We start from the raw sequence: 72089 nt of genomic DNA, 5'->3' as shown, positions 1-72089 counted from the left end.
TCCGGTTTTAAGTTTATTTTTATCTTATTTTATAACCATCTACAAATTCAGATCTAGCACAAAAAGGAAATGGATATAGTTGAATCAGAGGAGCCTGCAAGTGGGGCTCAGGGAAGAAGAAATCTAATGTGCCTGTCTGGGCCAACGCAAGTAAGAACCTTCACAGTCCACTCTGATGAACCCAGGAATCTCTCCCTAACAACCTATACAAGAATCTTTTGTTATTTTACCTCTCTATTGGCTCTTTTATTTAAGCATCTACATAAAGACAAGTCTCTTTAAACTCCATTTTCCAACTTTTCTTATTTTAACTCTCCCCTTCCCATCACAGCCAAGGTATGTGGGGGGTATTCTACATTATTTTGTACTTCAACATCTTCAAAATATAATATTAAATGTATATGTATATATAAATGTATGAAACATATATAAGATATAAACATAATGTAAAATGGACAAGTGTAAATCCGTATCTTAACACATAAACTAGGACATGACCAACATTTTCTACCTACCCTGTGATCCGTTCATGTTCTATACCCTTGCCTCCCCTGCAAGTACAGTATCTCTCTAGAATTAGTGTTTATCAGTCCATTACAGTTTTGAAAATTAGTTATATTGTAGTTTTGTATATGCCTAAATATTGTTTAGTTGTTATTGTTTGGGGGGTTGTTAAAGTTTTATTATATTTTGGGTAATCTTCTGGCACTTGATTTTTGTTACCCAACATTTGATTTCTAAAATTATTCCACTTGGTTGCGGGTGATTGTAGTTCATTTGTTGTTCACTGATGTATAACATTCTATTATGTTAATATGCCACAATTTATTTACTTATTGACTTGAGGAATAGTTGGCATATCTTCCGTCTTCCTTGATCTTCTTTCTTAAACAAATAATGCAGATCTGAGCATTCTTGTACATGTCTTTTTGCACATGTGCAAGAATTTCTCTGAGATGTGTACCTAGGAACAGAACTGATGCATCATATTTGAACCTTTGACTTTATTGTATGATTTCACTTTGTAATCTAAAGTGTTTATCAAATTTACCCTCTTCCTCCTTCATATATATGAAATGACACAAACATTGTCCTTAAGATTATGAGCATTGGAGCCAGACTGCCTGAGATGTTTTCCTTTGAATTAAATTGCATCACTGAAGTACTCTCAGAAAAGGGCACAAATTATAAGTGTATAGCTTGATGAATTCTCATAAATTGAACTAACCTTTGTAACCAGTACCTAGATCAAGAACCTGAAAATTACTAACATCTCCAGAGGTTTCCCGGTGCTCTTTTCTAGTGTTTCTTGCCCATGCCTCCAGAGTAACCATTATCTTTACTTTTAATCTCATAAATTAGTCTTGCCTATTTATAAATTTTATAATATAGGAATCATAAAACATATACTTGATTGTGCTTGGATTTACTGCTCAACCCATAATGTTCAGTGTAATGGTAGCCCATTCTTTCTCATAGACAAATAGTATATCATGGTGTAAATACACCATGAATTATCCATCCATTCTACCATTTATTAGCAGTGGGATATGTTTCAGTTTGGGTCCATTTTTAAGAATGCTGCTTGTAGGGCGCCTGGGTGGCTCAGTTGGTTAAGCGACTGCCTTCGGCTCAGGTCATGATCCTGGAGTCCCTGGATCGAGTCCCACATCGGGCTCCCTGCTCGGCAGGGAGTCTGCTTCGCCCTCTGGCCCTATCCCCTCTCATGTGTCCTCTCTCTCTCAAATAAATAAATAAAATTAAAAAAAAAAAGAATGCTGCTTGTAAGCATTCTTGTACATTTTTATTGGTGAATGTATATGCATTTCTGTTGGGCTGTATAGAAGTGAAACTGCTGATTTTTCTATGTCAATCTTCAGTAGACACTGCTGAACAATTTCCCCAAGCAGCTGTACTAATTTCCACTTTTTCCCAGCCATGTATGAAACTTGAAGTTACTCCACATCCTTACCACAATTTATTTGTTTTATTTCTGCTTTGTTTTGTTTCAGTTGTTTGTTTCCATTTTAACCATTGGAAGGGGGGCAGATTATAGCACTTCAGAGTGGTTTTATTTTGCATTTTACTGATGACTAGGAAGGTGGAGACCTTTTCAGATTTTATAGACTGTTTGGATTTTCTTTTTGTGAAGTTCCTGTTCAAATCTTTTGACAGTTTTTCAAAATTTGATTTTTCAGTATTTTTCTTAGCAGTTTTTATATATTCTGGAGGCAAGGACTTTGTTAAACTATTTATTTTAAATATTATGTCCCACTCTGTGGCTTGTCTTTTCAATCTCTTTATGTTTCTTTCGATGATGTCTTACATAATATAGTCCAAATTGTCAAGTATTTCCTTTGGATTATGGCTTTGACATCCTCTTTTTAAAAAATATTCAAATACAGAAAGTGCATTAAGTTGTTTCCCTATATTTTATTTTAAAATATTGTTTTACATTTTGTATTTATACCTCTCATCCATTGTGATTGATTTGGTTTATGTTGTGACATAGAGGACCAAACTCCCTGGTTTGAATCCCAGATCTAATAATTTTGCTGTATAAACAGGGTGAGTTACTCAACATATTTGTCCCTCACAGAAAAAGTTTCTTTTTCTGTGCAGTTGGGATAATAATTCTATCTAACACTTATTCTACCAGCTGCTGAGACTGTTGTCAGTAGATTGCCTCATCCATCAGTCTCCTTCAGGGAGGGGTTCAGCTGAAGAGAGCTGCCTCACTGAATCCCCCTTCCCCAAGGAGTCAGGCATCCCATGGCTGATCAGCACAGGGGAATTAAGTCCCTGGTCTCTGTCACCTCCACTCAGACAGTTCTCACAGTCATGCTAGTTTCAGAACTCCCCATATGGAAGGCCAAGGGGCCTCTTGGGATTACATCACAGCTTGATCCCTCCCTCTGTCCAATCTAACTTCCTTCTTTTCCTTCTACGGATGAGTTCACAGGAGCACTCATTAATAAAACTTCTCTATGCTAAACTGCCTCTCAAAGTCAGCTTTCATGTAGATGAAACCAACCTGCCATACCTCCTCATGGAAATTTCATTTATGAGGATCAAGTAAGTTAATATTTGTAAAGTGCTGGAACACTGCTAATTACCATCCAGTATAATCAAAGAATGACCAAAGTTCTGGGGGAAAATAACCTTCACATTAAGACATGAATGGTGAGCAGCTCTTTGAAAGATTAAGCTGCAATGAGTAGAAGGAAGAATGTTCCAGACACTGGAAATAACACATGCAAAAACTCTGAAAGAAGATCTAGAAACTGAAATGCATTCAGTATGGTCTGAGTATATTATGGGAGGATGTAGAGTGTTCAGAAATAAAGCTGGACAGGTAAGCGGGAGTCAGCTTTTGCAGTGGCTCATCACCTGTGCCAAGAGATTTATATGTTCTTATTAAGAAGAGGGAAATGGCACCTGGGTGGTTCAGTTGGTTAAGCGTCCAACTCTTGATTTTGGCTCAGGTCATGATCTCACAGTTGTGAGATCCAGCCTTGTGTCAGATTCCACCCTGGGCATGGAGCCTGCTTAAGATTCTCTCTCCCCCTCTCCCTCTGCTCCTCCCACCCTCACTCATGCTCTCTTTCTCTCTCTCTAAAAAAAAAAAAAAAAAAAATGGAAATGGCCAAAAAGAAGCCATTCCTGGAATTCATAAAGATCAGTGTTTTGTATTTCCTAGATTGTGGTAGCTTCAGGGAAGTGAATAAATTAGATAAGAGGTATTAACTGGAAACTACAGTATTAGTCTAGTTTAGTAATGATAGTGACAGAAAGTAAGTGCCAGTGGATCCAGAACCAAGTAGTTAGGATTGTCACATGTTGGTAAATTATTTATAATGGGGAGGGTGGGAGACAGAGATCATGGTGGAAGCTCTTACCTGTGACTTCAATAACTGCATATATGGTGTACTTTTTGCTGAGCTAGGAAAATGAGAGGAAGAGAGCTGACACAGAGTGGAAAACTTTTAACTGATTTTTAGATATGTATTAGACTACTATTTGAAAATCCACTTGGATTTTTTTTTTTAATTTAAGATTAAAAAAAGAGTTTTAGGTGGTAGGTGTATGTTTCGGTGTTATATACGTATTAGTGTTATGAGCATATCTTTATTAAATTTTAATTAGGGAGTCAATGAACAAAAAGTAGATAGCAAAGGTACTGTCACTTGGATAAAAAGGTGTTTTATGACTATGGTACATCAGACAATGGAATAGTATTTAGTGCTAAAAAAAAGTGAGCTGTCATGCCATGAAAAAACACGAAGGGAATTTAAATGCATATAACTAAGTGGAAGAAGCCAATTTGGAAAGGTTACACACTGTATGTTTCTAACTGTATGACATTCTGGAAAAGGCAAAACTAGTGGTAGTAAAAAGATTAGTGATTACCAGGCTTTAAAGGGGAGAGTGGGATGAAGAGGCAGAGCACAGGAGATTTTTAAGGCAGTAAGACTACTCTGTATAACACCATAAGGCTGAATACATTAAATGTGTCATTATACATTTGTCCAAACCCATAGAATGTACAACACCAAGAGTGAGCCCTAAGGTAAACTATGGATTTTAGGTAATAATGATGTGTCAGTGTAGGTTCATCAATTGTAATGAAGGTACCGCTGTGGTGAGGGATGTGGATCATGAGGGAGGCTGTGCATGTATGGAGGCAGGAGGCACATGGGAAATTGCTCTACCTTCTGCTCCATATTGCTGTGAACCTAAAACTGCTCTAAAAAAAAACTATTAAAAATTTATTTTATATACTCTAAGTTTCAGGAAAGATTACTGCCTATATGGTATATATCAAGGGGATAAAAACATAAGTTGTTTACCAGGTATTTTTCTATCTAAAATTCGCTCAAAAACAAACAAACAAACAAACAAATATTGTCTATTAAATGGCAATTACAGCTTTAACCAAAATGGAAACATCCGTGAGCAGAGAATTTCTGCCATAAGACTCTTAAATTTTGGTGGCAAGAATCGTACCCTAAGTCATTAACATAAGAGTCAATAAACTGTGCACTTTGTTACAGGGGGTAAGTTTTAAAGACAATAAATTGAACAGATCATGGTGAAGGGAATTGGGAGTGGAGGAGATGAGGTGTGGTTAGAATTTCAAAGAGGGTGCTGCTAAGCCTCATTGGAAAAACATTTGAACCAAAGCCAGGAAAAAGTTCAGTTTTAGTTGTTCCCACCAAAAAACAATTACACATGCATGGCTGGTATATCTGAGAATCAGCAAGGAAGCCAATGGACTGAGTGAAGTAAGATGAAGGGAGAGACGCATGACATGCTTGGTCCTCCAAAAATGATCTTTTGTTTGTTTGTTTGTTTGTTTGTTTTTGTTTTAAATACTTATTGTTTTGTTATCATCATTAAGTCAGTATTCCTTATTTTTGTTTTCTACTCTCAGATTTTCTTATCTTCTTTGCTCAAGTGAATTGGAATCCCTTCATTCAATTTAAAAATTCTAGGATTATCAAGATTCCATCTTAAAGGGGGGGTATTTTGCATTTTATCTAGTGGTATATACACTCAATTTTGAAAGTCAGTATTTATTGAAACAAATTAGATGCAAAATTATAAAGTGATATGCTAGATTGTGATTTTATTTTTTTATTAGTTTTTTCGATTTTTTTTTTTTTTTTTTTTTTTGTCAGAGAGAGAGAGAGCACAAGCAGGGGGAGCGGCAGGCAGAGGGAGAAGCAGGCTCCCTGCTGAGCAAGGAGCCCGATGTGGGACTCGATCCCAGGACCTGAGATCATGACCTGAGCTGAAGACAGATGCTTAAGCCATCCAGGCGTCCCTAGATTGTGATTTTAAAAGTAGTGTTGCACCTATATACATGACTCTCTAACCCTCATCCTATCACACTGGGAGTCTATCAGGGTTGAGATTTGGGGATTTGCAAGTATCTTTGGGGCTTGTGGAGCTATGCGGTGAGTCCTTTGGAGGCGTGGGGAGCAGTGATTGTGGTGGTATATTCTAACTCTAAACAAATGAAAAAGGCTCTAAAGAGAACACATGGAGTTCTTAATTTGTGATTCTATGCACTTTAGAAGAAACCTTAAGCTGTTGTTTCATTTACAACTAAGAAAGAGTAAGAGACTGACAAAGTGGTTTATGAAGATGACCCTGGTGTTTGGCATTTCCACAGTTTGTAGGGCAAAGAAATTGAGAGTATTTCTTTTGGGTCACAAGAGTCAACTTAAGAAAGATAGCCAGAAAGGCATTACTTTCCATTTTTCCCAAAGGTGGGGAAACAGATCTCAACAGATGTTTTGAATCTCAAAAGATTCATGGGTGCTGAGAATGGAATGAATACCCAGTGGGATTGGCTCTCTACAGGAAACTGAAGGTATGAGATCCCTCCCCCCAATACTGGAAAATTTTTCTCAAAACAACACACGTGATTTAGTTACTTGCTAAATCCAAGATAGTTTGTATGCACCATGGTGAGAATTTGTATGTAAGATCTTTCCCTAATGTCCTTTCTTTGGACCTTTGCACCCTAAATCTTGTCAGCAACTTGTCTCAAACTTGTCAGGAACCATAATTATTTTTCTGAGAGAGGAGAAGTTTCATGTAGGGGAAAGAGAGAAACCTGGTGATACTTCCACTTTCTTGAGAGTGGTTTATGTGAATAAGGGAAAGAAGTTTCAATTTTAGATCATACTGGATTGTTTGATTTTTACCTGGTACTACATATTTAGATTCTTGAATTAGGAATATATTTTGAGGAATATATTTTGAATTAGTAATATATATTACAATCTAAAATGATTGTAATATTTTTATTTACCTGAAAGTAATCATAAAGTTTAAGGATGCTGCAGGGGAAAAACAAAGTAACCTTACAACACAAATCCAAAGAAACCACAGGAGAAAATAATTTACTATCACAATCAATGAGTTGTGCCTTTTGAATGAACCAGAAACACACACACACACACCCCAAAACTATTTTTTTTGTTGTTGTTATTGACGATGTGAAGGATAAAAGAGTAATCCGTTTATTCTATCTATAAAAGATAAATACTTAAATGCCACAGATTTTCCCCCTATACACCACTGGAATTTTATAATTAAATATAACATTTAAGTACAGGGAAACATTAATATTTTATATTATCTATCTCCTCTATCAAAATTATTTTTAATTGCTTACTTTCTCTTTTTAGAGTATATTTTATAGCCTTACTATAATATGTATGTAGACTTGACTCTATATTTAGAGTTTGTTTTATTTCCAACACTAAACTTTTTGTACTGTCTTCCTCTTTCTTCAGTTTGTGTTTTGTTTCATTTTTTATTCAAAGACAATACTTAACGTAATTTATTCAGGAACGTACATAAGTGATATAATTACTGAAGCCTTGCTTTAATGACTTTAATTGAAGAATAATTTATAAGCACCTACTATGGGTCAGAGAAGTTTATTTATTTGCTTAGTGCATGAAAGGCATTTTGGCAGAGTAGAAAACTCTTGGATTTTTAGCCTTCTTTGAATGACTCCCTACCTACCATGCCCCCAAAAGTTATTTGGTTATAACTTTATTAGCAAAGTCTTTTAATGTTTCCAGTCTGTTTTGTTTTTTCTCTGTTTTTCCCTCATCTCCATTCTGTATAACTTGAACTTGTATGCTTATAAAATTTTTGAATACTTGAAATTAAAGTATTTCAATGAAATAACAGTATTAGAAAACTGATTTTGCTCAGAGATTTGTGCTAGTCTTCTATTAATTTGAGTAATAATTTTAATTCCCTGTTCTATCTTGCTCATAGATTGGATTTTCTTCATCTGTCAAATGTCTCCCATTTTCCTATAATTATCATCTTTTTTCATTATTTGTCAATTGTCATGAATTTATTTTTCCATAATTTCCAATAGGTTGTTTGATACTTATATGATAAGATCATGTTTATCAAACCTTAAAAAAAGAAAATTTCCATGATTTTACATTATTTTCTCTTTATGACCATTTGGTCTAGCTTTTTAAGCCAGAATATATTCTCTTGAATCTGGAGGACAAATTAAAAATGTTCTAAAGTTTTCCTCTGCTTATGGCAGTGAAAGAGTTTTCATGGCAGCATCTTTGATTAAAGATAGAAAAATCTGGCTTTTCACCTATTATATATTTAGATAACTTTGATAGTTTTCATTTTTGTATTCATTTAGGTAAAACCCCTGTAAAAAATTCTTTGCTTGTAATAACTGCTTACTCTGGAAAAAGACCTCCACTGATGTTCTCCAGGTTTGCAACAGCCAAAGATCAAGGGGCTTTCCGTTTGTTATGGCTACCCAGTCTAAGAGGAATTCCTACTGCCCAAATATTCTGCTTTTTAGGGCCGCTTTTTTCATTCATTGAACAATTAGTGATATGCTATATCATGTGAGGAACATAGCCATAAGCTAGCAAATAGTGTTTGGAAGGAGATGTTCTCTGCCCTCCTGGAGCTAAGAACACGCCCAAACACAGCCCTCATCCTTTGGGTTTATCAGGACTCCTTCATGTGCACAGCCTTCTTTTTCAAATAGAACATCCTACTTTTAAAGCAAAAGAAGTCAGGTGTCTTCCTTCTCTGTCAGGTGTCTGTTTTTCTGTTAAGTGCGCTTAGCAGAAATCCCTGGTGACAAGTCTGTTAAGACACCCTTCCAAGTTTGAAGCCGTAATGTGGGTTTCACCCAATTTTTATTATATTGGTCATAAATCTGGTGTCCAGTGAGGTAAGAAAGAAGGTGAATACCCATCTTTATGTTGTTGTGAGTCAGATGTCACTGTTGTCTGATAATTTCTAAAACAATTTAGACAGTTCTTTGGCAGACCTCTCTGCCACGGAATCTCTCTATCTCTTAGAAATTAATATACCTGAATTTTATTCAAATTCTTATTTTATTAATTGAGAAGGAACTCTAGATAAGTGGGTACCAACAAATGTAGTTGCATGATTTCCTTCAATTTCTTTTTTTTCTTTTACATTTTTTCCTATTACATTATGTTAATCGCCACACATTACATCATTAGTTTTTGATGTAGTGTTCCATGATTCACTGTTTACGTGTAACACCCAGTGCTCCATTCAGTACATGCCCTCTTTAATACCCATCACCAGGCTAACCCATTCCCCCACCCCCCTCCCCTCCAGAACCCTCAGTTTGTTTCTCTGAGTCCATAGTCTCTCATGGTTCATCTCCCCCTCTGATTTCCACCCCCCTTCATTCTTCCCTTCCTGCTATCTTCTTTTTTTATTATTATGTTATGTTAATCACCATACATCATTAGCTTTTGATGTAGAGTTCCATGACTCATTGTTTGCGTATAACACCCAGTGCTCCCTTCAGTACATGCCCTCTTTAGTACCCATCACCAGGCTAACCCATCCCCCCCACTCCCCTCCCCTCTAGAACCCTGTTTGTTTCTCAGAGTGCATAGTCTCTCATGGTTTGTCTACGGCTATACCACCCTGAACGTGCCCGATCTCGTCTGATTTCCTTCAATTTCAAGTGCAAATAGTGCTCACATGTATTACCAAGCATTAAGAATTTGATCAACCTATCTAGCAGATGGCAGTGCTAGCGCAATTTGGTAGATGTTTAATAGATTATTTTGGTCATGGCAGTTGGAGGAGGTACCATTTCATTTAAATGGAATCATTATCTGGGTATAAAGAAATATGATACTATCTATGTAGAGATTCAATTATGTGTGTACACTATATCAAGAAGTTGTTATGTGTAGAAAAGGTAATATAGCATAATATATATAAAAATAAAATTATATTGGTATAAATATTTTTATAAACATGTAACTAAAATTTAAATAAAAATTTGAAAAAATATACCAAAATTAATTAATTTTTAAAAATAAAATGATAGAGGGGCGCCTGGGTGGCTCAGTCGGTTAAGCGGCTGCCTTTGGCTCAGGTCATGATCCCAGGCTCCTGGGATCGAGCCCCACATCGGGCTCCCTGCTCAGTGGAGAGCCTGCTTCTCCCTCTCCCTCTGCCTGCCCTCTGCCTACTTGTGCTATCTCTCTGTCAAATAAATAAATTAAAAAAAAAAAAGAAAATGTATAAAAATAAAATGATAGAAACCATTGGGAAAAAGAAAATAAAATAAGTATGTAATTTATAATGATATCACTATAAATAAAAATATATAAAATATTTTTCAAAAGACCCAGGTTTTTAATAAATCATTTTAATAAATTTTTATCTATAACTAATAATTATATGTAATTTATTAAAAAAACCTGGACTTTTTGAAAAAATACACTAATTATTTTCTTATATTTATTATGCTAATTTATACACTGATTTTTACATATTTTATCTTAAAATGTTACAGGCTTTTTGAATAGATCTAATTTATAGATTTATATTTATGCTTTCTCTAAAATATTTTATGTCAATTTTATAGTGTAAAAGAAATCATATTCTTTTAATTTTTGAATTCATGGACTAGATTTTATTGAAGTGGTTACTATCAGGAACATAAATAAGTTAACAGTTCCTCATACCTATTCAAAATTAGGAAACTTTACAAAAAATCTTGAAGAATGCCATGAAGTATGGCAGGACATTGAGAAACAGAGATAACGTCAGCATGACAGAATAAGAGAATTAGCTAAGGGAAGTATACATGTCATCAAGATTTAGAAGGCCTATGAGTACTTCAAATATAAAAATATTTCTTTTGTTTTTCATGATTTTCTTCGTTGTGGGCATTATTTAAATTAGTTATAGAAATGAATAAGACCAAAGAAATTACATTTGAAATTTATTTTTTCCAGAACAACATTCAAGAGGCTTTTTATAATTATTTAGTAGAGTTAAATAATACAATCAATTTTTTTTTCTAATCAAAATGTGGTCTATATGCTTTTCATCTAAGGGGGAGAACAAAGGATATTTGTGTGCAGTTTTACTGGAAAGCACATATTTTGAATTTGAATATTTATGACAATAACTCAAGAATTTATTTTTGATTGGGAAAGAGTGGTTGTAGGTACATTGATAACAGTTTTCAGTGGTAACATGTGAATTTGATTCTATGCACATATATTTCACCTTTCAAAATTCATCTGTACTCATTTTTAAACATAAAGTTTACAAAATAAAAAAGTACTCCTCCCAAAACTTTTGTTAATTTCAACAGAGATAATCACTGTAATCAATATTGTATATAATTCTCTATATTTTTAAAATAATAAATTCAGATTTTTAAATATATATTATACTATTATATAATATTTTCCAGTGTATTGATACTTATTCTTATTAATTTTAACATTATAAAAGCAGTACATACTCCTGGTTCAGAATTAAACAATACATAAGCAAAATAAAAGCAGTTTTCCTTTAAAAGCACATCTTCTATTGTCCATAACCATTTCTTTCTTATTAATGATTATGTATAAACTTATTAAGTATTTCTTGTCTATTAGGATTTCTCTACCTCTGAATATTTTTTACCTAGTTTTTTTTGGGGGGGGGTTGTCTTTTATTTCTTATTGATCTTTAGGAATTCTTTCTATATTAAGAAAATAAGTTATTGGTAAACTATTCATGATATTTTTCCATTTTTTATTTTATCTTTAGACTTGATTTATTTTTTCTTAGGTTTTAGCAGTAGAAATTGGAAAAATGCTATGTAGTCAAATATATCAATCTTTACCTTTCTGGCTTTTTAATATTATTTCAAATTGCAGCATATATTTTCTGTGATTAGAATTTAAAAATATTCTTACATATATTTTGTTGTCGCTTTTATATTTATATATTAATTTTTTACACATGAACATTTTTTCATCTAAGTATTTTGGTATAAGAAAGAGATGAAACTTTTGCTTTATTTTTTCCAAATAGATGGATAATAGTTATGACATGAAAGGCATGCATGGGTCTCTGGAGGTCTTTTCTAAAGAGCACCTCTCAGATGAAAACATTTTAACAACTCTGATTTCATATAAACAGGACAGATCTTCCTCAACTTAGAATGGGATTACATCCCAATAAACCTATTGTAAGTTGGAAATATCGTGTTAAAAATGCATTTAATACATCTAACCCACCAGACGTCATAGCTTAGCCTAGCTTACCTTAAATGAACTCAGGACACTTATATTAGCCTAACTTGGGCAAAATTGCCTAGCAGCCTATTTTATGACAAACTGTTAAATATCTAAGGTGATTTATTGAGTACTGCACAGAAAGTAAAAAAAAAAAAAAAAAAAAAAATGGTTGTAGGGGTACAAGATGGTTGCAAGGGTATCAGTTTTTTACCCTTGTGATTGCGGGGCTGACTGGAGGCTGCGTGTTGGGGTCACTGCCCAGCATCATGAGAGAGTATCATACCGCATATTGCTTGCTAGGAAAAGATCAAAATTCAAAGTTTGGTTTCTAATGAATGAGTGTCACTTTCACGCCATAATGAAGTGGAGCCATCATAACTGGGGGACTGTCTATATATCATGCCTTTATTTAAAAACTTGGGCTATTTTTTAAAATAATTTTGTAATTTATGTTGTAAATTTAGTTGCCCATACTACAAAATTTAGACTCCAACTAGGAGTGTTAGAAGCTTTTAAAAATTATTTATTTCTACTATCTTGTTTGATAGAAAAATCACTCATAAAATCCCAGACATATGATTTTACACTTTTTTAATTAATAACAGTAGCAGGGAATTCAAATTTTCATTAAAAATAGGGCTTGGGGGTACCTGGGTGGCTCAGTCGTTAAGCGTCTGCCTTCAGCTCAGGTCATGATCCCGGGGTTCTGGGATCGAGCCCCACATGAGGCTCCTGGCTCCGCGGGAAGCCTGCTTCTCCCTCTCCCACTCCCCCTGCTTGTGTTCCCTCTCCCGCTGTGTCTCCCTCTGTCAAATAAATAAATAAAAATCTTAAAAATAAATAAATAAAGACAGGATGATGACTTTTATTATACACATTTTGAGGGAACTCCATACTATTTTCCAGAGAGGCTGCACCAGTTTGCATTCCCATCAACAGTGTAAGAGGGTTCACCTTTCTCCGCATCCTCACCAACATCTGTTGTTTCCTGTGTTGTTAATTTTAGCCATTCTGACAGGTGGTATCTCATTGTAGTTTTGATTTGTATTTTCCTGATGCTGAGTGATGTTGAGCATTTTTTCATGTGTCTGTTGGCCATGTGTATGTCTTCTTTGGAGAAATACCTGTTCATGTCTTCTGCCCATTTCTTAACTGGATTTTTGGTTTTGGGGTGTTGAGTTTGATAAGTTCTTTATAGATTTTGGATACTAACCCTTTATCAGATATGTCATCTGCAAATATTTTCTCCCATTCCATTAGTTGCCTTAGTTTTGTTGATTGTTTCCTTCGCTGTGCACAGGCTTTTTATCTTGAAGTCCCAATAGTTCACTTTTGCTTTTGTTTCCCTTGCCTCCGGAGACGTGTCTAGTTGCTGTGGCTAAGGTCACAGAGGTTGCTGCCTGTGCTCTCCTCTAGGATTTTGATGGTTTCCTATCTCATATTTAAGTCTTTCATCCATTTTGAATTTATTTTTGTGTATGGTGTAAGAAAGTGGTCCAGTTTCATTCTTCTGTGTGTTGTTATCCAGTTTTCCCAACACCATCTGTTAAAGAGACTGTCTTTTATTCGCTTGGATATTCTTTTCTGCTTTGTCGAGGATTGGTTGAGCATATAGTTGTAGGTCCATTTCTGGGCTTTCTATTCTTTTCCATTGATCTACATGTCTGTTTTTTGTGCCCGTACTATACTGTCTTGGTCACTACAGCTTTGTAGTCCGGAATTGTGATGCCTCCAGTTTTGCTTTGCTTTTTCAAGACTGGTTTGGCTGTGTGGGGTCTTTTGTGGTTCCCTACAAATTTTAGGATTGTTTGTTCTAGCTCTGTGAAAAATGCTGGTGGTATTTTGATAAGGATTGTATTAAATGCGTACATTGCTTTGGGTATTATAGATATTTCAACACTATTTGTTTTTCCAATTCATGAGCATGAAATGTCTTTCCATTTCATTGTGTCTTCTTCGATTTATTTCATCAGTGTTTTATAGTTTTCAGAGTACAGGTCTTTCACCTCTTTGGTTAAGTTTATTCCTAGGTATCTCATGGTTTTTGGTGCAATTGCAAATGGGATTGATTCCTTCATTTCTCTTTCTGCTGCTTCATTATTGGTGTATAGAAATGCCACAGAATTCTGTATGTTGATTTTGTATACTGCGACTTTACTGAATGCATGTATCAGTTCTAGGAATTTTTTGGTGGAGTCTTTTAGGTTTTCTACATAGAGTATCATGTCATCTACAAATAGTGAGTTTGACTCCTTCCTTGCTAATTTGGATGTCTTTTATTTCTTTTTGTTGTCTGATTGGTAAGACTAGGACTTCCAGTAGTATGTTAAATAACAATGGTGAGAGTGGACATCCCTATCTTATTCCTGACCTTAGAGGAAAAGCTCTGTTTTTCCCTACTGCAGATGATATTAGCTGTGAATCTTTCTTGTATGGCCTTTGTGATGTTAAGCTATATTCCCTCTATCCTTACTTTGTTGAGAATTTTATCAAGAATGGATCCTGCACTTTGTCAAATGCTTTTTACATATATTCTTACTTGAATATATATATATATATATATATATTTTCAAGTAAGAATATATATATATATATATATATATATATATAATGTGTACTGTTGGATTCAATTTGCTAGTACTTTGTTGAGAATTTTTGCACCCATATTCATCAGGGATATTGAACTAAAGAGTTCTCTTTTTTTAGTGGGGTCTTTCTCTGGTTTCAGAATCAAGGTAATGCTGGCCTCATACAATGAGATTGCAAGTTTCCCTTACATTTTCACTTTTTTGGAATAGTTTAAGAAGAATAGGTATTAACTCTTCTTTAAATGTCTGGTAGAAATCCCCTGGGAAACCCTCTAGCCCTGGATTTCTGTTTGTTGGGAGATTTTTGATTACTGATTTGATTTCTTTGCTGGTTATGGATCTGTTCAAGTTTTCTATTTCTTCCTGTTTCAGTTTTGGTAGAGTATATGTTTCTAGGAATTTATCCATTTCTTCCAGATTGTCCATTTGTTAGCTTATAATTTTTCATAATATTCTCTTACAATTGTTTGCATTTTGGTGGTGTTGGTTGTGATTTCTTCTCTCTTATACATGATTTTATTTATACGGTTCTTTTCTTTCCTTTTTTATAAGTTGAGCTAGGGGTTTATCAATTTTATTAATTCTTTCAAAGAACCAGCTCCTGGTTGCATTGATTTGTTCTACTGTTTTTTGTTTGTTTGTTTCTATGTCATTTATTTCTGCTCTAATCTTTATTATTTCCCTTCTTCTGCTGGCTTTAGGCTTCATTTTTTTGTTCTCTATCTAGTGCCTGCAGGTGTAAGGTTAGGTTGCATATTTGAGATTTTTCTTGCTTCTTGAGCTAGGCCTGTATTGCTATATACTTCCCTCTTCTGACTGCTTTTGCTGCCTCCCAAAGGTTTTGGAACATTGTGTTTTCATTTTCATTGGTTTCCATGTATTTTTTAATTTCTTCTTTAATTTCCTGGTTAGCCCATTCATTCTTTAGTAAGATGTTCTTTAACTTCCATGTATTTGTGGTCTTCCCAAATTTTTTCTTGTGGTTGACCTTAAGTTTCATATTGTTGTGGTAAGAAAATATGCATGGTATGATCTCAATCTTTTTATACTTGTTGAGACCTGATTTGGTGACCCAGTATGTCATCTATTCTGGGGAATGGCCCATATGCACTTGAAAAGAATGTGTACTCTGCTGCTTTATGATGAAATGTTTTGAATACATCTGTTAAGTCTATTTGGTCCAGTGTGTCTTTCCAAGCTATTATTTCCTTGTTGAGTTTCTGTTTAGATAATCTGTCCATCAATGTAAGTGGGTGCTAAGATCTCCTACTATTATTGTATTATTATCCCAAGTTGGGGGCACAAGTATTTACAATTGTTAGATCTTCTTGTTGGATAGACCCCTTTATTATGCTATGGTGTCCTTCTTCATCTCTTGTTACAGTCTTTGGTTTAAATTTCTAGTTTGTCTGTTATAGGTATGGCCACTCTAGCTTTTACTTTGATGTCCATTAGCATGATAAATGCTTCTCCATCCCCTCATTTTCAATCTGCAGGTGTCTTTAGGTCTAAAATGAGTCTCTTGTACAAGGGCAGCATATAGATGGGTTTTGTGTTTTTATCTATTCTGACACCTTATGTCTTTTGATTGGAGCATTTAGGCCATTTACATTCAGAGTGATTATTGATAGATATGAATTTATTGCCATTGTATTACTTGTTAAGTCACTGTTTCTAGAGATTTTCTCTGTTCCTTTCTAGTCTGTCACTTTTGGTCTTTCTCTCTCACTCAGAAGAGTCCCCTTTAGTATTTCTGTCAGGGCTGATTTAGTGGCCATAAACTCCTTTAGTTTTTGTTTGTCTGGGAAACTCTTTATCTCTTCTTCTATTCTGAATGACAGCTTTGCTGGATAAAGTATTCTTGGCTGCATATTTTTCCCATTCAGCTCATTGAATACATCATACCACTCCTTTCTGGCCTGCCAAGGGCTTGATTTTAGAAAACCCTATTTAGAAAAACTATATGTTAAATTATCTTCTTACACAGTCTCATTCTTTGATCTAAATCTTTTATTCTAAAGGAAAATTAATTAAATCCTTTACTATTAAATATTGTTCTGATGGTGATTATTTTAATTTACATTGACTTGATCACTAGAATAACATTTTTTCATATTTTTATCAAATCATTTGAGTTTGTCCACTAATATACCCTCAATTATCTGTTCATATACCTTGGACTTTTTTCTCTTTGTTTGTTTATTTTAGTAACTTGTAACTGCCCTTGCCATGGCTGCTAAGTTTGTTCATTATTTGCCTGCAAATAGATTTTCCTCAGAGGACATCTGTCTACTCACATTACTTAATGGATTTTATCATTGATAAGTTTTAATTTTAGAATATACGAAATCATTATTTTTTCTTGTGTTTTGTCCTTTTAGTTTCTTGAGAAACTGCCATTAAATAGTCTCCCTTGTCTAAGTGTTTTACTCTTCTTATGTTCACAGTGTGGGCTTTAATTCATCTCAAATTTATTTTCTTTATAGTATAAAGTAGCGATCAGACCAGGTTTCCTTATCCTATGTAGATGAATTTGTTTTTAGGACTATTTATTGAATATCAATTATGGAATCAAATTTTGGTTTTGGTTTTGATAAGTCTCTGTTTCTGAATCTCCCCACTCCAGATTGTTCAGCTGAAGTCCTGGTGTGTTCACTGGGCCCCTCCCTCTCACAAATTCTGAATTCAAATTCTTGTCTATTCAGCATCACAAGACTACAGGATATTCCATAGTGTATTTTTTTTGTGTGGTTATTAAACATTTGAGCCCCTTCATTTTCAGAATTTAATTAATGTCATTTTGGGAAAAAAGCCATGCATCAAGCTCAGTTCTTCATATCACTCTTCTTCTTCAAAGTCTCTGACTTTGTCTCCCTGAACCCATGAAGTCACCAAAAACCATGCCACTGCTATCTTTTCCTTGAGTGGTCTCCCTTTGCCCACAAAAGGCTCTGATTCTCAGACTCTTGTCATGTATACAGGATAAAGGAGCTACAGAATCTTAGCTCCCATCTCCAAGGCTCCTGATTCTTGGCCCCTCCAGTCCTGGTTTCTCTGAGCTCTCTTAGGTCTTTTCTAAATTTCTTATGCAGTTTTTGTAATTGTTCTCAGTAGGAGAGATGGGTTGCTTCAAGCTATTTTATTGTAACCAGAAACAAAAGTATAATGCAGTTATTTTTAAATTTGTATGTGTCAACTTTTTTATTTTATTTGTTTTCTTGTGGTTTGGATTTACTGTGCTTTATCTTTTATTTGTTTATTTGAAAAAAGTATTTTCTTTTACTCCCTCCTATTTTTATTTTAAAGTTCTTATTAACCCCCCCTTAGAATATAGTTAAGGATATACTTTTAATAGTTTCCTTTCGTATTGTGTTATTCATAATTGCCTTAGAAAAATCTGAAGTTTCTGGACTGTGAGGCAATGGAAATTCAAACCAAGTCACAAATGAAGTGCAGGTTTTGGTTACCTTTACTTCTGAGAGAAATCTTTTCTACTTAAAGCCAAACAGAGGTCAGTAATAATTTTAAATTGTCTCTTTACAATAATAAGAAATATTTTGCTTGGTTTGCTTGGTTTAATGTTTCATCCTGGGTATAGTCTTTCAAGTTTTCAGTTTTAAGTAGAATCTCTTTCCAAATCACTGCTTCATAAGAGCCCAGGGATTTGATCTACTTCCTTCACACAGATGTTAACCTGAAGTTATGTGGTTACCAGGATGGTAACTACCACCAAAGGAAGCCACAAATCAGATCTTTCTCTCTCTCTCTCTCTCTCTCTATATATATATAGAGAGAAAGATCTGATCTATATATATATATATATAGAGAGAGAGAGAGAGAGAGATCTATATATATATATTCCAACTCTCTCTCTCTCTCTCTGTATATATATTCCAACAAATAGGAACTTGCCCTTATTTCAATTTCAAAGTGTTTGGCCCTATACAGATACCACAAAATGCAAAGACTAGAGATGACCCTAGATCCCTAGATATTATGTAGTCCAATTTATCACTGTGTTATGAAATTCTTCTTATATTTTTGACAGATGGTCATCCATCTGCTTCTGTTTCGCAGCAAACTGTACATATCAACTGCTCATTTCATTCCCCAATTGCTCTAGTTGCTGAGATAGTATACAAAATTCATTGATTTTTATTATTATCTTTATTTTGTCTATGTTTCTGCAATCAATATCTTCAGGAACATGCTATCGTGAGTGACTTGAAACTATAAATGGATACAGATAAAAATATACTTCTAAAGATAACAATGCAATTCACTAGAGAGTTTTTGAATAGAACAAGCCAACTTCAACAGGTTACTTTCCTAAAAGTAGAAAAGAAGAAATTTTATTTCTGAGTTAGAAGCTAAGTATAGGTCTCTTTTTAATTCCAATCTAATATATAGAAAAGAAGTAACATGTCCTAGCATATGGTAGTGTATTGATTAAGAATGTGAACTTTGGATTCAGGCCATCTTAAGTGGATTCTGACTCTGCACTTACAAGCTTTACCCATAGACATTGGGAAAAATTTTTTTTAAATATTTATTTATTTATTTATTTATTCATTTATTTGAGAGAGAGAGTGTACACGAGCAGGGGGGATGGGCAGAAGGAGAAGGAGAGAGAGAATCTTAAGCAGGATCCATGTTAAGCGCTAAGCATTGGAGACCAACACGGAACTCTATCTCATGACCCTGAGATCATGGCCTGAGCTGAAATCAAGAGTAGGACACTTAACCAGCTGAGCCACCCAGAAACCCCTGGAAAGATTCTTACATATTTCATTTAATCTATAAGATGGGATGAAATGATATCTTCATAGTGGAGTCTTGTGGAAATTACATAAAATAGCATATATAAAATATTTAGCACAATGCCCAGCAGTTGTAGTGCCAATGGCAAAGAAACTCATATTGAAAGGTATTTATGGGATATATAGAGACTACAATTTTTATATAATATCAGGTTGCAGAAGACAGTTTGATTGGCAGGGGATTTATTACTTAGGAAACAGACTGAGGCAACACCATATGTATGTGGATTCATTGTAGCAGCACCTATATATGGTCCTAAACTTTGTATTAGTTATAATACAAGCTCAGTTGCTGCAACAAAGGTCCAAAAACAACAAAGTGGCTTAAACAAGATAGAAGTTTGTCTGTAAGGCAAGAGTTTCATCATGGGCAGCCCAGGGCTGTAATTGAGGTTGTACTCTACCATGGACTCAAGTACTTTGTATATCATTGCTTTGCATTTTTCATGACTTTCATCCCTTTGGATAAGGTAGATGTTATGTCTCCCACTATATCCATATTCCAGGTAGCAGGAGGGAGAAAATGAATAGAGATCATAACCCCTTTCCTTAAATCTGAGTCAGAAAGTTGCACACATCACTCATATTCCATTAGCCAGAACATAGTTATATAGACACAACTATCCGCAAAGAAGGCTGCAACATGCAGTATTATCTTGGCTACTATGAGATCAACTAAACTCACAGAAGCTCTATTACTTAAAGGAATAGGAAAAAATGGGTATTGGAGAACTTGCAATCTCCTCCATTGCTTACCAGTTTGACCACCCAAATATGCTTTTCCTCACTCCCTCATTCTATCTCACAACCTCCCTTTCCAAATGAGACAGTGACCATGACATGTCCTAATGAGTTATGTTATCCTACTCAAAGTGAGGATCTTTGGTTTATGGGGAATTTTCTGCAGTAGGGAGAAATTATCTGCCCTCAAAACTAGATATAAAATATTGGACTAGCAAAGAGGAGACCACAATTAAAATCTTCTTCTAAAAAGGAGATAATAGGAAACATAAATCAATCATAGTCCATGATAATGATCAAACGATAAAAATTATGGAATTGTTTTGCTCTAAACATTGAAAATAGGTTAGCCTCTGTGAAAGCCTGGATTTTGTCCCTGTCTATTGTTCTCTGTGGTCGAGAGCTTTGACCTCTGAAGGGTGTTTTTTTGCCCATTATCTGTTCTGGAGGAATATAACATGGGCATTGGGGAATATAACACTTGGGGTTGCACAATACTGCAAGTCATCTTTCTCTGAAGATAATTTTGGGGTTCAGGGATCCTATAAGAGTCAAACACTGGTGATAAATTACCTTAAAAATTAGAAGACTATCAGTTTGTTGGTGGACAGGTAGTTTCAAATGCTAATGAACATCTTTAAGGATCACATTTTGACTGTTTATTTTTTTATTTTTATTTTTTTTTTAAAGATTTTATTTATTTATTTGACAGAGAGAAACACAGCGAGAGAGGGAACACAAGCAAGGGGGGAGGGGGTGGGAGAGGGAGAAGCAGGCTTTCCGCGGAGCAGAGAGCCCGATGTGGGACTCGATCCCAGGACCCTGGGACCATGACCTGAGCCGAAGGCAGTTGCTTAACAACTGAGCCACCCAGGCGCCCTTGACTGTTTATTTTTAATTAATTTTTTAGAAAACACTGACCTGTTGGTTACTGCCTTCTGTGATTTATGCATTATCCCTTCATTCAGCTAATGAAGGCTATTTGATAAAATAGGATTGGATAGAGAGGTAATCATTTTAACCTCACTTTTACCATTTAGCTAGTTCCCAACGTCCATCCAAAAGTATAGAGGGAGCTTTTTAAATAGACAATGAAGAATGGAAATTCTTTGAAGCAATACACCGAAAGCTGTGTGCATCACTCGTCATCACAATCTATTGATCAAAATATAATCACATCACCTAGAAATAAAAGCATATGGGAAACATATTAAGTGCATGGAGAGTAACATGCTAAGATAGTATCTAGACTGCTATCACTAAAAGGAAGAATTGAAAATGGGAAATAATTAGCAATCTCTGACACTGAGGGTTGAGCACAGTTAAATATAATTTGGTTGAATCTTTCATTAAAAGAATGTTGATATGCTATTTATAAGAACTATATCTAAAATATAAGATTAAAGAAAGGTTGGAAGTAAATAAACCATGAATATTAAAAATTTGATAGAGATATATTAATATTAGCAAATCAGTACTTAAGGCAAATATATATATGTATATATATATGTATATATATATATGTATGTGTATATATATATATATATATATATATATGTATATACCCAAAACCCAAAGGTGAATGCTCAAGTAGATCATATACCAGACCAACTGTAACAATCTTTATTGGGGAAAATCACAGGAACAGCAATAGTAGTAAGCGCATGGACCCCCTGTTCCCACTCAAGAGCAATATAGAGCAATCTAGTAGGACTATATGTTAGATCCCAGGAGAGAAAACCTGACCGTTTGGTAGTGGGGCTTTAAAGGTATAGAATTAGAGAACTACAAGCACTACAAGCAACTACAAGAATCAGGGCTGAGATACAATAGCAGTAAGACTTGTTATAAACTTAACTGAAAGCTTGTCTGGCCAGCTCAGCATCTGTGGTTGGGAGCATGAGTCCCGCTCCCCCCGCCCCCGCCATAATTAGGAGGCGGAGTCCAAGCCTCCCAGTTGCAATCGCGTACTACGATAAGTTAGTAGAAGTGTTTGTTCATTTTCTATGGGGGCTTATAACCCTTACGATGGAATAATAGAAGGCTCTGGTCCTACTCTTGTTGTTGATCTACATTGATTTTCATAAACCCTAAACTATAGCCAGTTGTTTGGGAGCCTTTCAAGAGACACTGTTTTTTTTCTGGAAAGCCAGGCAAAAATATACATGGGTAAAGAAGAAATAATATTGCCTTTACCAGAGGGTCTCAGAATTTTCTCCTGTCCTTGTCTGTCCCTCTGTCTCTCCATTCTCTGTGCCTGGGTGGGACTGTGGAGTTTGCTCACTCTCGCCTCCCCCCCGCCCCGGTTTTGTTAATAAAATTTTGAAAAAAAAAAAAGAAGAAATAATATTGGACATTATAAAAGTTTGCACCTGAATCTTATGGTAAATAATTCATATTTTAAATTGTGGTTTATATCTAAAAATTATCAGAGAGAAATATCTACTCTCAAAAGCAAATGTTAGTGTAAAATAATCAGCTTAACATCTATCCAATGAAGATGCATAAAAAGCAGCATAATAAACTTGAAGGGAGGAGAAGAAAGGAAGGAGCAGAAGTATGAATAGAAATTAGTATAAATAAAATCTTTAAAAAAAAAAGAAGAGATCAAGTACTAGAGGGATGAACAGAACCCAAAGAGTTTTAAAAATACTAGTAATGTTAACAAACCTCTGGAAAGAATGACAAAGGAAAAAAAAAGAGAAAGGACAGAATAACTAATTTGAGGATTAGATATATATTAGAATACATATATTAGAAAAATATTACCAAACATGTCAAATTACCACAACACCAAATTACCATGACACCAAAATACCACAACAATAAAAATTTGTCTCACATATAAAATTACAGAAACATATAACTTCACAAGTGAATTCAACCATTCAAGGAAAAATTAATGCCAATATAACATACATTCTTTTATTTTTTAAAGATTTTATGTATTCATCTGAGACACAGAGATACAGAGAGAGAGAGAGCATAAGCAGTCGGAGAGGCAGAGGGAGAGGGAGAAGAAGGCACCCCGCTGAGCCAGGAGCCTGATGTGGAGCTCTATCCCAGGACCCTGGGACCATGACCTGAGCCAAAGGCAGATGCTTAATGACTGAGCCACTCAGGCGCCCCTCCTGTCTTGATTTAAAAAAGTGTCTCCAAGCTGAATATTGATATGGAGAAACTCGTTTATCTTATAAAAGTTACCTTCAAAAAGTAAAGCAAGCATGCTTATTAGTGAATCATTCAAAGCTTCCCTTTTGATAACAGGAGCAAGATATTAATGCCCATTAACACAACTTCTATGTATAATACAGTGATTCTGGCTACAGTCTCAAAAAGGGGAAAGTAATAAATAGTGTCAGGATTAAAAGTATAAAACAAAGCTCTTATTATTGGCTGATATGATTATATATATGTTACATTTTATATAAAATTATATATTATATAAGAAATATATATTATATGATATAATTTTAAATACATAAAAGCATGTAAATGTAACATATTTTAATATATAATACAATTTTATTTATATTACATATTATGTAATTATATATAGTATACATATAATTTTACATACATATATTATGTATAATTTAAAATTATTTATATGTAAAATTATGTATAAAATAAAATTATATGAAAATTATATAAAATATATAAAATTCAAAAGAATCTGTATATAAATTATTATAATTAATAAGGGGGTTAAGTAAGGCCTCTAATTATCATTTTAATTCTAATATAATTCATTTTTATTTCCAGATTCCGGAAGCAACCAAGAAATAGCATAAAGCTGTCAAGTAGCTAGTAATAAATCTAACAAATAATACAAGGTTCTCTATGAAGAGGGTTGTATAACTTTATTGAGAGACATTAAAGAAGGCTAAGTGGCAAGATACACCACCATATTCATGGGTTGCAATAATAATAGAGATGTCCAATATTCCCAATTTATCTTGCAGCATAGTTCAAATGGAAATCTCACCAGATGTATGTGTGTATGTGTCCCTGGATGAAAAGAAGGAAAACAAACAAACAAAAAAATGTTAGGGTTTGCTTTGCAAGCATCAACATACAGATAGATTGACAGAATAAAAGCCCAGAAGGCCTTATTATGTCAATTTGATTTAGAATAGATATTAGTTTTTTCAGATAAGTGTATTAAACAGTTTTGTTTTAATAACGGTGCTGGGAAATTGAGTAGCTACACAGCAAAATGCAAAATAGAACTACTACTTCCCATCATTCAGAAAAATGCAAGTAGATTAAGGAATGTGAAAGAAAAACTACTAAATTTTCAGACAAAATGTAGGTAATTTTTTTTGGATCTTGAGAGAGAGAACAATACATTAAGCAAGACACTAAATGCATACACATTAAAATAGACTCATAAATTCAATTGTTTTTTTCTTAAGATTTATTTATTTATTTTATTTATTTATTTATTTATTTATTTTTTTAAAGATTTTATTTATTTATTTGAGAGAGAGAGAATGAGAGACAGAGAGCATGAGAGGGAGGAGGGTCAGAGGGAGAAGCAGACTCCCTGCCGAGCAGGGAGCCCGATGCGGGACTCGATCCCAGGACTCCAGGATCATGACCTGAGCTGAAGGCAGTTGCTTAACCAACTGAGCCACCCAGGCGCCCAAGATTTATTTATTTATTTGAGAGAGAGAGCAAGGCAGGGAGGGGCAGGAGAGGGAAAGACAAACTTTAGCAGACTCTGCACTCAGTGCGCAGAGCCCAATGCGGGGCTCGATCTCAGGACCCTGAGATCATGACCTAAGCTGAAACCAAGAGTTGGATGCTGAACTGACTGTGCCACCTAGGCGCCCCTAGATTCATAAATTCAACTATATTTAAAAAGTGACTTCTGTTCCTCAGATGACACTACAATGAAAACGAAAAGACAAGCCACAGAATGGGAGAATGTATTGACAAGAAACAACTAACAAAAAACTTATGAAAACGCTAAGCCTAAGAGAGGAGTGGGACGCAAGCACTCATACACACTGCTTGAGCCCAAGAACTTTAGAAAACTATTTGGCATTGTCTAGTGAAATGAAAGCCACACAAACTCTACAGATCAATAATTCCACTCTTAGATGTGCACCTAGATATATTCTTGTACTGTGTGCCAGGATTATAGAGGAGAATGTTCACAGACACGTTGTTTGTTATTGACCAAATTTGACACAAATTATAAACAAACACTGAAAAATAGATTATGGTAGAGTATATAAAAAGAAAATGTAACAATTAAAATAAATAAGATACAGCTGTAGACAATATGCATGGAACTCAAACAGTATTTAGTGAAAATACATGCAATATGATTAAATTTATGCAAAACTTGAAACGAAACGACAGCATGCATACACAATTTATAAATGTATCATTTGGAATTGAACGCATGGCATGGTTGCAGTAGAAATCAGCAGAATAGTTCCCTTGTGAAATGTAGAGATGCAGGTTTAGAAAGGGACACTTGTGAAGCTCCTGCTATAATTTATTGCTTGAAATGAATGATCAATACATTGGTGCTTCCTTTTCACTACTCTAGAAGCTCTACATATATATTTTGTGCACATCACATTAAAATTTGTGATGAAGCAAAATAGAGAAAAACATCTTAATTACTGATACTACAAGCCCCGTAGACACACTAGACCCATTATTTGTGGAAAGAAAGTTATACTATCTTTGTTCTACTTTAGGTAACACCTCTCTCTGGATGAGATTTATGGTGGCACAAACCTATGACTCCTTTTTATGCTTCTTATCTAATTAAGCAAGTAAAGCAAAAGCAAAAACAAAACAAAACAAAATGTAGCTTAGATTCTTGAGAAGAAAATTAAAACAATATATAAAAAGAACTATGTTTGAGAAGATAAGCTCAGTTTTCTTTTGTACTTATGGAGATTGACATAAACATTATCTCTGGCAAGAGTTTTCCTGTTTTATTGATTAGTAAATTACTACTTCCAGTTCAAAATGGTAATGCCCATGATTTAAAAGTAGTTGTAAATTTTGTTATTGTTGTTGTTGTTAAAAGGGTCTTTTAATACCACCCCATTTTAAGTCTGCCAAAAATCAGGGTAATACCTACTTAGAGTTTCTAATATGAAGAATATTCCAAGGTAGGGGAAAATTATGGGCATCTACATACACTATAACTTCTAAAGTTAATTTTAGCAGGACTAAATTTGCTGACATTTCATCTCTAAACTTCTAATTGTTATTAGTATTTTTATATCACTTCTACTAAGTTTATAGGATAATCATCTGTAAAATATAAATATAAAAATACATTATACATAATATTAAATATATAAGATTATCTTAAGAGCTGGAGGACAGAAATCTGAGCTCAGTTTCACTGGGCTGAGGTCAAGGTGTCGGCAGGGCCACACTATCTCTAGAGGCCCCACGCAGAACCAATTCCTTGACTCTTCCAGCTGCTGGTAGCTGCCCGTATTCCTTGGCTTGTGGACACGTTAGCCCCAATCTTTGTGTATGTGGTCCTACTGCCTTTTCTCCTTCTGTGTGTGCATTTAGGGCCCACCCAGATAATCCAGAATGATCTTCCATCTCTAGGCCTTATATTTAATCACAATGCAAAACCCTTTTTTTGTTGTTGTTGTCAAAGATAACATTCACAGGCTCCAGAAGGAATTAAGACATGGATATCTTTTTCTTGGAGGGGGGCATCATTCAGCCTACTACACATTTCCATTTAAATTATATTCTTAATTAGGATATAGTAATACATAAGCATATTTTGCCTCTACAGAGACAAATAAGCATGCTTTTATTGCAATAAATGAATTAAGGAAGTGATACAAAAGGAAATTACCCCACTTAGATAGCTTCTTTGTTGAAGCCTCTGTAATAGAATCTATAAGAATCAGTTGCCCGATTTTCTTTTCAGAATGTTATCCTTACAATCTATATGCTAAAATGAAAAACAAGAATTTATATTTATTTAAGCAAAGTTCATTTACCTGCTAACTGAGGCTGAACATATAACCTTTTCTTTGCAGAATAAAACTGACAGTTTTTGCTGTTATTACATCCCATCTTCTATGAGATTACTTCACAAGCTGTGGATGGATGTACAACATGTTAGCAAAATACAAAGAAATTTATAATACTTGTTTTATTCCAAATGTGTGCAAACAATTTATATTAGTTAAGGTGAGGGTTAAACTGTGTTAACAGAGGTTCCAAAATTTAATGTCTTAAAGAAAATAATTATTTGTTGTCTTATCATGTGATAAATGTATGGCGAGATCCTGGTTGGTGAACGGCTTTGTTCTACATGGTCATTCTGGGAACCTGTTTTCATCTGGTTGTTTGGTCTTCTCCTAAAGTGTTGACCTCATATGCATGGTACATAAGCATATTCATTTTCCTGTGTAAGGGAAGAAGAAAGAGAACGTGGAGGAGGGCTATGCGATGTTTTAAGGCCCAAAACAGAAGTGGCACCTGCCATGTTCCTTTATTGTATTAGCAAGGCCTTATCCCATGGCCACATTTAATTGTAAAAGTTGCTGAAAAATGTCTGTACTTGAGCAACTGTGTGTTCAGCTGCAATTGTCTTACTATAAAAGACAATATGTTTTGTTTTCAATTTTCTTTTCCACAATCTTTACAACAGATTGTAAAATATGCAGTATGCTGGGCCATGTGGATGTCTACACATTAATTAGTAAAAATGGACAAAGAATTTGAAAATGATTGTCTGCCTTTAAGACAGAGGTTTAAGTCAAAAGTTGTATGGAGAGGAGCGCCTGGGTGGCTCAGTCAGTTGGGCGACAGGCTCTCGGGTTTGGCTCCAGTGGGGTCATGATCTTGATGTCATGGGATCGAGCCTCATGGGTTCTGTGCTCAGTGGAGAGTCTGCTTGGGGTTCTCTCTTTCCCTCTCCCTCTGCCCCTCCCGCTGCTCATGTGTGCTCACTCTCTATCTCTCTAGAATAAAATATATAAATCTTAAAGAAAAAGTTGCATGGAGATATTATATTAGGGAAAACATTACAAAAGCATTTATTAACATTTTAGTTTGTTTATTTGTTCAATTACTTTTACACCAACTATACTCTTCAGGACATAAAGATCAATAAGACCTTTCCTGAACCCAGGAAATTCACAGACTGACAATCATGATAGTCTAAAATGAAATAAAATTCACTTGAAGTAGAAGTAGATGATGTAATCACATCAGAGTCATAATCCAAAAGAGAAGTTCAAAGCATTTTCAAAATGAAAGAGAATGTAGTTTTTAATTCAGTTCTGGGATCTTTCATGGATATTGCATGCAGGTTTCCTTTTTGTAGTAAGAGTTGACCAATTAATCTCAATTTCTGGACAAAATTTTTGAGAAATACTGGGCTTTCAGTTGTAATAAGATGGCTTCTAAACCAGCATTTGAGTCATAGTGACTAAAAGTGTTGATCTTAAAATATTTCTTATGTGGATTCACTGAAGATGGCATGAGTATGGGAATATTGAGAGAGGAATTTCCCAAGCATCCAACTGAGACAATAAAATGACATCAACCCAAATAAATTTCTTGTCTAATATTCCCATAATTCCAGAAACATAACTTATCATCATGCCTAGGTGTATGCCACTTTTCCAGGTTGAATTTCCTTCTTTTGACAAATTCAATATCCTTCAGGCCCTTACGATGTTCTGGATGCAAGCTCATTTCTCCTAAGAGATGTTGTTCTCCGATGAGTAAGTTCTTTGCTATGCACCTAGGAACACAGTCCTTATAAAATATTTTATATAGGTCTATATAAGAAAATAATCACTACTATGGTTTAAGTGTCTAACTATTGACCTGCACAAAATAATATCCCATAACTTGTTTCATTTGATCCATAAAACTCTAAACAGTCTTATGACCTGTGGGCATTATTATCCTAATATCGCAAAGAGAAAACCCAGGTTCAGACAGATTGTTAATTGATCTATCAGATAACAAGTAACTAGCAGAACCGTGACTGGGACCGGGCCTGCTGGCTCCAAAACCTGCCTGTATTATTTTGTCAGTGTTTGATCAAATCATATTTAATGTGTAAATATTTATTAATGTTTTCAAGGTGCTCTGTGTATGCTTACGTGTGTATGTGACTCTTTTGCTAAAATGTCAGCTATTTGAAGCTCACGTTCTTTTATTTTTTTTAATGTCACAACAGTTCCTAACGCAGGATTTTGCATACTCAATAAATGTTCATTAATTGTACATCATTTAATCTCATTAAAATATGTTTAATTTATAAAATTTTCTAGTTCTCATGCTATTGAGATTTATCTTTACAAAATCAATGACTGAGACCTTAAAAAAGTCTTTCATTATAAATGCATTCATTATCTGTTCCTTAGTGGGATGATATCTAAATTCCAATATCATGATGCATTATATTTTAGTCATCTTATTTATATACTACTATATTTTAATTAATATATTTAATTATAATTCCAAGTTTTCCTCTTTCTGATCATAATTTGTTAGCTGCTTCATGACATGTGTCTATGACAAGCCTTTTTAAAAAATCAACATGCATATCTTTAGTTAAAAAAATAATGCCTATTAAAATATGATTTCTTAGCAGTGGACATAGCATTTTGACATGAAACACAAAAAATACACCATTAGAGACAATTTATATTGATTTCTTAAAATTCATCAGGCTCAATAAAGTCACTGGCAAAACTTGCAGCAATTATTCTACTTTTATTCCAAAGCAGTCACTCAGGAATATAGAGCTTTTTTTAGTGTTAAATTGATGAAAAGTAGTATTTTTCTAATCATCTGTAGTTTTGCCACACATTCCAGCATACCCTAGGGCAACATTGGTGTTGATAAAAATGTATGGCCTGTGTGCCTGATGTTTTAATAAGAGGATCGGCTTGGGAGTCAGTTGGTCTGACCTTCACAGAATGTTTGACTGATAAATGTAAACTTCTTCCGCAGGAGGGATCAGGAGGGCCAGAGAGGTGTTGCTTACCTCAGATATAAAGGTGTGGGGAGGAAGGAGAGCCTAAGTGGCTCAGTAGGTTAAGTGTCTGACTTAGGTTCAGGTCATGATCTCAGGGTCCTGGGATCTAGGCTCAGGTCATGATCTTAGGGTCCTGCTCAACGGAGAACCTGCTTCTCCCTCTCCCTGCTTGTGCTCTCTGTCAAATAAATAAATAAAATTTCTATAAAAGTGGGGAGGTGGTGAATGAGATCTTTAATCTCCAAAATTACTTTAGATAGGTGAATTTGCTAATATTCTTTTCACTTGTTGAGGGTGTCTGCGTACATGCGTGCATGTTTTAGGAAAACTAAAATTTTTTCACAATGTTGTTTTTAAGTTTTATGTTTCAACATGAAATCTGGTCAGGTGATGATAAAGCAAAGGTTTAAACTAATAAATAATACACATGGTTATTTAGTTGTTTATATATTAGTAAGACCTGTTATTTAAGGGCTAACTGAAACATAACTTTGAACCACATTTTAGATTTAAAAGGATCATTTTGAATTTCCTGAGTCTCAGAAGTTTTCACTCGGATTCATGAGTGTGAATTGATGGGATTTTTAAAAATTCTGGTGCCTAGCATGTGTTCATATGTTTAAAGCAATAGTCAATTTTCCTTAAATATTATAATAACTGCTACAATAATACAAAAAGGTTCAGAAGACTAAACATAGTACATAATATATGAAGATAACAAAGAAACTACCGCAATTAGGTGAGAATTATCAGATTTGATTTTGCAATCAAAGTTATCTCTCACTGTTTACATTTAATTTTTTTTTTTACCTCACTGTGTTATAAAAATTCTAGAAAGGCTATGATTCTAGTATCTATTCCCATTGCAAGTTAATTGAATTTTTGTTAAATTTAACATTTCCATTTGGAATATTAGTTAATAAGAACCATGTAAATTCTCACTTTAATATTTTCAAAGAAAAAAATAAACAATTTCTAATTTCTACATTAATAACTAATGATCTAGAAGAGAAAGAAAAAAAGAAAAGACATGACTCCAACTATAAAGTTGAGTTTTTCAATTACTTGAGGCCAGGGAGTTATATTCCTGTCCTTCTTTCCATTTTCATCTCCTAAACAAAAGCTGAAAGAGGGTAGATATTCAAATATTCCTGAATTATTAAATTAATGGCTGAATTAAAAACATTCTTACCTTTCAGCCCCATCTCTCATGTTCACAATCTCAAGTATATCTTTTCTGTAAAAAATCCCAAAATGAATAAAAATTAAAACAGATCCAGCCAGGTTTCTTCAATGAACAATCATTTTTTAGTTACTTGTTCAAAAGAGAGTTTAAAGTCTTTTTTTTTTTTCTTTCTTTCTCTCAATTGGGCCTCATCATGTATACTTTCCTTGCTCCTTACCTAGCAAAGCAGCTCTCTAGGATTTATCTGCTTCCCTCCTAATTGATTGAAGTGAGTCGTATATCATTAGATAGAGTTCAACCAAAAGCATATACATTCAAATTAGTATAAGAAGAAGAAAGCAGAGCATAGATGAAGCTTAAATTTTCTATAGGCTGGCTGGAAATGGATAAACATTTAATACTGATCTATATATTCAAAGCAAACAAAGAAGAAAGCCCTCATACCTGCATCAGTGTATAACATTTTTCTTGTTAAAAATAAATGCAAAATTCCACACTTCTGAGAGCTGAGCAAAATTTCTTTTGAGCCTAGTTATTGGATGCTTAAAGTACAAATGACCAAAGGGAGAGAGGGATACTTTTTTATATAGAAATAAAATAAGTAAAAAATTACATTTATTTGAATATCTGTAGTGCTTGGATAATATAAAAGACATTTCCCACATATAAGTATCTAGAAATAACTCTCATTTCTTTTTTTTTTTTTTTTAAGATTTTTTTTATTTATTTGACAGAGAGAGACACAGCGAGAGAGGGAACACAAGCAGCAGGAGAGGGAGAGGGAGAAGCAGGCCCCCCCGCGGAGCAGGGAGCCCGATGCGGGGCTCGATCCCAGGACCCTGGGATCATGACCTGAGCCGAAGGCAGATGCTTAACGACTGAGCCACCCAGGCGCCCCAATAACTCTCATTTCTTATCACCTCAAGAATCTGAGTTGTTTTTCACCAGTCAATACAAGCTTAAATTGCCTTAGTTCTTTCCGTTAAAAATAATTTACACATGCATCAATCAAATTAAACAAGCTGAAAACCAGAGAGACAAATTGAATGTAGACTTTGCATTATAGGAGTATATGGGAAAGAGAGTATTTATTAACTATCTCAGTAGATTTTTTATTAGACTCCCTCACATATATGAGGTATGGGGCAGTGTTTCAGTGAATAAAAAGATGGGGCATAGAAATTATCAGCTGTGTGATTTTGGAGTTATTTAAAGATTCTTTTTTTTTTAATTTGTCTTTTTTTTTAGATTTTTTAAAAAATTTATTTGTCAGAGAGAGAGAGAGAGCGCGCACAAGCAGGGGGAACAACAAGCTGAGGGGAGAAGCAGGCTCCCCACTGAGCAAGGAGCCTGATGCAGGACTCGATCCCAGGACCCTGGGATCATGACCTGAGCCAAAGGCAGACACTTAAGCAACTGAGTCACCCGGGTGTCCCTATTTAAGGATTCTTAATCTCTGGCTTTTCATCTGTAAAATGGAGAAAACGTATGTTTGGGAAATGTTAGATACATTGTAGCATCCACTACGAAAATGTTATAGTTCTTATTTCTACATTGTATAGCTAACATTTTTATTTCATAGTAATAAAGTAATGGTATTGTATAGATGCAATATGAAATATTTATCTATAATTACTATACTAAATCAATATATTTCCTTTCTCCAGTCCAAGTTTACCCAGAGCACAAACCAGCCTGAGATGCAAGCACAACTCCCGTGTCATTCATGTACTGATGCCTGACTCTCTTTGAGACAACGCTTTCATTTCCAGCTCGAAGGCTTTTCTGAGTCAGGCAGCTGCTGGAACAAATGGTTAAACTAGGCCTCTGGCTCTATTGATGGCTTTTACTCCCTTTCCCATTTGCCTGACATACATGAAGATAAACTGAACCACACAGGACCGCAGGGGGGAGGCAGAATCCAAAGGAGAACTTGGCACTCTCTCAGGGATCTGAGGGGAACTTCAATATCAATGCCATGTAAGTACGTATTTTTCCACACATTTCAAGTTCAGGAAAGAATTAAACTAAGGGGCTGAAACTTCTCTATTTTTGAGGCTGGGATAGTTAGGAAGCTCAACAAGCAGATAGGCATTTTCTATGTACTTCCATAGAGTACTGGATATGGTAAGACACTTCCATCACACCCACCTAGCACAGGAACTCGCCATCACAAATATTTAAGTAACTGGATTGGAGAACACAAAATGAGCTCACAAAAAGAGATAATAGCCTACCAGACAGGGAAGTATTACAACCAAAATACCAGCCAAATGAAATGCAACAGTAGGAAGATGAATGGCTATCTCTGTCTCTCTCTCCCTCTCTCTCTCTGTGTGTCTTTCTCTGTCTCTGTCTCTCCCTCTCTCTCACACACACAGAACCATCTACAACAAAAATAATATTCCTTAGAGCTTAAATAATTTTTAAACTAAAAATTAAATAGATAAATGATTAGTAGTTCCCTTCTGAGGCTAAAATTAATGCTCTGGAAAATCAAGGGCAAAAAAATCTCAAAGCACAAAGCAAAACATTAAAGTGAAGTAATCATGAAGGAAATGATTTTTTTTAAAAAAAAAACTTTGAAAGATAGATCTGAAAAGAGGAAATGAACAGATGTGGGAAAGGCAATAATTAAACAATTTATAAAAGAAAATTTTCCCTTAGTAGGAAAGATCTGAGTGTACATATTGAAAGGTGTCATTATTACTCAGGGTAAATTTATGAGAAAATGCACAGAGGACAAATTCTGGTAAAATTGCTGAACTCTAAATAAGAAGGTAAAAATATTACAAGTTTGCAGAGAGAAAGAAGAAAGATTTCCAACTGGCATTGGACTTCTGATGTATAACACTGGAGCCTGCACGCGGTGGGATCCTCTATCCACCCACATTGTTATTCAGGGTGAAACAAAGATAGTCAAAAATATGCACAAACTCAAAAACTTACCACGTTTGAGAGATGGAAGAAATGGATAGAGAGCAACAGTTAAAAGCACACTGTATGACAACATCTAATGATTTCTGAATAGGATTTCTAAATAGGATTTTGAATTTTGAGCCAAAGGAGAAATATTGTAGGGGGGATTATAGTCAGTACTAAAGTAGCCATAAGATTTGGGACCTTGGGACTTGGGAACTTGGGGAATGGTGTGTGGTAGGGGAGATTGTAAAGTCTTATACTACTGAGAGAAAAGTGTCAGAGAAATGTGGAAAAATTGGGGTACTATGGTAAGAAAAATAATGTATCAGTGGAAAAAAATCCGTTTTTCTCTTTATAAATTACATATGTGTCTAGGGCACCTGGGTGGCTCAGTTAAGCCTCTCACGGGTTCAGGTCATGATCTCAGGTTCCTGGGATCCAGCCCCTTGCATTGGGCTCTGTGCTCACCGGGGAGTCTGCTTCTCCCTCTCCCTCTGTTCCTCCCCCTGCACGTGTTCTTTGTCTCTCTCTCAAATAAGTACAATCTTTAAAGAAAATAATATATGTGTCTGATTAGGATTAATGGGGAAATGGAATCACAGAAATTTGGTAAACAAGAAATAAGGGGAAAGGGAAAGTTACCATAATAATATAAAAATGTTTAATCTTTTGAAGAGAGTCTGGCAGTTTCTTAGAAAGGTAGATAAACTCTTACCATATGATCTAGCAACTGAGCTTTTCAAACAAATTGAAAATATGTCCACAAAAAAACCCCTAAATTTGAATATTTGTAGCAGTTCTATTCATAATTGCCAGAACTTGGAAGCAACCAAGAAATCCTTCAATATAGGTAAATGCATAAGCAAATTGTAGTACATCTATACATTTATTTACACAGTGATACCAAAAAAAGAAAAATAAAAGATGTTAAGCCACAAAAAGACATTGAAAGGCATTAAATGCATATTACTAAGTAAAGAAGACAATCTGAAAAAGCTACAAACTGTATTATGCTAACTATATGACATTCTAGAAAAGGCAAAACTATAGAGACAGTAAAAAGATTAGTGGTTTTCAGGGGTTTGAGGGGAAAGGAGAGTGAGGGATGAATAGGTGGAGCACAAGGGATTTTTTAGGAGAGTACAATTTTTCTGTACAATACTATAATGGTGGCTACCTGTTATTATACATTTGTTAAAATTCACAGTATGTACAATACAAACAGCGACCCTTAATGCAAACCAGGGACTTTAGTTAATGATAGTGTATTTATATTGGTTCATCAACTCTAACAACTATCACCTTTTTTTCAAATCACAAGTCCTTTCATTCTACCCGTTAATGTATTGTTTATTTAAATTTTCACATATTATATTTTCTTTCTTGTTGAGAGAAGTAATTTGTTTTCTCCAGATCTGATGTTCCTGGAAATAAACTTGGTGTATAGCAGGCAGAATTATATGATGAATTCCATAATGCTTAGCCTTAGAAGTCAGAAGGTACATTTTTGTCTCTGCCATTAATTAGATTAGTTTGGAATATTCAAGTATATATTTTTTCTTAGGATATTATATCTTTTATGGGGACTAATAATATATTATCCTTGCCTTGCAGGGAGTTTGGAAAGACAAAACAACCTTTTAAATATGTAGAAAGAGAAAAAAATGTTTTATCAATATAAACATTAACCACTATAAATTTTTAATAATATTAGAAAATAGTATTTCTTATAGGACAAGAATCACATAATGCTTACCTGAAAATAAATATTATAGCGTTAATTGTATATACATACATATACACATACATATATACATATATATACACATACATATATATACACACATATAAAATACAAATCTGAAATATAACTTTTTTAGTATCAGATAATTCTTTTTTTTCTTAGAGAGGGAGAAAGAGATTGAGAGAGAACATGAGTAGGGGTGAGGGGAGGGCTAGAGGAAGAGGGAGAGAGAGAATCCCAAGCAGGCTCTACACCCAGGCAGAATTGGATGTGGGGCTCAATCTCCCAACCCTGAGATCATGACCTGAGCCAAAATCAAGAGTCAGATGCTCAACAGATTGAGCCACCCAGGCACCCCAGCATCAGATAATTCTTTTTTTTAATTATGTTATGTTAATTACCATACATTACATCATTAGTTTTTGATGTAGTGTTCCATGATTCATTGTTTGTGTACATGCACCCCGATGTTTATAGCAGCAATGTCCACAATAGCCAAACTATGGAAAGAGCCAAGATGTCCATCAACAGATGAGTGGGTAAAGAAGATGTGGTATATATATACAATGGAATATTATGCAGTCATCAAAAGGAATGAGATCTTGCCATTTGCAATGATGTGGATAGAACTGGAGGGTGTTATGCTGAGCGAAATAAGTCAGTCAGAGAAAGACATGCATAACATGATCTCACTGATATGAGGAATTCTTAATCTCAGGAAACAAACTGAGGGTTGCTGGAGTGGTGGGGGTTGGGAAGGATGGGGTGGCTGGGTGATAGACAATGGGGAGGGTATGTGCTATGGTGAGCGCTGTGAATTGTGTAAGACTGTTGAATCACAGACCTGTACCTCTGAAACAAATAATACATTATATGTTAAAAAAAAAAAGAAGAAGATAGCAGGAAGGGAAAAATGAAGGGGGGGAAATCAGAGGGGAGATGATTAAAGATTTTATTTATTCATTTGAGACACAGAGATAGAGAGAGAGAGCCAGCATGATCAGGGGAAGAGGCAGAGGAAGAGGGAGAAGCAGGCTTCCCGCTGAGCCAGGAGCCTGATGTGGGGCTCCATCCCAAGACCCTGGGATCATGACCTGAGGCAAAGGCAGATGCTTAACCATCTGAGCCACCCAGGCACCCCTAAGTATCAGATAATTTTTAAGAATAAAAATGATATTATGTTTTGATTAGACACTATTTGATGGTTCCAAATATGTTATGTATTCACATAGAAAAAAGAGCATAGAAAGTAATTCCACAGGTTAAAAAATATTAAAGAGCTAGAATATAAAAAAAGATACATTATTTATAAATGTATTATATTCCCAGAGTCATTTTCTTGAGTAACTCATAAATCAGCCAATCATGTTTCTATTAAAATGCAAGATGTTATATTTTATTTAAAATTGCTTCAGGGACAATAATTGCAAAATGAGAAATGTTTTTAAACATATTTCTTTTATTTCTTATGTACTAACTGATGAATTTATCTGCAAAGTTAAGGTGGGAAAGGATTTCACAAGTTCTTTTTCATTCATATTATAGTGATATACTATTGATCATATATGGGTAAGATAATGATTCTTTTTAATAATGAGCTAACTACATAAAGTACATTTCAACAAAGATAAAAAAATAAGAATATTCAGTGATTTCCAGTAAATCTCTTGCATGGAGGTGTATTGCTTCTGACAAAGAAAGCAAGAAACACATGGGATATATCATTATGATCACTTAACTCTAACTAGAGTTGACACAGAAATGTTCACCCTATTTTTTTTATCAAGTCCGGCAGCAGAAAAAGCTTAAGCTTTACCTTTTTAAGAGGTTTTATCATTTCATTTTTATCTCAATGAGTTTTTGTTTTTAACCAACCTCAACACACACTAAAAACACACTCTCTTCTCCTGGTTGCCATGACACTTTGCATTTGAACTCAGAGTTCAGTATGTTAGTTTCATTTTGGTTAATTAGAGCATTATCTCTGGGAGCACAGGTTTTGGTTGGGGAAGGGCGAAAAAAGCAGGCTTGGTGACCAGGCTGTTGTATACATGCTGTATATCAATACATACATTTTAAAATCATTTTTTTCTAATTATAATGCAGAACTTATTTATCATTGGTATGCTTGATATTTAAGTATTGTAATGAAAAATAACCAGAATATGTTCAAATCACTTCAATAATGTTTAACATTTTACTTGTATGTTCTTTTACATGTCAGGTATAACAATTCACATATATTAGATTATTACCTAATTATTTTAAAAGAAAAACAAATTTTACTGCTGATCTATAAAACCCTTCTTGTGAGTTTATATTTTAAAATAGAATTAGGTTTCTGCAAGAAAAAATGGTCTAAGAAAAACAAAATTACATTGAAACTTTTTATGATCTACATTTAAATAAAATGCACATGATCCCATATACACAAAAATAAAATTAGAAGAATAAATCTATCATTCATTGTGAAATTTTTTTCATCATGTATAATATGGTGCAATTCCAAAAGAAACAGAAATATCAGATCAAAACTGAATAAAATACATTTATCTGAAAATTTAAGATCCTTTTTGCTCTCTACTCAACAAAATGTTCCTTAGAGGACAGTATGATGACTATTGCTCAAGGACTATTTCCAGGACCTTTGTAGAAGCTGTTTTTAAAATAAGGCTTTTAATTTACTTGTTGCAAATAGATTAAGTGCCCACTTTGTATGTAGCCCTTCCTGAGGCCTGCAGGGGATTCCTTTCCCACACCTCAATGAGTCTTTGTGGTAGAAGATATATTATTTTTACATTTAAACATTTTATTGCAAGGTAAAAAATAAATGGCACACAAAAAAGTAGTGAGACAAACTATTATGAGAATACTAAGAAGCAAAAAGCCCTTTCAACTAAGGGTAAAGCCTGGGGTGGAGAGGTATCAGAAAACTTCAAATAAGAAGTTTTATTAATTTTTATCTTTACTGGTGCTTAGAAAATGCTGTTGCTAAATTTTATCTTTTATTCTTTCACTAGTAAATTTTCTAGAAGATAAAACATTTGTCAGGAAATTTTAAAAATTAAATTAAAAAATGGCTTAGTATATCAAATCTCATGCAAATTAGTTTCTGTTGTCAGTGTTACCCAGTTCAAATGAATGAAGATGCCTTTACCTAAGTGGATTGATGAAGATAAAATTCCTATTTTACTAAGACAAGATATGGCCCAAAGGATGAGTTGGGTCTGACAACATTTCTGGGATAACCATTTCTAATATATCACATATCAACTGGTCATATTTAATATTCAAATTAGCCATTTTAATGATGACTTCATCACTTCTTTTTAAGTTCTGTCAGAGCCTTAGGCTGCTGTGTTTCTCAAGAACTAAAGGTGTGTTTCTGTGTTTTGTTGTTTTGATTTTTGGAGGAAAAATTTACCAGTTTTCCTGTGCCTTAGTAAGAGTTTGTCTAATGGGGGAAAAAAAAGACTTATCAACAGTATTTTAAAAATTAATAATTTTATTTAAACATTGAATGTCAAACTGCTTTTAGCAGTGATTCTTTACCATGAAATTTGACCAAGCTAAGTATTTAGATATAAGAATAATATGACCTGTTTTCCACTGAGAGGATGGGCAGTGACCCTACCCATCCCTGCTTTAGATTTTTTCATTTATTTATCAAACATCATATAGGGTTCTGTGCCAAGCATTATTATAAGTGTTTAAAAAAAATAACACAAAATGCCGGTTCTCTGAGGAAAGTATAGCTATTATTGTGATTATATTACAGGTGAGAAAAATGAAGACAGAGAAGTTATATACTTTGGCCAAGGTCACACAGCTAGTAACTTACCTGTCAGGATTTGAACCCAGGCAGTCTGTCCCCAGAAGCCTTCCTTGACGGTATTTTTTTCTCTTTTCATTAAAGTTCACCCATTCAGTGAGCCCACCTTCAGAATACTCTAAGGGATCCATGAGGTCAAATATTTTTTAAAAGACCATAGAGTTGAGGGTCCACATCTGGGTTCTCTATTCTGTTCCATTGGTCTGTATGTCTGTTTTTGTGCCAGTACCATGCTGTCTTGGTGATCACAGCTTTGTAATATAGCTTGAAATTGGGCATCGTGATGCCCCCAGCTTTGTTTTTCTTTTTCAACATTTCCTTGGTGATTCGGGGTCTTTTCTGATTCCATACAAATTTTCGGATTGTTTGTTCCAGCACTTTGAAAAATGTCATTGGAATTGATTGGGATGGCATTGAAGGTATAGATTGCTCTGGGTAGCATAGACATTTTAAAAATGTTTATTCTTCTGATCCATGAGCATGGAATGTTTTCCCATTTTTTGTGTCTTCTTCAATTTCTTTCATGAGTGTTCCTTAGTTCCTAGAGTATAGATCCTTTACCTCTTTGGTTAGGTTTATTCCGAAGTATCTTATGGTTTTTGGTGCTATTGTAAATGGAATCGTTTCTCTAATTTCTCTTTCTACAGTTGCATTGTTAGTGTATAAGAAAGCAACTGATTTCTGTGCATTGATTTTGTATCCTGCCACATTACTGAATTGCTGGATGAGTTCTAGTAATTTGAGGGTGGAGTCTTTTGGGTTTTCCACATAAAGTATCATGTCGTCTGCGAAAAGAGAGTTTGACTTCTTTGCCAATTTGAATACCTTTTATTTCTTTTTGTTGTCTGATTGCTGTTGCTCGGACTTCTAATACTATGTTGAACGATAGTAGCAAGAGTGGGCATCCTTGACGTGTTCCTGATCTTAAAGGAAAGGCTCTCAGCTTTTCCCCATTGAGGATGATATTCGCTGTGGGTTTTTCATAGATGGATTTTATGAACTTGAGGAATGTTCCCTCTATCCCTATACTCTGAAGAGTTTTAATCAGGAAAGGATGCTGTATTTTGTCAAAAAAATTTTTTTAAATGATAGTTATTCATCATTTTTCTGCTTTTAGACTTCAAAAATGTACCATGGAGTTTTCCAGGGGTTGCATGACATCTGATATAACAGTTGATTGATAGTAGAAGCAGAGAATTCAGCTGTGTTCTATGAAGCCAACATTAAAGAGTTTTGGCAAAATGTAACACAATGGTACTCATTTTTACATTTTTTGTGTGTTTGGGAAGTAAAGTTACTTTAAAAAAATGTATTACATTGATAGGTAATGGGTTTATTATTATTACTTTAAGTGATTATTAATAAGTATTTCCAAAATTTCTCATTTTTAATGTCTAATGTGGAATATATATATAACAATTTTATATTTAACAATTATATGGATAGGTACATATGTATATACATATGTAGATATATATGCACCCCACATAAACAAAACCTCTTTGAGGTTCTTAAGTTTTAAGAGTTTTAAGGAGTCCTGAAAGGAAAACACTTGAGAATCCATGATGTTTAAACTTGTTTGGGGACTAAGTAATCTCATAAATTAATTATAATTTAGGGGTATTTATACTCTTTGATGGAAGACTTTTTTTTAAAGATTTTATTTATTATTTGACAGAGAGAGAGTGCGCAGGAGCTTGGGGAGGGGCAGAGGGTGAAGCAGACTCCCGCTAAGCTGGGAGCCCAACGCACTGGGCTCCATCCCAAGACCCTGATCATGATCTAAGCTGAAGGCAGACGCTTAACCGACTGAACCACTCAGGTGCCCCTCCAGGATTAAATTTTAATTTTAACATGGAACTTTAGAGCTTTAAGATTTTAAAAAGTTAAGCTTTTTAAAAATGAAATAAAATTGAAAGTACACTCATAAAAACTCAGATTTCAAAATCTTTTATTTCCTCTTCATAATTATCATGTGACTTAAATCTCCCCCAGCAAAGGTGGCTGCTTTTTTTTTTTATCACAGATGTTTCTATTAGAGACCTCACTCATCATGCTCATTTTTACTTATGCTGAATTGCTTATACATGCAACACAACATCATGGGAAAAGGGCAAGATGTTGTAATGAGTAAAGTCTAAAATAAATTTTGGCTCCACTACTTACAGGCATGTGTCCTTGGCCAACTTGCTTGAACTTTCTGCCCAATAATACTCATCCTAAAGATCTTCTGTGATGTTTATATGAAATATGAGTCATTTTATCCTAGCTAAGTATCAGTTTTCTCATCAATAAAATTATGATAAAAATTGTTTTGAAGATTATTGCAGCTCACCCATAAAGAGCATTTTGAACTTTATTAGTGAGAATGCATGGAATAAATGTTAGTGATTACATTAATTACCTAGCATGTAAACATTAATAAATAAGAGTTTCTTTCCTACTTTTTTTTAAATTTACAACCAGATCTCTTTCATGACCTAGATCAAGATTAATGTCTTCACTAACACATACATTCCACATTGCTTTTCCTTCATTATATTTCAGTGTTTAAACATACTTATACTTATGGGCACATGTATATACTCATAAAAATGTAGTATTATTTATATGCTTTTATGTTTACTTTGCCATAATGCAGTAACAAGTATATTTTAGAAGTATATTGTTAAATTTATAACAAACCAGGATTTTTATATCTTCTTGGTAAGTGGGCATTAGAAAATAAAATACTTTATCTAAATAATTGTTTTTTACCTTGAAGTTTAATTTGCATGATACTAATTTTGACTCATAAACTTCTTTTAGACAGTGACTATATTTTAAGAGAACTGTCTTCTCTCATATTCCTTGTGTTACTGGTTAAATTTATTGCTTTAGAAGCCTAGTGTAGTAAACTTCTTATTTAATCTTTTGTACTAAAGTCTGCTGTTGTTTAAATTCCAGTGATGATTCTGTGGAAAAATACTTTGTGTATCCAAGTTTCCTAGCCACTTTTGTTCCACAAGTAGTATGGTAAATATTAATATGGACCTAGTCATCTTCATCGCTGGAAACCAGTCCTCATTCCTCTAATGAAGGGAGGAAATAAATAAAGGCCAGAACGATCGAGGAAGAACTGACCCCTGCTCTCAGTTTCCACCTTTAATAGGTTTTTGACCTGCATTCCCAATAGTCCTGGACCTACTATAAATGGTACTTTCTTCAACAAGTGATTTTCAGATTATTCGCTTTATCTAATAATGTGTATCACAAAATATATTACTGATTATTTACTCAACAGTAATCCTATTGTTTCTAATTTTATTTTGCATTATAATAACAGTTGGCCAGAACAATATTTCATATTATGGTATCATTTTTATTCCCTGTTGACTAAATCACTCTGTTCTTAAATTTTTACCTTTCAAAATATATATATGTGTAAATATATATATGTGTATATATATATATATATATATATAAGCTATAGAGTTATATTTAGCTGACTGAGAAAACAGATTAAAATGTTGTGAGTAGTGAATATAGCAACTTAATCCAATAAAACTGAATTCATAAAGGATTTTATATTTCAACATTTTCCACCATAAATGCTAAACACTTTAAGAAAAAAAAACAGGCTAGTATATGTAATTATTTCTTTTCAAGTAACTTGCTTTGAATCACAAAACAAAGGGACTCTCACAAAGATAAATGATGAGTCACAACCTTTATATTGTGAAGCTTATAGCATATTTCCACAATTTAACCACTTTCACTATCCTCCCTTCAAAAACTATTTTTGAATAAAAAAATAAAGCAGGCATGGAAACACATATTTGTTTCAACATTAATAATGACGAAATAAAGGTAAAGTATGTAGTGGGGGTAGATGGGGGACCAGAAGGCAAACAGATTTTATAAACAGAGGTCTAAATATTGATAAAATATTAATTAAAATTTATAAATATTTATAAGAACTATAAGTTTTAATAAAAATTAGTTTATATGTCCTTAATGTGACAAGTTATGAAGATAGTTACTCAAACTACAAGATCTTTTCATGTGTACATTAGAAAATAACATAAATGCAATAATGCTTCTAAGGAAGTATATTGTTTCACATTATAATGTTTTCTAAACACATTTTTCTTCTTTTGAATTTTACATTTTTGAAAGGTGTATTTTTTGAAATAGATATTTTTGAAAAGCTATAATTGTAAAATATACATGGTAAATTCTCTAGAACCTTCTCAAAATTATGAGGTTGCCAAACACTGTAATATACTTACAGAATTAATATGAAGTGGAAAAATAATTCAAGATGGAATGAAAATTATTTCCAACTTATTTACAGAGGTTAAAGATACTTATTGTGGATTTTCCAATTATTACAATTAAATAGTTAGACTTTCTAAATATACATACTATTACCTGGCTTGTATTGATCTATTTCCTTGATACTTGTGTATTTTTCTGATTAAAAATGAAATTTCTAGTTCCAGATATTAGATAAAATGGGATTTTACAGAAAAGCCGGGCTTGTAAGACCTGGGCAAAACACCAACAGGTTATAATTACGCAGTTTTCCTGAAATGCAATGGGAAAGAAGGAAAAGATCTCAAGCCAAAGCCTGGAGTTAAGGATCACAGTTTTTTACCATTTTACACAGGAACCTATACTCTAATGTCAAAACAAAACAAAACAAAACCAACACGAGGGGCGCCTGGGTGGCTCAGTTGGTTAAGCGACTGCCTTCGGCTCAGGTCATGATCCTGGAGTCCCTGGATCGAGTCCCGCATCAGGCTCCCTGCTCGGCGAGGAGCCTGCTTCTCCCTCTAACCCTCCCCCCTCTCATGTACTCTCTCTCTCTCATTCTCGCTCTCTCAAATAAATAAATAAATCTTAAAAAAAAAAAAAAAAAAACCAACACGATCAGCTTCGTTTGACAGTTTTTGAGTAATTGCTAAATACAGTTACATTTCTTCTTTTTAAAAGATACTGACTTGTTAATGTGTAATATACTAAGTGAATATTCATTAATTATGTTATCACTATTATTTTACAAGCATCAAGCAGTTCTTGGAATGGAATATGACTAACGGATAGATAGTTCTCACCTAAATGGAAGGCAGAGTTTGGAGTCAGGCCGATCTGACTCACTGAGTCAGTAAGAGTAAGAGTAAGTAAGTCTTAACTCTCAGTAAAAGTCTCTCTGGTTCTTAGATCCTTCATTTTTAAGCATGTTACATGCTTTACAGTAAGTTGCTACTTTAGAGTGTTTAGGACCAACATTTATTACTGGCAGTTATTCATTTATCAATTTATTCATATTATGTTTGCATACTGTCAAACAAATAGTTGATTTCATGTACTTCTGAAGGTGATAAAAAATGACCCTAAGGAATAGTGCAGGAATTGGAGAGCCTTCTCTTTCCCCTCTGTCCTCATGTTACTCTGGGACGTGGATGAGTCTATTTTCTGGAGTTGAAACTTCAAGAGTCTAATTTGTATAATTATAATTTAATATGTATAATTTGCCCTTTCACTATTGTTAAGACAAAATTGTCTAGGCCAGTGGTTTGCAAATACTGCTAGGAGTGCCCAAGACACTTCAGGAGGTTTGCAAAGTCAAACTATTTTCATAATGCTACCCAGATGTTTAACTTTTCACTTTTGTTTTCTCATGAGTGTACAGGGATCTTGTCCAGGGACTGCAGGATGTGTGAGGTCTCAACAGGTACAATACAGAGGCCGGGATGAGATTCCAGCCGTTGTTTACAAAGTCAACATAAAGGAGATGTGCAAAAATATTAAACAATGCAACTCTTCTATTTTTCTTTTAAAACATAATTATTTTTGGGCGCCTGGGTGGCTCAGTCGTTAAGCATCTGCCTTCGGCTCAGGTCATGATCCCAGGGTCCTGGGATCGAGTCCCACATCGGGCTCCCTGCTCCGCGGGAAGCCTGCTTCTCCCTCTCCCACTCCCCCTGCTTGTGTTCCTGCTCTCGCTATCTCTCTCTGTCAAATAAATAAATAAAATCTTAAAAAAAATAAAACATAATTATTTTTCATAAACTATGTTACTTATATTACCATGTGTTATTATTTTTAATTGAATTAATAAATACGTATGAAAATTCTGTTATAATTTATAATATATTATCAAATGATAACTCACTTAAACCAACAAAAATCTTTGTTGTTCTCAATCATTTTTTTAAGAGTCTAAACAGGTTTAAAAATAAAATTAAATGAAGAGCTTGGTCCAAGAGTCAAGGCTTACCATTAAAGAATAAAATCTTAGGGCTAATCACAGTAAGAACATTTAAGAGAAAAAGAGAAAAGAAAGACATCTTTCATAAGTTGTGGACACCAGAGAAAAGAGCAAGCAGAGATACATGGAAGAGAGAGCTATTCTGATCTCGGCTACAACCTTTTTATCCTGGCAGGTGTTATTTCAGGACAACCTGTCTTTCTGTCCTCATATGCTGCCACATTAACACAAATGATGATGGTTGGAGATAAAACATGGAATGTCATTATTAAGCACAAAGCCAACTGATTGTTGTGAAGAAGGGTGTCTCTTTGTATTCAGTATTCATTTACTTTCAAAATTCTATTATTATATTTAGGAATGAATGTTTGTGTTTTTTATGTATTGAGGTATCCCTCAATATTTTAAAAGGATTTTATATTTGTAACGTACATATTTATATATTTATAAAATGCTTATGCCTTATAATGATAGTAAACTTGATAATATGCCAATAGCTTATATACATTTGTCAATTTTTTTAAAAGATTTTATTTATTCATTAGAGAGAGAGAGAAAGAGCACAACTGGGGGGGAGGAGCAGAGAGAGAGGAACAGGCCGACTCCGAGCTCAGCCTGAGCTGGATGCAGGGCTTGATCCCACCACCCCCAGGTTCGTGACCTGAACTGAAATCAAGAGTAGGACACTCAACCAACTGAGCCACCCGGGCGACCCTTAAGTCAGTATTTTAAGTAAAAAAAAAAATTATTCTATTATGAAGGAATTAGACATTTTTATTCCATTTATTCACCCTGATCCTTATTACAATTAAGGATATTGTTATTTATAAAGTTATTTTATTCAGAATAAAGTTTTAAGTTAAATCCAATCACTTGATAAAAGGAAACCAAACATTTTCTCTTGAAAAAGATGACTCAGTGATGAAGAAAGAGCTTATATTGAATCATATTATTAACAAAAGTATATTTTTATTCCATTTTAGGAAATTATAAAAGCAAAAGAACAGATAGAACAGTTAACATCCCAACTGTTCTTTTTGTTTTTGATTCTGGTGGCAGGATTGTTTTTAAAAGTTAAGAAAAATTCTATTTAGTTATTTTAGTTACTATTTTATATTGATAAAAAATAGAAAAGGTCAGATTAATTGCATTATTAAGAACATATGAGATTGTCTGGCTTTAAGTTTAACTAACTTCAAAAGTCAAGTATGAAGCAAGACTACTACTGCCTTTTTAGGTGATTAAATTTGATTAGACAATTATACACAAATGTTTCAATATATGGTATAAAAAATAAAATTAAGAAATAATATTTATTTCATATGATTACACAATGAATATATACTCAGTGTGAAAATTCACAGAATACAGGTGTTTCCAATGAAGCAAAATCACCCATAACCTATCATATCAAGATTACCAACGTGGATAGTGTGTTATGACCAGTTAATTTATGGGAATTCTAATCCTTAACAAAGTGTAAATCAGGTTTTCTCAGGTCAATGTTCAACTGAACAAGAACATAGGCTACATCAGAGGCCATATGATTGCCTCCAGCCTTAAAAGGCATCATCTTCTGACCAAACCTTGAAAGAATAAAAGATAAATTTCTAGAAATTCTCCTTCTTGCCTAACAGAACTTGTGTGTTAAAAATTCTTTGGTTTATGCCTCAGTGAACCATTTAAACTATTGATTTATTTTTATGAATTGGAGATATATGGCAGGCAATATGATAGAAACAATAAAAGCTATAGCTTTAATTAACGTATACACATTTGTCATGAAAATATGTTATACTAAAATACAACAAAGACTAGAAATTTAGAAATTTAAATTTAGATCAGTTTGTAACGGGCAAGAGAATCTGAGTGTAAGAGACTTGGAATGCTGGTTATGAGTAGGGTGGGTGTGACTCATCTAAAGAGCCATACCAGTCAACTCAAAGAGATGGCTGTCTTGTGGCAGTGCAGGTCCAGTATTGATATTGCCAGATACTCTAATTTTTCAAGAGAAACGGAAAATCTGGATCTTTTTTTTTTTTTTTTTTTAAGATTTTATTTATTTATTTGAGAGAGAGAGCACATGAGACAGGGGAGGGTCAGAGGGAGAAGCAGACTCCCCGCCGAGCAGGGACCCCGACGCGGGACTCGATCCCGGGACTCCAGGATCATGACCTGAGCCGAAGGCAGTCGCTCAACCAACTGAGCCACCCAGGCGCCCCGAAAATCTGGATCTTTAAATGAAATCTGCTTTTATATTTTGACCAACCAACCAACAAACATACAAGTGTGTACTGCAGCAGACAGGTAGCTTCCTCCAAGGCACCTGGTAGCTACAGCTAGTTCAATGAACTGTTTACCATTGAGAGAATGTTAGCCGATGTTACAATGCTTGTAAGTGAAATTTTAGAATATAGTATTACAGCCTATATTTGGAATTTATATGTCCAAAATTGTTTCATGACTTCTTTCCTCTTACAAACAACAATAAAAAAAAAAAACTACTTGTAGACTAGATTAAGCCCTTTATTATTTTTAGACTTTCTCAGTCCTAAACTTTCAAACCCCTAAACTTTCTTTTGAGAGCTCTTGTTCTTGAGTCATAAAAGAAATATCATCTTGTTTCCTACTGAGGTCATAAAAGAGAGGTTTTTAATCATGTAAGAATTTTTTTTTTCCTAAACACTTCAGGGTGCTCCACTATTTATATTCTTTGGATATAGCTCTTGTAGATTTAGAAATTCAGAGAGACAAAGGGGGAAGAAAGTTTGTTTTTTTGTTTTTGTTTTACCCACAGGCTAGTGGTATTTTTGTTTTAAAACTTAGTCTTTCCACCAAGATGAATTCCATCTAAACATTACATTTGTAGCTAAATGTGCCTTGAAGATTTCTTGCCCTTATTTATGGTTTATGTGGGTAGAGAAGGATTTTTCCTCGTGAATAACAGTTGAAAGGTGGCTGCCAGAGGATGTCCTTATGCATTTTCTAATGTCTGGTAAATGATTCACTAGTGGAACTATGCTGGACTGAAATAGGGTTTTCTTAAAACTGTTCTCCTGCCTAGTGTCTGGCTATTTGAAGGGTAGTTTTTGCTTCAGTTGTTCTTAGTCAGGTGGAATTTCTTTTTTTTTTTCCAAATATGGGGCTTAGAAATGTATACTCTGCTTCGTGGGCTCTTCTTATCCTTTATGTTAGGGAACCGCATATCCCACTGAGCCCTACTGTGTTATCTTTGAACACGAGTGGAGATAAAGCCATTCATGTTTGACAGAATGGACAACACATAATTCTGGAGTCTTATAAGGTACAAGGATTGATTCTTCTAGTCAATGCAGCTTATGCCTCAAGAGACTTGGAGCAAATGGGGGTGAAGGGTAGTGTGAGTAAGGCAATAAACAGACATCTCCCATATATTTCCTAACAATCCAAACTCTTACATACCAGAATGAAGAATATGTGTGTGTCAAAAATAATGTCTTTTGAATCGCAGTATTTCTTTTTTTAAAAAAAGATTTTATTTATTTATTCGACAGAGAGAGCCAGAGAACACAAGCAGGGGGGAGCAGCAGAGGGAGAGGCCACTTCCTCTCTGAGCAGGGAGCCCGATGCGGGGCTTGGTCCCAGGACTCTGGCATCACGACCTGAGCCGAAGGCAGATACTTAAGGCAGACCCTTAACTGACTGAGTCACCCAGGCGCCCCAGAACCAAAATATTTCTGTTTGCAGTAGTTACCAGAAGCCCTACAATACCTGTGTAAACTATTGACTATTTTCTTTATACTCCAGTAAACTTATAATTTTTTTAATTAAAATTTTATTTTAACAGGAAACAGTGTGGGGTATTATAAAGGAGTGATAGTCTGGTACCATCTTTATACAGAACCTAAATTGTTATATTTCAAACTCCATAGTATGACATTTTTTCTAAGAGAAATTACACTTAAACATAGTGATATAAATAAAAATTTAAAATAACCAACGCACATTGGAAGAGAGAATATACATAGCTGAAATTCATAAAAACCATAATGATTATAATATAGCTTGAAAAATTTCAACTTTCCTCTCACTAAGCGATTATGAAAGAGAAAATTGCTATAATTTGTATGCTATGGACTCCCTGCAGGTCCTTGCTGACTCAGTGACTGACTAATAAGTAGACTAATTAAGTGTAATATCTCTTCTGTTCATCCTTTATTAGTGGTGTGAAAGAGCATTGAAAAGGCCAAAAGTCAAGCAACAAGAGAGAGAAATAATAATATCTTGATAATCTACTGAATTGGAGAACTCTGAAGATCTGCGAAGGATTTACATTCAAGTTACCTCATTCTGAAAGAAAGCAACTCCTAGAGTTTGGGTTTTAACCTAACTAGTAATCTAAATGGTTATATCCATGGCCAATTAAGTAACTAAATATGGGCAAACAAAAGAACTATCCTATTGCAGCACACATTTCTTCAATATTTATTTACTTGGAACTCCAGAGAAATAATATTGCAACAGTGTACATGGAAGTATTACAAACCTATTGGTAGACCAAATAATTGTCAAATTATCATCATTTCTAAATGTGTCATGATATACAGATGGGGGATCAAAGTGTACTTTGTAAATTTATAGGAAAAGATAAATTTTTATAGGAAATTTTGTATATGTATAATTTCATAGGAAATGATTTTAATTTCCTCTTTGAAAAAAAGCAAGTTGTGAGATATTAAATAAAATGACAAAGACCATTTTAAATCTGGCAATGTGAAAAAAGAAATTGTTCCTAAGGCTTTTTAGTCTAAAGATGGAAACCAGACTTGTTTACACCTCTTGGATGTGAAATTGTAATGAGTAATGACAACAGCTTCTAGGCAGATGACTCAAGTCTGTTAAGAATGCTTGTGTCATACAGATAAAAAGGAAAGAGGACAACCATAATTAGGAAGGCCATTCTGATCACTGGTTTGAAGATCAGCAGTACTTATTTGTTGGTCTTGGGATCAATGATTCCAAGACAAGTTGACTACCGACACTACGTGTGTTGTCAGACTAATTGGAGAAATTGGCACTGATGCAGTAAATGGAATTGAACTAGAGCAGCTTTAAAATGTCAACACTTCTGTAAAAGAGGGTTTGGGTTAAAAGAAGAAAGAAAAAGTACCTCACATTAGATACATCAGAAATATAACAATTCTATGGATGATACACTGCACATTACAGTAATACCGATGAATGAGCAATGTACAGGCTAGAGGATCTTGGTTACATCACTTAATTTTTCGGATATTACTGTCTCACCTATAAAAGGGAGAAAGAGTATTTTTCTCCGTGGTTTAGATTGAGGCTCATTTTCTTGAGGATTATCACAATTATAAATTGCTCTTCAAATGAGATTTTTTTATAGGCGACTTAGGCTTTTTGCCTATGCAGTGTTATATGAGACTTTCTGACTTCACGCCGAAAGATTTTCTTAGCTCTTTTATAGAAAAAAAAAAAATGCTCCCATGTGTACTTTCAGATTTTGTGACTAATTTTTCAGAAGGTTAATAGATACGATTCTAGGGGATTTATCAAATAAAGTTTGTGAAATGTAGAGATAGATAGATATATAAAGGGTTTCTTTATTTCAGGACTTCTCAGAACCTTCATATGCTAATGTGCTTTGTGTCTTTCCAAGGGCTTGTGGGAAAAAGAATCTGTTGGATCTCGAATATGTTTGAACACAGAATCTTTTATTTGCTTTATTGATTTTTTCCTTTTTTTGCAGAGATTTTTAGTTTAATGTCCTCCCACTTGTCTGTTTTTACTTTTGTTGCTTGTGTTTTTGATGTCTATGCAAGAAATTATTTCCTTGACTAATGTCATGAAGCTTTCCCCTATGTCTTCTGTGAGTTTTGCAGTTCAGGGTCTTATAATCTGTTTTAAGTTCATGTTTGTGTATAGTATAACATAAAGATCCAATTTCATTCTTTCATATGTGAAATCCATTTTCACCAACACCATTTTTTAAGAGACTATCCTTTCCCCATTGTTTATTTTTGACACACTTGTTGAAGATTAATTGACAGTATGAATGTGGGTTTACTTTAAAAAGCAAAAGATAACAAGCATTGGCGAGGATGGGAAGACATTGAAACCTTTGTATACTGTAGGTGAAATGCTAAGTGATGCAGCTACTCTGGAAAACATGATGGAAGTTTCTCAAAAAAAAAGAAGAAGAAGAAAAAAGAAATAGGGCTACTATATGATCCAGCAATTCCACTTCTGGGTATATATCCAAAATAATTGAAATCAGAAACTCAAAGGGATATCTGCATTTCCATATTCACTGCAGCATTATTCACAATTGCCAAGATATTGAAACAACCTACATGTTGTCCCTAAATGAATGGATTTTAAAATGTGATATATACATACAATGGAATCTTATTCAGTCTTTTTCTTTTTCCTTTTCTTTTTTTTTTAGAGAGAAAGAGGGAACACACACACACACACACACACACACACACACACACACACACAAGGGGGAGGAGGGGCAGAGGGAGAGGGCAAGAGAGAGAATCCCAAGTAGGCCTCACACCCATTTCAGAGCCAGGCTTGATCTCACGTTTCTGAGATCATGACCTGAGCTGAAATCAAGAGTCGGTCTCTTAACTGACTGAGCTACCCAGGCGTCCTTTATTCAGTCTTTAAAAAGGAGAAAATTCTGCCATATGTGACAACATGAATAAACCTGGAGAACATTATGTTAAGTGAAATGAACCAGTTACAGAAGAACAAAGGCAACATGATTCCATTTATATGACATATCTAAAATAGTCAAACTCACAGAAACAGAGAGTAGAATGGTGGTTTTAGGCCAGGGGGAGGAGAAATAGGGAGTTGCTATTCCATGGGTGTAAAGCATCATTTATATAAGACGGATATGTTCTGGAGATCTCCCGTACAACGTTGTGTGTATAGTTCACAATACATTTATTTTTTGTTTTGTGCATTTAAAATTTGTTAAGAGAGTACATTTCATGTTAAGTGTTCTTTCCACAATAAAATTATTACCATTTCTGTTAATTTTTATGAACAAGACTAGGGCAAAATGGTCGTGCCAACTAAGTTTGCCTCAATTTTCCCTACTAGATACATAGCTTTAACAACACTCAAGCCAGTGAGACAGTCTCAACATCAACACCATGACTGAATTTGCCCTCCTTAGGTAATACTTCCTATCCTAGAACCCTCAAATTTAACTTCCTCAGGGCCCAATTTCTGCCAGATGATGAATTAACCCATGTGTAATGAGTTCATGTGCTTCTCTTTATGAATCAAACAGGTACTGTATCATTATTGTTTGGGGACTATCTTATTCAAAATGGTGTTAGTGGTAAAAATTCTAAGATTGTAGATTAATTTTGAGGACATGAAGTTTCTTTTGTCATCTCTAATTCAACAGAGTGATTCAAGTCAGTAAATACTATATGTCAGATATTAGGAACATAGAGGAAAATAATATCAATTCTAAGAGTATCTGCCTGCTGAATGAGGTACAGATGAAACAGAAAATGAAGAGACTAAAGAGTCAGTTTTTATCAAAAAGCCTATTACTGTGATTATTTGATTAATGCAATATTTCAACGTAAATGAAAAATTGTTTGGCAAATGTTTTTTTCTTACCAAATTAAAATATGACAATCTGAGATTTGAAATGGACACTAATGCTTGCTAGTAAAACTACTTTCCTCTTAAAACAAGAATCTACTTTATATTATATGATTGAAAATGGTTATGTATGTTGCCTATGCTTAAATATTACTGATAATAAGCTGAATTGTTAGATAATTGTTCAGTATATGGAGAAAAACATCTATCTCCTTGATTTATCTAAACATTTATTCTACTTTTGCACTCTGGAGTAAAAAGAGAAGCCTACTTCTTTCACATGACAGCCCTTCAAATCCATCTACACTCTGATGTTGGGATCAATGATTCTAAGACAACTTGAACAGCAAGACTACATATGTTGTCAAGTAATCAGAAAAATAGCTATTAGTGCATTGCATACTAATAAACTTGACCAATGTAAGAAATTAAGCCTGAGATGATGTCTCTCCCTCACCCAAACAGTTCTCTTCTCTTTGCTAAACAACTCTAATTCCAACAACCTTTATTTATATGACAGAGCTGACAGTCCTCTCATCATTCTTTATTACCTTCCTGACTCCAGTATTTAGTACAATTTTTAGTAATCTTATTAAAGTGCACTACTCACATACAGGTGTGGTCAGTCCTAGACAAACAAGAATGATCCAGATTGCCTCCTTCAAGGTCATGTGAGTTTTATTGTCTTGTAATGAGATAACAACTAAGATAACTTTTTTACATAAACTATTTACCAACCTGGTTAAAGTGTTTTGAAATTAGTCAACTTACTCTTTCATCTTGGATGGAAGATACTATTTTCAGGTTTATACATACAATTTTATTGTTCATTTGATATTAGTTTTTTTTTTTTTTTTGATAAAGCTGTTGTTAGTATTATTTCATTCAATCCTTTGGCTAATTTTACCAACTCAATCTCAACCACAAATTTTAATCATGTTTTCTGTGTTATCATCTAAGTTAAATACATAGTAAATATTATATGGACTTTGAGTCTTCTGTTGTATTTTTACTAGATACTATCTCTAGTATCTTTCCTCTAGCTTGACCTCACTATAATAATCAACTTTCAAAAATTTAATCACACATATAGTCATAATTTCACCAATTTGTCATCAAGATTTTGTTATTCAATCATTCCCTTGAAGGTAATATGAGAAATTGTGTTTACTGACTTACTGAAATCAAGGTACAATAAAACTATGTCATTTTCCTTAAATCCTTGAAACATGAAACTAATCTGCCCTAAGGCAGAAAGAAAAGCAATAAAGGATAAAATACTCAGCGCCTTAAAAAAAAAAAAAAAAAAAAAAAAAGGTGTTGTGTTGTCATACACCGATTTCTTCAAATTTGTCTCTGGACCTCACCCTCACCTTGTTATTTTATGTACCTTGTTCTACCATGGTTCTTAATTCTTGGCTTTATTAACCTCATCTGATCCGTTTCTTCATTTTACCCCCAATATTATCCCATTTCATTTTCCTCCTACTTCTGGTTCTCCAATATGCAAACAAATTTAGTTCTAAGATTTGTTTTCCATGATGGCCTTCCAGTGAAATACTATTCTTTAGACTGACTTCAACTACAAAATTATGCCCCACTATTTGATTCTGATAACCTTTTCCCAAACTTCTTCTTATTGAGTTCTAGATTTTCATGGTTATGATTACATATGGTATATTTAAATTTCTATTTTGATATAATTTAAAAGTGCCCTTAAAATATATAAACTAGAACAATATCAGAATTTTTTAAAAATTTATTTATTTGAGAGAGAGAGAGAGAGAAAGCGGGAGATGGGGCAGAGGGAGAGGGAAAGAGAAAATCTCAAGCAGACTCCCTACTGAGCATGGAGCCCAACACAGGGCTCCATCTCATGACCTTGAAATCATGACCTGAGCCAAAATCAAGAGTCAGATGCTTAATCAACTGAGCCACCCAGGTGCTCTACAACAGAATTTTTGATGTTTTAGGCAGCAATTCATATAGGTATCTTTTGGTTAGAGGACAAGCACAGTGGTGGAGAGCTCCAGTTGCAATTTAAATTGAAGTTAGGATGTACTCCATAGTCCCAAATGAACATTTTGAAGACATTTTGAAGAAATAAGAAGATATGAAAACTGGTTACTTTTACAGCTAAGTTTAATTTAGTGGAGGGATCAAGAGATTTGTAACAAGGATATTTATAGGAGCTGCTTTAATTAATTTATGAAATGGAAAATGTAGCTGCTAAACAATAAGACATGATCATTTAAAAAAAAAAAAAAAGGAATAGCCATGAATCACAACAAAAGGTCTTACAAGTTGGGAACTTGAGAATGTTACATTCTATGTTGGCCTACTTGTTCCACTATACTAATGAAAAATTTCAATGATATGCTGAATACTTTCTGTAACAAGGAGCTTATTACCTTCTGAAGAGAATCAGACTAAGGGCAAGTCTAATTTTTAGAAAATAATTTAATATTCCATTTGCTCTCTTTCTCTTTAGACTTCAGGTATTTTTTTTTACATTAGTATTCTGCAGAGTAGAATTGCTTCTTTTATGTTATTTTTGAGAAAAGTTCTAAGAGTGGAAAATTTGATACACCCCACAAATCTTAAGTCCTTGCACCTTAGGTTTTTCTCATTCTAATAATAGTTTCCATATTGCATATAACAATTAGACTTTATATAGACCCGCATATAAACAATCTCCATCTTATAAGGCATTGATAATATTCTCTGCAGCTATGTGGTCTGAGTGTTTCTCTTGTTAGTTACATAGTCTTCTTTTTTTTTTTTTAAGACTTATTTATTTATTGAAAGAGAGAGCGTGAACAAGGGTTAGGGCAGAGGAAAAGAATCTCAAGTGGACTCTCCACTCAACACTAAGCCCCACACGGGGCTGGATCTCGTAACCCTGAGATCATGACCTGAGCCAAAATCAAGAGTCTGATGCTTAACTTACTTAGCCACCCAGGCCCCCTATATTCTATATTATTATTTTTTTTAAAGATTTATTAATTTATTTGAGAGAGAGAGAGCAGGGGGGAAGGGGCAGAGGGAGAGGGAAAGAGAACCCTAAGCAGAGTCTGTGCTCAGTGTGGAGCTGACTTGGGGCTTGATCTCAGGATCCTGAGATCATGACCTGAGCCAAAACCAAGAGTGGAGTGCTCAACCGACTGGACCCCTATATATTATTCTTAATAATAAGTTTGTGTTCATCTGGTAATTCAAATTTTTACTTTATCTTATCTCATTATATTTTTCCAACATTTGATAAAAAATTTTTCAAAAATATACAGTTAAAAGAATTTTCCAGTGAACACCTATATACCCACTACTTTGATTCTACCATTAAATGCCCTTCTATCAGTCCATCTTATTTTTGGATGCATTTTAAGGTAAATAGCAGACATCTGCAAACTTCCTCCTAAATATAGCATTGTTGTTAATTAGAATTCAATATTTCTTTTATTTCTTTGGAAATACAATGAAATACAAAACCCAAGTGTACATTGTCTAACTTTAGACAAAAGATTTCACCTGTGTAACCAAATCCCATCAAAGTAAAAAATATTATAAAATATTGTCCCAGAAAGTATCCTCATACCCCTTCCAAATCAGTCCCAGTTCCAGCCTCCAAATGACAGCCGCCATGCTGATATTTTTGTCCATTATAAAATTTCATGTAAATGAAGTTATACAATATATACTCTTTGTAAGTCTTCTTATCACGTCATATTCCACTGGTGTCATATCCAAAAAGTCATTTCCTTGATATTTTTTAATTATGCTGTATAGCTTTCATTATAAAAATACATATGGAATTTATTTTCAGCAAGCAAAAACCCCACTTTATTGCAATGTGAAACACTGTTAATTTTATAAGCCACAGAAATAGAAAATAAATTAGGAGAAATTCAACATTTTCTACAAATATTCATTACTTAGTAAGTTATAAAAATTTACAATGTTCTTTCACATAAGCTCTTCAAATGATTTTTCAAGATTTTCCCTGATGATAAGTTTAAATGCATGAAGTCCATAAGTTTAAGCAAAAGCCTTCATAGATAATGAAATAAAAAGAGATACAAGGCTAAGCAGAAAAATATAGGTAGCCAGGTCATTTTGTAAAGAAGACAAAATACAATGGCAAACTTTAATGTTTGAAGTGTATGCAGACTTTTTACATGCAATATATATATACATATATTCACTGTTTGGGTCCATGTTTTAACTACTAAAAATTGGCAAATTACCCACTACCTGCAGAAGAGCAAATGCAGGAAAATAAGTACTAAATGAAAGGTCAGTCCATTTTCTAAGTTTGAAAATCAGAAGCGTTTTTAATATATCAATATTGAAAAAACACTGACTGGATTTAATGGCACTAAAATTACAAAGTCTGAAGAAGAAGAAATTAAGCTGAGGACAGCCACTTGATAGCAGATATTAGTTACTGGAGGTAAACTTTTCTACTCATGTTATGCTTAAGAAACTGTCCACCTAACCTTCTGGTGGGGGTCCAGATACAGCAATTTGGTTTTCTATTTTTTTTTTTTTTCTTTTTCTTTCTCTCCTTCCACAGATGAACCATCCAAAATGTCCCAAGATGCAGCTTCCTTGTGTCTTCTCTTTGCAGCCTCTGCAAGCTTTGCTCTTTTTCCTTCCATGTCTGGCCAGGGAGGTGCAGATTCCCCAGGACAGGGAAAACACAGCCCCCTGGGAAGGGAGGCTGGGGTCCCTTACTGGGCCTGCCCCAGACCAAGCTATATATGGAAATTTTATTGAAACTCATTACATTCCATTACCAATACTTTGCTTATTAAGGAAAAACAAAAACAAACGAACAAAAAAAACTTTAAAATCATTTGAACACAAAATATACTAGAATAACGTTAGTGTCAGAAACAATTTTGGGAGAAAACAAGAATCCAAATTTGAATTTCAAGTCAAGATTGGGTGACATTTCATTTTTTATTTTTTTACTGTGCATAATCTTAATTATCAAATCAATTTGACTTTTCTCTACAGCAAAAAGCATTTAATGATAATGCTAATATTATAGTCCATGAGCATTTTGAGATTTAATCGAAATGTCATGAAATATATTTTCAGATTCTCCTTTCAATGTCCAGAAAAGTGACAACCAATAAGCTGCTACTTTCCATAGTCATCTTACTGGAACTGGCCATCCTAGGGGGCCTGGTTTACTACAAATTCTTTCACAAGCATTGAACTTCCTAGAGGGAAGGGTTTGTGGACCAGAACTTTGACCCTCTGAACGAATGGTGTTAGAGATGGGGAAGAAGCATAGTGCTGCTGTGAGGTAATGGTTCGAGGATGCCAGACTGTGGGAGGTGAGAGGGGAGACAGAAAACCGCGTAACTGTGAAGGAACAGCAATGAGACCAGTATGATATACCAACGTAATAAATGCTGTTTATGACTTCTTTAAATTAAAAAAAAAAAATGAAATATATTTTCATTACTACACATGTAGTTATACAAGAGATTTTAAAGTATGATTGAATGCGTTAATGTTATTTTAGAGAGTTCCAACATATTAACTACTTAAAATACTGTTAACATATTAAATATTTCTTTTTAATATATAAATTTATAATAATTATGAACATTATAGGATGTTCTAGAATAAAATTATGATACTAAAGGTTTACAGAGGGACACCACTAGTTACACATAGTGTGCGTATAAAACATCTTTATTGGGGAAAAATTTACATGCCTGAAGTTTAAGTAGAAGAACATCATAATCTCAAAAGGTTAACCCTGACCCCACAGTTTAGTCTTAGTATAGATGGACTGTATCCACCATGGCCAACTTTTCAGTAGAGATGTTCCCCCCATATTAATGACTTATTTATTGGGTCAACTGATAGGAAACAGTTGTATAAACATGTAAAAAATAGAAGTTTTCTGGTTGAAAAGGAGGCCTGATAGAAGAAATGTCCAACAGCAGTTCCTGGTATTAACCCACTCAAACCTACTGAGTCAGCTCTTTACTGATCCACCAAAAGAGAGGGAAATTAGCTTCCAAGATACTCCAGATCCACCCCTCCCTAGGGTAGCCCTCAATGCTTATGGAACTATTTCCTTTCCCCCCTTTATCTCTGTTGTCACTTCAGGTCATGGAGATATTTGAGACATTTTCTGGGATGTGAGAATAAATAAAATCTCATATAACTGGATCAGATGGAAAGTGACATATCCAACATTGTGAGGAAGTTACTTTATGAGCTGATGCCTGAGAAAATCATTGGAGGTTGATTGGAGCTTTTTGTCCCTATCTGTTAGAAAAGAAGAGAGATATTTATCACCTTTTCCTGGTCTCCTACCACTTTCCAAGATTGAATGCCATGCATTCTCATGGATAAGATGGACTGTTCCTATTCCCTTTTCTGGAGTGATAAGTTCCATAGAAACCCAATAATTATCCTTTTGTCACCATGAATAACATCTGGAGGCAGAGTACAGGGGCTGTGGAATCACCTGAAGCAAAGTCTGTGTCTTTGTTCATGCTCATTGGGTGTCCCTCACCTGAGCAATATTATCTATCTATCTGCTGAGGTTTAGAAAAAGCACTATAAAGCATAAGGATTACTTTAGCACTTAACTGTTTTCCTCTTACAGTCCTTTTCTCCCTGACTCTTGGATGCATGGAAAGTTGGCTAAGTGTGTATGTTCATGTGTCATTTTAAATCATTGACTAGGGGGTGCCTGGGTGGCTCTGACGGTTAAGCGTCTGGTCATGATCTAGGGTCCTGGGATAGAGCCCCGCATTAGGCTCCTTGCTCAGCAGGGAGTCTGCTTCTCCCTCTCCCTCTGCCTGCCACTCCCCCTGCTTATGCTCTCTTTCTCTCTGTCAAAAAAATAAAAAATCTTTAAAAATAAATAAATAAATAAATAAATAAATAAATAAATAAAATCACTGACTAGAATGGGACCAGTTGGTCCTATAGAAGTTGTCACTGAAAAGTTGAAAAGGCTGGCCCAGTGACAATTACATAAGTCAGAAAAGTTTCTAACTGGCTATTCTCATCCTTTTTGGTGGTTCCATTATTATGATGGTTTACAACATGGATTTAATGGGCTGTAGAATAGATGATGACTAATAGGCTTAATTGGCTTTGTAAATCCAGATGGTTTTCTCTAGATGTGTCACTTCACATAGGCATTTATAAGTGTTATACGAAGATCAAATTTATTAATAAATTGTCGTGTGTGTTTCCAGAGGGTAGCAACCCTTTAACCATTCAGTCCTGAATAGAGGAATACTCCTGCCCAGATAGGCCATTAGAAACACCTCTACCCTCTCCTCTCCAGAAAAAAAACCTGAATGAAGACTTACTTTAAGGGAGGTATGCTCTATAGCAGTGGTTCTCAACAGGTTATTTTCGCTGCAGGGAATGCATGGCAATGTCTGGAGACATTTCTAATGGTCACAACCGGCAGTGGAAGGGAATGCTGTTGGTACCTGGTACACAGAGGCTAGAGATGCTACTAATCATACTATAATGCCCATACTAGTTCCCCAAAGAAACAGTGATCTGATCCAAAATGTCAATAGTGTCAATGGTGAATAATTCTACCCTATCTTATGAAGAGTATTAGAAGAAAATGCATTTAATAGATTGAGGTATCAACAATTTATCATCATTAGGTGAATGGTTATACTATTCTATTGCTTTTATCACATTTTTAGAGGTGGGCTGTTTTATTAATTAACCATGCTATCAATCTAGGTGTCAAGTATTGTAAGCAGCATGTACTTGAGTCAATTTTTTAAAATTATCATTATAGTACAAAGGCCTTCCCAGTGTCTAATTGGAAATAGCAGTTTCCAGAGACCAGGTTTGCCCTTCATTGGAGTTATAATTTCCATTTCACAATGGAACCATGGGAAATTTGCCTCACTTTATGGAAATTTATTTCTGAAAAGTCCTGTTGCAGAATAAGAATGTTCGAGTCATGACTTTTCTTTCAGTGAAATGACTTATATCAAGTGGGGCCCAGTAACAAGGAGGCAGTAATTGCTCAGAAGCATTTCACAGATCTAGGAAGCTCAGAAAACACAAAATAGATTAATTAAAAAGAAAATCATCCCAAATCACACTTTGCTCCAGCTGTTAAAACCTAAAGATTAAAAGAAATATCAAAAATAATCCAAGGTAAAAAGATATCACATACAGAAGATCCAAAACAAAGAGTACTAGCTGACTTAGAAACAATGGACAGAAACTTTAAAGTGCTGAAAGAGAAGATAAAAACAAAAACTATCAACGTAGAATTCTCTAGCCAGTGAATATACACTTCAAAATGAAAGTAAAAAAAAAAAAAGACAAGATAAGTGAAATTGTACGCTAATTACAAAAGATGCATTTCAAAAATAGGGATATAAGTGAGTAGAAAATGAGAAGATGGAAAAGATACAATGTACAACACAAACTATAAAAAATCTGAACACTATCAATCCAACGAATCTAACTGACGTTTATGAAGTCCTCCCTCAACAAATTTCAAATGACAGAAGTCATACAGAGTTATGTTCTCTAACTACCCTGGATGAAGTAAGCTGACGTTTATGAAGTCCTCCTTCAACAAATTTCCAATGATAGAAGTCATACAGAGTTTTATGTTCTCTAACTACCCTGGACGAAATAAGCAAACAGTAACAATGAGGTATCTAGAAAATACCGAAAGGATTTAGATGGAATGATAGACCTCAAATTAACTCATGGATTCAGGGGAAAAAATACAAAGGAAATTATGAAATATTCATAACTGAATGCTTATGAAAGTAAAACTGAATTTCGTGGGAGCAGCTAAAGAAGTACCTACACTTATTTCTTTTTATGTTAATAGTAGAAAAAAGCATCGGTATCTTCTCAAGTGTAGATCTCGCTGGAACAAGTGTAGATCTTGCTCTTGCCTGAATATTCACCAGCACTTCATATTGTACTTTATCTATTGTTTTGATGATGTATCACTGATGAGTTCAGGAAAGTAAAGTTATATAACAGGGTTTGTTAGATGAAAGCAAACTGGTTTTGGTTTTATTCACAGAGTAAGTAATACAAGAGATAAAGCATTAGCAATGTCCAAGGTCACATAGAAAGCTCCAGTCATTGCCGTGACATTGTTCTGATTCTCAGTTGTAAAGGAGCCACAGAGGCCATTTTCCTGCTGGAGCCTTGTTAGTCCTTAATAGGACTTTCACTGGCCAGACTGGGCTCTGAAGCTGGAGACAGCATAGCATAGAACTTTCTCCTATACTGAATTTTGTGTATGAAGATTTACATTAGTTTACTAGAGCTGCCATGCCAAAATACACAAAGTGGTTGGTTTAAACAACAAAAATTTATTTTCTTGCAGTTCTAGGAGCTAGAAGTACAAGATCCAGGTGCTGGCAGGGTTAGTTTCCTTTTTTTTTTAAGATTTTATTTATTTATGAGAGAGAGAGAGAGAATGAGAGAGAGAGAGCACGAGAAGGGAAGGGTCAAAGGGAGAAGAAGACTCCCTGAGCAGGGAGCCCAGTGCAGGACTGGATCCTGGGACTCCAGGATCATAACCTGAGCTGAAGGCAGGCACTTGACCAACTGAGCTACCCAGGTGCCCAGGGTTAGTTTCTTTTGAAGGTTGTGAGGAAGAATATGTCCCATGCCTCTTCTTTAGCTTCTGGTGACATGGTGGCAATCTTTGATGGTTCCCCCCTGTGTGCCTATGTCCAAATTTCCCCCTTTTACAATTACACCAGTCATATTGAATTTGGCTTTCCCTAATTATCTCATTGTAACTTGATTACTTCTGAAAGACTCCATCTGCAAGTTAAGATTCCATTCTGAGGTACTGGGGGTTAGAACTTCAACATATGAATTTGTGTGGGACACAATTCCACCCATAATGAGACCATTACATTTTCTTCTTTTGGAATGAAACATTATCATAACTGCCAATATTAGCAAGCTTCATGACTACAGACCACTTGGTTTCATAAATTTTCCAACTTTCATAGCAGCCAAAAACAGACCTTATAATGCTCGTAGCCAAGCAACATGTCTATGCCATCTTGCACCTAGAATATTTATGTAATTTTATAGCTTAACAAAAGAAAAATATGGACAATCCACACACAGTAAACTAAGAGCCATTTCATTCCCAATTTCTAGCTAGTTCAGAAATATTTGAGCATTCCCCTTTCCCTGAAAGGAAGAACAGAGATCTGTTCCCTGACCTGGTTCTTATCTCTGCCTCATTTATCCTGTTAATTCTCCAAAGTCCAGGTATTGACTTATTTACTTTTTGCTCCACAGGAGCAGCCAAGTCCACTCTGAATTTTTGCATCAGGCTATCTGCTTGGTTGTGCATTGAATGCTCATATCTGTGAGCTCTGCTGGTCCCTTTGATCATATCATTTCCCCCAACCATCGCCATAAAGTACATGTATTCTTGCAAGATTTTTTCAGAGCTCTAAATTGACCTCTTTTTCTCTGCTACTAGTCTTATGATGCAGGGTTTTCCTTTGGTAGCAAATACAACCTTTCTTTTAATGATCTGCATGTTTTAGGGACCTTGTTTGCTTTAAATTTCTTATGCTCTTTCAAATTATCTCTTGTTTGGGGGTTTTGGTGACTGACAGACTGTTCTGCTGCTGTTTTATCACCCTTAGCGTCTGGAGCAAACTTTTCTGAAGTTTTGATGGAATCTAGGTTAGCACAACCTGTTATTGCTGCCATACTTGCTCTGGGGCTAGCAGCCATCACACCTATGCTGCTCTCTATAGGGTTTGGAACAATTTTCTCAGTGGCCCTTTTGGAAGATGCTGAGCTAGGGCACTCCATAGCTATCTTACCCATTTGGAGCAGAACTTGGCCACCAGCACTCCCTATAACCTGCCACTGCCCCTAGAAGGGATGTTTCCCACTATGGTGTGGTGTGTGGAGGTTGGATAGACACTATTAAAATCCAATAGCATTGATATAACTGGAGTGTATCCTTTTATGGTCAATACCCATCCTATACAGTAGTTATAGATATGTACCTGTTATGGACTGAATTTTTGTGTTCCCCCAAATTTCTTGTGTTGAAATCCTAACCTCTAATATGATGGTGTTAGGGGTCTTTGGAGGGTGACTAGGTGATGAGGATGGATCCCTCCTAAATGAGATTAGTTCCCTTACAAAAGAACCCCAGAGAGCTCTCTCATTTTTCCATGTGAGGACGAAGCAGGAAGATGGCTGTCTATGAACCTGGAAGCAGGTTTCTCACCAGACAATGACTCTGTTAATAATGCCTTTATCTTGGACTTTCCAGCCTCCAGAACTGTGAGAAATAAATATTTGTTGTTTAAGCCACTTAGTCTACAGTATTTTAGTTATAGCAGCCCAAATGGACAAAGACTCACCACTAAAGCCATACGTGCAGATACAAAATAAGATTTACCGGGAAAAATTTTACTAGCAGAGAGGTAATGAAGCACCTAATTTACCAAACATCATTGCACAGCTTATTCTGCATTAAAGTCAACTTTTCGGTCAAAAGGAATCCTTCCCCATAATTTTCACCATATTTATAGGGACAGTGGATGAGAAACTTCTATGTGGCTAAGCAACAATAGAAGCTTCCCAGTAGAGGAGGGAGACTTTTGACAAAGAAGAGCCTCTAGAATTAGCAGCTAGAATCAGCCTGTGCTACTGAGCTAACTGGAACCAGCTGAGCCAACTTTCTACTAAGTTACAGAAAAGTGTTTGTGTGTGTCCAGGAGGGGACAGGGAATGAGCCTTCCTGACATCCAGATCTGTCTCTTTTCAAAAAGCTACAGAACTGGGGCAGCTGGGTGGCTCAGTCGATTGAGCATCTGACATTGGCTCAGTTTGTGATCTCCAGGTCCTGGGGTTCGAGCCCCATGGAGCCCTTTCTCTGGCTCCCAACTCAGCGGGGAGTCTGCTTCTCCTTCTCCCTTTGCCCCTCCCCCTGCTTGTGCATGCTCTTGCTCTTTTTCTCTCAAATAAATAAAATCATTTTTAGAAAAGCTACAGAGGGCGCCTGGGTGGCTCAGTCTGTTAAGCAACTGCCTTCAGCTCAGGTCATGATTCCAGGGTCCTGGGATTGAGCCCTGCATCGGGCTTCCCGCTCGGCGGGAAGCCTGCCTCTCCCTCTCCCACTCCACCTTCTTGTGTTCCTGCTCTCGCTATCTCTCTCTCTGTCAAATAAATAAATAAAATCTTAAAAAAAATAAATACATAAAAAATAAAAAAGCTACAGAACTAAAATATATTGAGTAATAACAATTTTTAGCAATGTACATCTGTTACACATCTTTAAGGAAGAAATCACTATATCAGCAGTAGTATGATATTATTGTTCAGTTTCTTCCTCGGGTACAATTGAGCATTTTACTTGACTATATGTCAAGCAGTTTTGCCTCCAGAACAATGGAATATCATAGTTGTATTCAATTTAACTGGATACTGACACCCTTTCTGTTACAACAGTCTAATTGTTTAAAGAGCATCATTAGAAGAGGCATGTGGGCTTATAGAAATGTAGAAGGATAGTTTCTAAGGGTCCATTTGTCATTTTAAATCGCCCTGAAGAATCAGTGTAAGAAATAAAAAAATAAAGTATATTGAAGCCATTAGGAGAATTTAGAACATTTTAGAATTGTCCATTCCCTTAGAGTAATTCATGGTCCTTCATGTTACATGAGCATATTCATTAATTAGCCAAGGCACATATTCTATATGAATCCACTAGTCAGAATCTCTAGGAGATCGTTTCATATTTCCCAAATACAATAATGTTTATCATCTGAAGTATGTTTGAGTGCTATTTATTTACCTACTTAAAAAGACAAGTGAAATCATTCTATACCATTAAGTGGTAGCAGTAGTGTTCCTTTATTTTTGAAAAATTGTCACATATTATACCAAATACAGAAGCATTGTATTTGCAGAACTAAAACTATTCCCTGGAAAGCAACCTACAGTTAGAGTAAGGCTATGTAATGTCAAAGCTCTAAATTAAACATGACATCATGCTATTGACTTACCTGTCTCTTCCTCTAATTACAGATCTTTATATACTAATTACCATAAAATAAAATCTGAAGCTATTCACTAGCAATACCTTCTTGGGAGCCTTCTTCCTCCTAACATTAGTTATTTTCTATTTGTCTTAGGTTCTGTTTTTAAATTCTACTGTTCTATCTAAAGAAGATTCTGTATTGGATTTCCATTAAATTCTAACTGGTGATATGTAATAAAAGACATTCTCCAATTCACCCTCATCTATTTTCATATTCGGGACTATTTCCCACCTGCTCATATATTTATGTTCCAGTGTACTTTGTATCTCCCTCAGGCTCCATAAATCATCTATGTTAGTTCTTCTGTGGTTACTGTGTTATGTAACATTTCTTTAGAGCAGTCAGGCCTCTCCCCAGGTGAGGCTATTTTTTTTTTCCTCCTGGGAAAACTTGAATATATTTTACTTGTTCTGTGACATTTTTATTTCACCCCTGTGTATGACTCTAGCCCTGACTCAGAATTTTTACTCTCTTGAATCACATCTAGAAAATGTGATTAAAACTAACTTGAAAACACTTTTTAGAACCAGGTAATGTTTCTACCTCAGATAGCATGGTACATTATTTAGGAGGCTTTGATGCTCTCCCTTTCACTAATGTTCTTCCTCGGGTACAATTGAGCAATTTTACTTGACTATATGTCAATGTTTGGAGAAAGGATTTTTCGTTTCATGTACAATTTGATACTCCAAAATAAATAATAATTAATAAATAAATAATAAATAAATAAATTATACAAATAAATTATACACATTGCTTTATGCACACTTTGTTTGATTTTATGGTATTTTCCAAGTTAATTTTTAGCTGACCTCTGATTCATTTGTATATAAATATTTTTGGCTTGGCTATTCAAACCACCCAGTAGATTATAAAAACATTTATACAAAATAATATGACTTTACAATATCAAATCAAAGCATCCCTGCAATTACTTTTTTTAAAAGATTTTATTTATTTATTTAACAGAGAGAGAGAGAGAGAGATCACAAGTAGGCAGAGAGGCAGGCAGAGAAAGAGGAAGAAGCATGCTCCCTGCTGAGCAGAGAGCCAGATGCGGGGCTCGATCCCAGGACCCTAAGATCATGACCTAAGCCAAAGGCAGACGCTTAACGGACTGAGCCACCCAGGCACCCCTGCAATTCCTTTTTTATGATAAATTGAATTGCTTCCCAATTCCAACTTTCCCTTGTTACCTATTACTGCTTGTTGCTACTTTTCATGTTGATTTTTTTAAGATTTTATTTATTTATTTGATATATAGAGAGAGAGTACAAGCAAGGGGAGCAGCAGAGGGAGAGGGAGAAGCAGGCTCTCCACTGAGCAAGGAGCCCAATATGGGGCTCGATCCCAGGACCCTGGGATCATGACCTGAGCTGAAGGCAGAAACTTAGCCGACTGAGCCACACAGGTGCCACATGTTGATTTTTTTTCCAACTATGTGTTGGGAGTTCAAGGATGCCAATCAAAAAGACACATATTTATCATTATAATAATTATACTGTACACCTTAAACTACTGTGACACTGTATATGAATTATACTTCAACAAAAAAATAAAATACATATAATTTTTCTTGGTTTTTACAAGTTGGAAATTGGTATCAGATGATGGTGAAAATGGAATAGTGGGTCTAGTGTTCATAATTCAGGAGCTCAGATTCATTAAGGATATAGTGTGGGACATAGGGAATCTTGAATTTGGTCCTTTATAGGTAGTTTTGGGAGCAAACTCAGAACTCACCACCCCAGCTTCTAGAGGTAAGCTCTGCTTCATATCCTGCTGAGTAAAATGATAGCTTTCTAAGCCTTGCTGTCAATCTAGGGGATTGATATGGTCACTATTTGATAAATCACACAGGTCTTCTCTTCTCTGGAGAAATTCCACTGGGAAGGTTAAAGACATTATTTTCAACATTTCTTGAAAATGTTTCCATCCTAACCTAGGAAAGTGTCAGTAATTAATGTTTTTCCAAAATATATTCATTATAAGAAGTCAACATATTTCTACAAATGCCCCATTTTTTAAAAACACTGAGTTATTATTTGACTAAAGGAATGTGAATATAAGTCATTTAGCCTCACATCTTCTTATTAACAGCCTATGGCATCCTAGTCTTAACCTTGGTGGAAAATTAAAATGACACATCAGTTTGGAGCTGCAGATACGGCCTTTGTCTAGAATAACCCCAGATGGTATACTTCTTGTCACCTCAGTGACACCAATTCTTTGGAAAGTTATGAGATGACATTTCTTAGCTGAGTATGTTTACTGTCAAAGGGAATTATAATCCAATGATTACTACACAAAAGATAGTTTCCTGAGGAATGAACTATAGTGTTTATACCTCCAGAGTGACCCTTGGAATAACCTCTAGCCTAAAATTGTAGAACCAGAGGAGAATGTAACTTTCAGTGTTGAGCCATACCATATTTTATTTATATTATTATTTTTATTTCATTATGTGCTGCAGTGAGTAGAGATAGATTTTAAATATCTAGTAGATAACATATTAAGAAATAATGATAACTGTGAATATCATGTCAGTGTTATGGGCCACGCTTTTCATTTCATAAAGGTCTTAGTTACTAAAGACTTAAAAAATTCTACTCTAACATATAACAATCTCTGCATTCTAGACACCCATAGTAATTGGAAGATCTTTACTCTGTAGGACTGAATTACATGTAAAATATTAACATTTTAAACATGAATGTCAAGAGAAATAACAATTTGATTATTAGGACTTTGTAGAGTTTGCTTTTGTCCTATTACCTTCTGTGGTACTTTGACAATCTCAATTGCTTGATAGCACTATCAACACAGGAAAGAGAGAAATGAGACAATCCTCAAATTCATCAATTTCCTATTTTCCTATATTGGTCAAATATTTTTTTAAAAAGAGTCTGAGCTGATGGCTGAAATAATAGCAGCACTGTACTTACCTTGAATAAAGGGAACATGTAGAAGAATGCTGGCCAGATACATAGAAAAGATGATGAGAACCCAAGAAAGTGGTTGACAGCAGACATGGAAAGGAGAAATTTATTCAAGATACATTTAAAGAGCCTATAGGAAGATTGCTTGGTTGTTTAAAGTAAGAAAGGGGGTTAAATTCCTGATTTCTAGCATTGGTTAATGTATAAATAAAAATGTCATTAACAGAGACCAAGGCCAGAGATGAAAACTCTGGGTTGGATAGTGAGAGATAATAAGGATTAATTCACTTAATTTTGGATTTGACTTTGTAATACCCATGAGATGTCTCGATGCATAGTTTCCCTTTCCCAAATTGTTCTCAATAACCAAGGATTAAAGGCAAAGTCATTGAACGCTATTCAATTGATCTTTTGACCTAAATGTTGATTGTCTCTTTCAGGTTGCATTAAAAATATTGCCAGAAAATGGGCATTCAAAATAACACAATTAATGTTTTTCTTGACTACAGTTATAATGGCTTCTGGCATCACTCCATTCACAATAAAATTCTAAAATCATTATTCCTTTGCCTACGTGCTGAAGGTTTTTTCTAGATGGGTTGTTACCAGAAATAAAAGCCTTTAAGAAATGGAAAGACAGAACAATATGGATAGAAAGTAGACACTCTCTCTCTTCTGAATCCACGTCAGCCTCCCTTTTTTATCATACGTAGAGTCACAACGTTTTCCTCTTTTCAAATAATTATGACTTAGGCTTTCATATATTGAATCTACAACTAGTAAAAAGAAAAGAATTAATAGTGAGTTATAATCAACAGGTTTCAAAAATTCCTTGCCTCAAATATTTCCATTGTTGAGATATCACATCACACCAGTCAGAATGGCTAAAATTAACAAGTCAGGAAATGACAGATGTTGGCGGGGATGCAGAGAAAGGGGAACCCTCCTACACTGTTGGTGGGAATGCAAGCTGGTGCAGCCACTCTGGAAAACAGTATGGAGGTTCCTCAAAAAGTTGAAAATAGAGCTACCATACGATCCAGCAATTGCACTACTGAATATTTACCCCAAAGATACAAATGTAGGGATCCAAAGGGGTACGTGGACCCTGATGTTTATAGCAGCAATGTCCACAATAGCCAAACTGTGGAAAGAGCCAAGATGTCCATCAACAGATGAATGGATAAAGAAGATGTGGTATATATATATATATATATATATATATATATATATATATATATACACAATTGAATATTATGCAGCCATCAAAATGAATGAAATCTTGCCATTTGCAACGACATGGATGGAACTGGAGGGTAGTATGCTGAGCGAAATAAGTCAATCAGAGAAAGACATGTATCATATGATCTCACTGATATGAGGAATTCTTAATCTCAGGAAACAAACTGAGGGTTGCTGGACTGGTGCAGTATGGGAGGGATGGGGTGGCTGGGTGATAGACATTGGGGAGGGTATGTGCTATGGTGAGCACTGTGAATTGTGCAAGACTGTTGAATCACAGACCTGTACCTCTGAAACAAATAATACATTATATGTTAAAAAAAAAAAGAAGATAGCAGGAGGGGAAGAATGAAGGAGGGGAAATCAGAGGGGAAGATGAACCATGAGAGATTATGGACTCTGGGAAACAAACTGAGGGTTCTAGAGGGGAGGGGAGTGGGGGGATGGGTTAGCCTGGTGATGGGTATTAAAGAGGGCACGAATTAAATGGAGCACTGGGTGTTATACGCAAACAATGAATCATGGAACACTACATCAAAAACTAATGATATAATGTATGGTGATTAACATAACAAAATAATAAAATAAAAAAAATTTCCATTGTTTTGAACCATAATTATAAGTGATAGAACAGAGTTTGTTGACTAGATATTGTAAGCATTGATTTAGGATATAATATTACATAATTTTTTGGTTTTGGGTTTTTTTTTTGTTGTTTGTATCTGAAGCTATGCTTACATACATGTATGTAAGCATGCATGGTTGTATGTGTGCACTGTAGGAAATTTGTTTTTCATGATTAGAAAAAAGATTGAAATATTATTTTAAATAAAATCTCAGAGGTTTTATTCTCACATCTAAAAACACTAATACATTCCTAGGAAGTTTCTGGAATCCCTCAAGTGGTCTCCAGACCACTTTGGTAGTCTAGAACTTGGTCCAGAACCAATTTAGTAGTAGAGCATTGCCTGACCCAAAGG

The 72089-nt window shown here is 34.7% G+C and overlaps 1 pseudogene; it reads right to left on the bottom strand.

The window, feature by feature from the left end:
- Window positions 1–58312: 58312 nt before the first annotated feature.
- Window positions 58313–64269, bottom strand: LOC116634134 (annotated as a pseudogene).
- Between the last annotated feature and the right edge of the window lie 7820 nt (window positions 64270–72089).

The sequence above is a fragment of the Phoca vitulina genome, unplaced genomic scaffold (genome assembly GCF_004348235.1).
Source record: "Phoca vitulina isolate PV1807 unplaced genomic scaffold, GSC_HSeal_1.0 scaffold8, whole genome shotgun sequence".
Classification (NCBI taxonomy): domain Eukaryota; kingdom Metazoa; phylum Chordata; class Mammalia; order Carnivora; family Phocidae; genus Phoca; species Phoca vitulina.
Note: the sequence above shows the minus strand (reverse complement) of the source record. Positions and strands in the feature narration are given on the sequence as shown.